At 34.0% G+C, this 72,089-nt stretch overlaps 2 protein-coding genes, 1 long non-coding RNA gene and 1 pseudogene across 3 annotated transcripts; all 4 read left to right on the top strand.

Moving 5' to 3' along the window:
* Nucleotides 1-39,132: 39,132 nt before the first annotated feature.
* Nucleotides 39,133-40,746, top strand: LOC117918762 (G-type lectin S-receptor-like serine/threonine-protein kinase RKS1). The gene is made up of 4 exons (XM_034835649.1): nucleotides 39,133-39,746; nucleotides 39,934-40,029; nucleotides 40,115-40,314; nucleotides 40,430-40,746. The coding sequence occupies exons 1-4, from the start codon at nucleotides 39,149-39,151 to the stop codon at nucleotides 40,679-40,681; spliced, it is 1,146 nt and encodes a 381-aa protein (XP_034691540.1). The 5' UTR covers nucleotides 39,133-39,148; the 3' UTR covers nucleotides 40,682-40,746.
* Nucleotides 40,747-40,812: 66 nt separating this feature from the next.
* Nucleotides 40,813-41,790, top strand: LOC117918763 (annotated as a pseudogene).
* A 9,646-nt stretch (nucleotides 41,791-51,436) lies between these two features.
* LOC117918765 lies at nucleotides 51,437-52,419 on the top strand. Its single transcript, XR_004651936.1, has 2 exons — nucleotides 51,437-51,594; nucleotides 52,190-52,419. It is a non-coding gene; the product is annotated as an uncharacterized LOC117918765 (long non-coding RNA).
* Nucleotides 52,420-53,292: 873 nt separating this feature from the next.
* On the top strand, nucleotides 53,293-53,879 carry LOC117918764 (cysteine-rich receptor-like protein kinase 4). The gene is made up of 2 exons (XM_034835650.1): nucleotides 53,293-53,442; nucleotides 53,562-53,879. The coding sequence occupies exons 1-2, from the start codon at nucleotides 53,293-53,295 to the stop codon at nucleotides 53,865-53,867; spliced, it is 456 nt and encodes a 151-aa protein (XP_034691541.1). The 3' UTR covers nucleotides 53,868-53,879.
* The last annotated feature ends 18,210 nt before the right edge of the window (nucleotides 53,880-72,089 follow it).

Raw genomic sequence — 72,089 nt, 5'->3', positions numbered from 1 at the left:
CCACTCTCAGGCTGAAGGGGGGCATGTTGTGTCTTTCTTTTTTTCAAAACCTCGTCCTCTCCCTCAACATTAACAAGAAACCAAACAATAGGCAGAAAAGAACAAAAACACATAAATGACGCAGGTTAAAGAAAAAAACATAGAACCTAGCTCCATTTCATTGATTCTCAATGGGCTTTAAACGGGTGAAACCATTAGGAAGCTGAAGAAGCTCTCAAGGAACAATTTTAAAACAATCCATGCATCAAATATTTATAGGAGAGGTTAATGAAAGAAAAGAAACACAGTAAAACCCAAAACAGAGCATGTGCATACATAATCATATTCCACAAGATAAACTTCAAGTAATGCCTAACAAAGCAATGAACATGTCAATAGCAATACGCATGCAGACACACCCAATATTTGCAAAGCTCAATATGCATCCTCTATTACCCACAAACAAATAGACAAATAATGTCTAAGTAACAAACAGAACAATAGTAATGAGGAATAATCAATTAAAAAAAATGCAAAGAAACCATACCTGAAGGTGCTCTTCTAATCTTCCCTCGGATTGGTCAGTTTTCCTTGTTCCCCTCTCCCCCTTCAGAGAATCTTTTCTTGTCTCTTTTCTGTTTCTCTCCGCCCTTCCTAAAAAGTCAGAACCTCCACTTTCCTCTCTTTCATTCCTTCCTCTCCAGGCTTTTCCATCTCATTTTCCTTATCAAAATCCTTCTTCTTGAAGGTTTCTCTATGTCCCGTCGAAAATCACCTCTCTTCCCCATGCAAAAACCCTTTGGAAATCCCCTCTTTCCTCCTTCCCCATCATCTCTTGCTTCCATCGTAAGTTTTCTCACCTTCAAATTTTTATTTTTTTATTTTGTTTTTAAATAAATAAATAAATGATAACAATAATAATATCAATAATAAAAATAGATAAGTAACACATTAAAATGTGATAATAATAATAATAATAACCGTAATAATAAAAAAGTAATAATAATAGAAACAATAATAACAAAAAAAATTCTTACAATGATGATAACAAAAATAAACAATGACTAAAAAAATGAACAAATAATTAAATATAAGTATGTGACACACATTCACAAAGAAGATCATGCAAGCTATGCAAGCTACGTCAACCATGCAAATAACTTATGGGTGTTGGGGTAAGCCTAAGTTGACTAGGTGCACCTAGACGGACCGGGTATGCCTAATGGGCTTGGGTAAACCTAATGGGCCTAAATATGTCTAACCAAGCTATTATAAAAGTGTACCTAGTATCCAAAGTGGCTCAAAGAGGTAAGTTATATGAGTATCGATGGGCCACCAGGAACTACTTTGGAGTGTTGAAAGAACATTTAATTAGGGCATGTGACAAGGGGACAAAATGGAGGGTTTACACAATCCAATATCAATCAAAATGAGTAAACCAAATGTCAATTAAGTCAACACTTTCTAAAATAGTAGCAATACTATTTTGTCTAAAATAATTCCAAAATAGGTACAATACTATAGAACTTATGTTGTTAATCAACAATTACTAAATCTAAAATAGAGTAAGTAATAAATATACATTGTTACTATTTGTCCAAAATAATAACATGCAAAGTATTAACAATATCCAAAATAGAAATCATATATAGTAACATCCTTAATGTGTACAACACGAATGAGCTTTCCTTTTTCGTTGTGGACGTCAATGATATGCATGTTTCACTATTGGTTGTAGGGGGTTGACATGTGCTCTCCCGTGTCCTTGATGACCACGTTCCTCACCATGTCCTCGACCACGATAATCCTCTTGTCCTTGTTGATCATCATTTGTTGTATGAACTAACTCCTCATCAACCAATGTAGTCTTTAATGGTTATGGTGATGATGCAACAAGTGGTACTACAAGTGAGGTGGATGACACCTCCACAAGTGTAATAGGAGTCTCCTCCATAGGTGGTGGGTCAATGACAATCAATGGTGCATATCTAAGAATAGGTATATGCCTAGTCTCCCTCCCATGAGCCCATTTTCCTCTAGTTCGTACACCTCTTGATCGATGCTAGAGATGTGTAGCAACAACAACACTAAATCAAGTCTAATCTTACAAAGGTGGAGGAGTGGATGATATCAACTACTGATGAGGTGGTAGACTGATGTCAGTTGATGGTGCACATATAACAACTAGTGTATGCCTAATCTCCCTTTTAATAGGCCCTTGTCCTAGTTTGTACGCCTCCTAATCTAGGCTGGAGTTGTGTAGTAGCATCAACACTAAATAGAGCATCTAAGTGATCCATCTCATGTATGCCCTCTAATACAATAGTACACAATCTGTGAATATGCATATCATTTGGAGGTGCAATATCATATATATGATGTATGATGAAATTTGTAAGTAAAATATGAGATAAGTTAAATTCTTATAAAAATAAAATAAATTTCAATAAAAAGTGAAGACATGCAAATTACCAACAACTCATGGAAGGACCTAGTCTGAATAAGAAATAAAATAGTAATGGAGAAGTACCACACCATCTATGGATCATAATATCCCAATGGACCTATAGCCATCTTGCCCCTAGCAATATGTTTGCTCCTAGAGCCCCAACATAGAATATTGTCTCGATGTTGAATAATCCAATCAACATCAAGTCTACCTCTCAAATCACATTTATGTAAGATTGACTCATTATCATATGGCTGAGAAATCCCTTGACAAAATCCAAATTGCAGTCAAGTCTATGTCATTCAACTATGTGGAAACATATTAAAGGTGAGATAATGCACCATATATCTTTCTCAACTATACAATAGTCAAGAACTTCAACATTCATGTCATCAACATAAGGTTTTCATTTAATTTATAGTAAAGAAAGGTTAGATATAATCAATGGTTTGAAATTTCTTTAGAGAAAAAGGTTTAAGAAATGAATCAAACTTCTATCACCTGATCTACCGTAAGTCGATCAAGCTAGTGCCTATACCGAACTAAGACATGCATGGATGTCAAAGTAGTACAAAACTCATATCTCCAACTATAAAAAAAAAAAAGAATAAATAAAAAAAATAAATGTTAGAATTTAAGTTTATATATCCTCATAATAGTAAATTGATGGCAATGATGCATATGTACTGTATGGTTAATGGAGATAGAGGTAGTTGGTCATCATATGGAGCTATATGTAAACAATGAGATGCAATAAAAGGGAACCTATCCCATACTCACAACTGGAATAAAAATAGTAGACTAGATATATCATGTATATCACTTTAAGAGACTCGACACAATTGTTGATAAAGTCAAGCTAAATAGACATTACCCTAACTATAGCTATTAACAACCTCAAAATCCTCTGGAAGAGGTTGAAACATAAGATACACCTTATCTCTAGACTTTTCTAAAAAATAAAACCTCTAATGAGTTGTAAGCTATATGCCTCGGTATAATGCCAAATAGACTACTCATCAACATCTAGTGTCAAAATAGGGAAGCTTTGACCTAATCATGTAACATGAATATGATCGATTGATTTTGCTGATTTATCATATCAAAACACAATTTATAACCTAATTCACTATTTTAGAGTAGCTTGTACCCGATCAAAAATGGTTTTAGTACAAACTACCGTAGTATAGTGGTTTTTAGGTGTCGTTCACTAGGTTGGATTATTCTCGATAATTAAGGATTGAATGAGAGGATAAGAAATGATTGTGATCAAGTGAAATTTATTTGAAAATTCATGATGAAAAATCAATTTAACAATGTGTAAACCCCTTAAAAGACCAAGGTTTCATTTTTATTTAGCTGCCACCACCCGAGAGAAAGAAGTTTTCCTTTTTTGGTAGGATGGGGAGGGACCCCTTTTCTGCTGTGAAGAGACTGCATCAGACGAGGCAAGAAACATGGGCGGCCATGCTAGTGGTCAGGGACGCCATGCTTGCTGAGGGGAGGAACAGTAGAGCAGGTAGTGGCTTGCCAAGGAAGATGGAAACAAGAAAGGAAGAACAGGGGAAAAAGAGAGAAGGACAAGCCAGAGAAGAGGGTAAGAAGAGGGTTTCCTTTCAGGGGAGGAAAAAGAACAGAAGAGAAGAGAGTTTAGCTTGAGAGGACTAGTGGGAAAGATGCATTCCTTGGCTGGTTGCTTGAGAGGATGGATAGCTGTCCGATTTCTTGCCCACCTAGCTGGAGAGAATTATTTTGAGGTACGTTTATTGTGTATTCTTCATCAGCTTCTATTGGTGTGCTTTTCTACTCTGTTTTTACTGATTCTCAGATGATGATTGTTGATTGGGAGTGAATACGTTCATATTTTTGCTAATGGTTTTGTAGTGGTTTAATTTGCTTTGGTTTTGATTTCTCCATGAGATATTTTTGTAACCACGTTTTACCTTTCATTTGATACTCATCTAATCTTACCCACCATCATCTAAGCCTGTTGGTATGTTATGAAGCATAGCTTGTCGGGCTCATTTTCTTGTATCTACTCTTTGTGCTCTGTTTTGTTATCCTCTTCTGCTCTTGATATCCGTCCATGGTACCCATCCATTTTCTCATCCCTGCTTGAAGGAGATCCTAGAAAATCTGGAGTAGTTGTCATGGCAGCAAAGCTCACCTCATCAACATCCCCATACCCATTCTCGCTTATTATTCATCGTTTTATCCAACATGCCTACGTCCCCATCCATTACTCCACTCCTATTTCCATTTATCTTCATCATGCGTAAACCCCCACGCATCTCATACCGGGAGGTGATGTCCCAAGATGATGTAGGAAGCTAGTATTTGAATTTGTGGAAAGAAGGGCAGATTTAGTGGTCTCATGGGAATACTATGGCATGAGGGTGGTGGTTCTATGCTGAAGAGATGGTGGACAATGGTGGATGTTTCTGGTCTATCTATGTTACAAATCAAGACTTTGGTCTGACAGTAAGGAGAACCAGAGGGACGCAGCGCATGGATGATATTGAAGAGACTGATGATCTTTTTAGACCGCTGAAAGAGCTAGGGAATTCATATGATATGGTGCATTCGGGCAATGTAAACTTTGGAGTAGATGCAGTCCGTGTTACTAAGTCAATTTCGTCACCTCTTAAGGACCCATTGATAGAAGTGCACCTAACTTATAAGTCTCAGGCCTTCGCATTTGAAAATCATGTTGTAGCTAATAACAGGGCATCGGGTCAGATTTCTGAGAAGCTGAATGTTTAAATATCCGGTGTTAATAATATTATCATATGGTAAATCACTCTTCAACTCAATATCCGGATGCCAACTATGATGCTGTCAAGACCCCTAACTGGTAAAAAGCCTGTGTGAAGGCTTGTGAATGGTTGAATGAAGAATTAATCACTACCATATTCTCACCCTTCATGCTCGTTTAACTCATCATCAATACCCATCCTACCCATTTTCGTCCACTACCTTTTCTCTCTCTAATTTTCATACCCATTTCCCACTCACATCCGTGGAAACCTATATACACGGCTGCCCCCCATACCCAATACCCATGCACATGCACCCTTCTCCACTACCCAAATACCCCACTTATCCATCTCTTACCCGTTTCTCTCTCTATATTATCACCACACCCACACCATGCTCATCCTCATTAGCCAAGACCATCTTGCATACCCACAACGTTCATCACCTATTGCTCTTCATACCAAACATCTTCCATTTCATCAATCACCGAAAACCCTTTTTCTCACTGTTTTAATGTTCTTTTCTTACCAATCCTCTTGCCATCTCACCCGCGTCTGCGTTGCCCATGCACGCATGGCTGCCCAGGTTGTTTTGAGTCTCCTCTAAGGTCCCGAATCTACCTAGCCTTCATAGTGGCAGTAGGAACATAATATAAAAAAAAAAAAAAAAAAAAAAGAGGAATGTATTGCATGGCAGGCATGAAACTATTTGAATAATTGGTGAATTAAAAGTCAAAGATATGCGTTTTTTATACTATTTTTTATTCTTCATTAGTGGCATGGTTCCAACAGGCTTCAAGGTGGTTTGTTATTATTTTTTTTTTCTCTTTTCTCCCACGTGCCATCTTCTTAATTCCACTTTTCATGTTAAAATAATTCTTTTAAAATTCCAACGTTTCAAATTCATTCATTTATTTTATCTATTTTATTCATTTATTTTTTATTTGTCTATTTATTTATTTATTATTTTATTTAAGAATATATATATATACACGTATCCTTTTCAAAATAATCTCGTAAAATGTGATTTTTAAATTTATTTTACAAAACTTCAGATCTAACTAAGGGTCTCCAAAAAGCCCACAGACCGCTGCCCAGCCCGGCTTGAGCCCATTTCTGGATGGGCCGGGCCACAAGCCCCAAATTAGGTCTGACCCGCCCATAGGCCTGCCCGTAGGTCCGCCACTTTAAAAAAAATATATATATATATATTAAAAAAAATATTCAAGAAATAGAAAATGTTATATTAATAAAAATATTCATTGTTAACTATTTTATTCATTGAATGTATACATTACATTTGAAAATGTGGGAAAAGTTTACATCACTACAAAATAAATACATCCCAACTAGGTTGGCACCTACTTATTTGTCAATCATTTGTACTTTTCAACCATAAAAATAAAAATAAAAATATGACATACATTTAGTAAAATATTTTAATCATTATCTCTTGGCGGTGATGGCGAACTAGTGAAATTGAAAAGTTGTTCTGCTCTTATTATATAACCAATCATTTCTTCACGATAATAAGATTCATCATAAGAAAATGTTTTTAAATTTTCACTTTCATCTTTACCTAATTGCATATAATTTCTAATATCTACATTATTTTTAGTTTTACAATTTTCATGATGCCCTTTTAAATGACTTGCACTTGCATTTGAGCCACCACTAAGAAGTTTGTTACAAATTTTACATTTTGTTTTTTTTTTTTTTTTTTCTAAATTTATTTCTATTCTATCAAAAAATTTTCATATATTTGAAGTAAATTTTTTGCTATCACATGCATTAGATGAAGAACAAGAACCACTTGCCATAATTATAATTATTGATAAAATATTATGCTAAAAATAATAAATGTAAAATTAAAATGTAACAAATAAATAAAAGAAAAGGTGAAGTATGTTACTAAATTGGAAAACCGAAGCAGAAATTCCTTCAAATTTGAACTCTTTGAACCACCAATGCTTGTTTTTCACCACCAATAATATTGAATAATTTGAGATAAAATGCAATAATTAGAAATATTGTGGAATGGGAGAGAGCTTAAGAGTTGAGAGAATAGAAAAAAATTGAGGGTATTTAATATTTATAGGGATTTAAATATTAGGATTTAATTTTTTTTTTTTTAATTTCAAGATCGTTCAACGGTCATATATTTGAAATTGAATTATGAGTGGCATGTTCAACGGTCATGTAACCATTGAACAACCAACTCACTTTTATTTTTTTTCAAAAATCATACAACATTTCTAATATATATAATTAATGCAAAATAGTTACACAAAAAAGGGTTAGCTCAGTTGGTGGCTAGCTCCCTTATGGTTCCATAAGGGAAGGGGATTCGAACCCCTTCCCTTCAAAATTAAAAATTATTTTAATTTTTACCCCGGCTGGCCCGCCATCCCGGCCTGCCAAGCCCGCCCAACTTGAGGGCCCACGGGCCGGGCCATGGAAATTATTTTAATTTTTACCCTGGCCGGCCCGCCATCCCGGCCTGCCAAGCCCGCCCAGCTTGAGGGCCCACGGGCCGGGCCATGGGCCTTAGATATATCAAGGGCCCGGCCCGTTGACCAGTCAACGGGCTCAGTGGCCCTGCCCGGGCTGGGCCACAGGCCTTACTCCTCCGGGCTGGGCCACGGGCCTTACTCCTCCGGGCCGGGCGGCCCGGCCCGGCCCGTTGGAGACCCTTAGATCTAACATTCAATTTTCCAAAACTCCAATATTTTAAATTTAATTTTTCAAAATTCAATTCTCGAAATAATTTTCTAAAACTCTAACTTTAAATTTAATTTTCCCAAAATTCAAATTTTCAGTTCCAATATTCCAAAAATTCCATTATTCATGTTCATTCGTTTAAACATTATTTTTGTTAGTATTATTATTATTCCATATTTATTTATTGATTTCTTTTAAAAATTTCAATCATTAAAGTTTAATTATTCAAAAAATCCGACTTCCGAATTTAATTTTCAATCTAAAAAATTTTCACTATTCACTTTCATCCGTTTAAATATTATTCTTGTTATTATTATTATTACTCCGTGTTTATTTATTTAATTCTTTTATAAAAAAAAAACCCCAATCATTAAAAATCAATTCTTCAAAAAACCTGACTTCCTAATTTAATTTTCAATCTCAAATATTCGACTATTCACTTTCATCCGTTTAAATATTATTCTTGTCATCATTATTATTATTTCATGTTTATTTATTTATTTTCTTTTAAAAATCTCATTCCTTAAAGCCCAATTCTTCAAAAATCTAATGTCCTAATTTTCAATCTCAAAATTTCCACCATTCAATTTCATTTGTTTAAATATTATGTTTGTTAATTATTATTATTATTCCTCATGTGTTTATTTATCCTCCTTTAAAAATCTCATTCCTTAAGGCCCAATTCTTCAAAAATCCAATGTCCTAATTAAATTTTCAATCCCAAAAATTCTACTATTCATCTTTATTCGCCTAAATATTATTCTCGTTAATTAGTATTATTATCCCATATTTGTCTATTTATTTCAATAATTAAAGTCCAGTTCTTCAAAAACCCAACGTCCAAATTTAATTTCCAATCTCAAAAACTCCACTGTTCACATTCAATTGTCTAATGATTATTTTCGTTATTAATGTTATCCCATCCGTTTACTTATTCACTTGTTCATATATTTAAGATCCCCCCTCTAAATAATTCTTCAAATTTCCAAATCTCTAAATTCAACTCCCAATTTCCAAAATTCCCATCTTTGTAATCATTTATCCATACTTTCGCTATTCTGTTCATTTATTTATTCACTAGTTCATTTATTTAAAATTTCATCCCTAAATAATTCTTTAAATTTCCGATCCCTAAGTCCAATTTCCAATTTCCGAAATTCTAACTTTCACAATTATTTATCCAGTTATTATTATTTCGTCATTACTATTATTCCATTCATTTATTTATTCACTTATTCATTTATTTAAAATTCCGACTTTAAATAATTATTCAAAATTCCGATTTCCAAATTTAGTTATCTGAAACCCCAATTTTCCAATTTCCGAACTTAATTATCAGTTTCTAATATCTTAATTCTCGCATTTCTTCCGTTACTTATTTATTATTATCATTTTATTCCATTCATTTCTAAAAATTCTGCCTCCGAATGATCCCCAAGATTTCCAATTTTTATAATTTGATTTTCACAGTCTCTACTTCTCAAATGATTCTCAATTCTGGTTTCCTTCAAAATTTAATCTCCGAGGCCCCAATTTTTGTAACTTAATTCTGAACTCTCAAAAAATTTTCAAGGTTCTAATCTCTTTCAAATTTAACTTCTAAAAAAAAACTCATTCTTACATTTAATTTCTAAAAATCCAATTTTCAAATAATCTCCAAGACTCCAATTTTCAAATAAACTTCAAAAATCCAGTTTTCCCTCGAATAATTTTAATTTCTGTTTGGTGATGTATGTGATAGGTTTTGTGTTTTTTTTTTTTTTATTATTGTACACTGACCCTTTTTTATGATAGCGCATTGCTCGTTCGTGGCCCAGGTACGCGTCCACCCCTATTCTGGTCATCCTCTATTGCATGTTTCGATTCCCATATGCGCCTAATCGATTTGAGTATCCGTTGATTTTCCTATTGATTGTCATGTCAACTTCATTTTATTAGTAGAGACCCGACTTTAGGGACTTAGAGGGGTGCTACGGTCTTTACTGTACCTTCCCGATAAGCAACCTGACCCCCGAGCCCGATCTGGTTTTTCGTAGATCACTTTTTCCAAAATAAGGAGTCGCACTTAGGGTTTTCTTTCTTATTTTGTTACCCTTTAAAAATAAAACAAAAATAAGTGGCGACTCCAAGTCAATTTTTCTTAGTCAATAAAATCATTTTTCAAATAAAATCAAAATTGAGCTCGCCTTCGAGTGGAAAACGCATGAGCCGAAATGCGGGGTCCACACAATGGTCTCAAATTAAGAAGAACAGTGAAATGTAAAATAGAAGAAAATTAATAGGAATTGAAATTCTCGGAGTTAGAATTTTCTAGAAAACAAATTCCATAGTGAATAGATGTTGAGATCTAATTTTCATCAAGTTTTATTGAAAACTTAAATTTTCATCTAAACCGATTTTTTATTTAACTTTAGGTCCAAATCTAATTTCTCATCAAATTAGGTTATTTAATCCAAGAGATCCATTCAAATCATATATTCAATTCATCTTAAATTATCTTCCAATGATTCACACAATGCAATTATTCAATCTCATCAAATCTAGTTTTAAGAATTTAATGAGTCTACCAGTTTGCATTGTAGTAGTCATCCAAGACAATTTGAAGAGAAAAATCCCCAAAATTCAATTAATCAATCAATTGGATCAAATTACCTTTGTAATTCAAGCTCATTTCTCTAATTCACCATGGATCTTGCTTCTAGATCCTCATTTTTCCGAGAAAAATGAGATTTAGCCACTCATGCTTGGAGATTTGGTCTCACAAGGCATGTTTAGCTAGTGAGAAAATGAGAGAAAATAAAGGAAAATAGACAATTCTATTGAGAGAGAAAATCTGGAAAATTCTACAATTAGAAGTGTCCAAAAAGCTTCTCACATGAGAAATTCAAGTTTCTATTTATAGGCCAAGGTCAAGTGGACACTTGGCAACCTCTCATTGGTCTTCTAGAATCTTCCAAATTTAAAGAATTTGGAAGTTTAACATTTCGCATGAAATCTGGACATTTCGTATAAGATATTCACATTTCACACAATCGTGCAAAATTCTAAGATGAGTGGTTATAGCATGTTGAAACACTTTCTAGACCATTTCGCATGAGGGAGCGAAATTTTCGCATGATCATGCGAAATCAACTTACACATCTTCCTTAGCTTGCAACCAATTTTCCTTCTTTAGTTCATTTTGTACAATCATGTGAAATTTTTGCATGATCATGCGAATCTGCAACATTTGGTTTTTGAGCTTCCCTTTGTCATTTATTCCATTTCCTTATTTTGATTCCACCTTAACTACTTCCAATTAGCTCAAATCCCGGTCCAAACCAATTGCTTTACTTATTTCATTATGCATTTGGATCACCATCAACATTATTTGTTATCTTCAATTTAAGTCATCTATTGTCACCAATTTATCAAAATCATACCTTGAAATGACTCCAAAACTTTATAAAACTTGTTAGTAACTCTTTCAAGGGAAACAACATGTTAATTGAGTGTTTTAGGCATAATTACTACTCAAAATATGTGAAACTCATGAGAATTATTATCTAAAATATGCTTTTTTTTTTTTTTATGATGATGACAATGTCCAAAGAAAACATGATTTCAAAGATAAGTCAATGATTCACATGGAGTTTTTAAAATTTCACACAAGTGTGCAAACTAGACAAGAAGGTGAAGTGTGTTGCAACTACTCTCTTCTTTTAAAAGAATTTGGCACAATCACGCAAAAATTCGCATGTACATGCAAATAGGTCAAGAGAGCTCTATCTTATTGTAGCCTTCAGCAGAATTTTTGCATGGTCATGCAAATTGGTCCAGAGGCTTAAAACTGCTGCAGTCATCCACATCAATTTCGCATAGTCATACGAAAATTTCACATGATCATGTGAAATGAGACAAAGACTCATTTTTTTTCATTTTCAAAACTATGAAACCTCCCATGTTTTTGGCATGAATTCCCTTGTTTTTTACATGAATGTGCAAACCAGTGATGGCCCATTAAAACTCCTTTTTCCTTACTTTATGCATTCCATCCATTCGAAAAGTCCTTTAAAACACAAATCAAAAAGTTGAAATGGATTTATTTAATGGAAACTAAAAGAAAAATAAATAAATAAAAAATCAAAATTCAAAGGAAAGTGGAGAAATGAGAAACCATTGGGCTAGCTAGCCATTGACATGACTAAGCCCATTAATCTTTACATCAATACTCGATTTGGATATGGCTTGCAAACAATGAATGGACTTACTCCTTGGTACTTAAGCTTTCCCGAAAAAAGATGTGGCTTGAAATAACCTTCTTTGAACTTGTTATTTTGAATAAGTTGGTCATGCCATTCCTTGAGCTTCTTTTTCATGGTCTTTGAATTATTATGCATACCATGCTTCATGGTTTTCACTTTCTTCAAGATGAAAGACCATTTCATTAACTTCAAAGGTTGAATTTCTTCATTGATCTTCCAAACTTCAATTCGTTCATTGGAAATTGTTTCACCAAGTTTTGAAAAATTATCTTCAACCTTTTCTTTCACTAGATCTTCCATAGGCAATTCAATCAAATGAGCCTCCATAAGTTCCTCCTCCTCTTTGGTACCATGCTTCTTACATGAATGAAAATTGTTCATTTCAATTGTCATGTTACCAAAGGTAAGTTGCGTCACCCCACTTCGACAATTAATCAATGCATTTGTTGTGGCAAGGAAAGGTCGGCCAAGTATAATAGGAACATGGTTGAGTCCACTAGTTCCTTGTTCTGTATCAAGCACCACAAAATCAACCAGATAATAGAAGTTATCGATTTGAATCAACACATCTTCAATAATTCATTTTGGAAATTTAACCGATCTATCTACCAATGAAAGTGTGATAGAAGTAGACTTTAGTTTTCCAAGTCTAAATTGCTTATATACGGAGTAGGGAAGAAGATTCACATTTGCCCCTAAGTTTAAAAGTGCTCTTTTCAAAAAAGTGTTGCCAATATTCACCAAGATAGTTGGACATCCTGAATCCTTATACTTGATTGGGGTCTTATATTGAATGATTGCACTAACTTGTTTAGTCAAGAAAGATTTTTTTTCAAATGCATTCCTCTCTTTATGGTACACAAATCCTTAAGAGACTTGGCATAGGCTGGAACTTGTCTAATCATGTCAAGGAGTGATATATTGACTTTTACTTGCTTTAAAACTTCAAAAATTTCTAGAGCATTATTTACCACTTTCTTAGATTGAAGAGCCATGGGAAAAGGTGGAGCTAAGAGCATATCCTTATTCATTTTAGCTTCACTCTTCTCCTCTTTCAAAACTTTCAGCTTTTGTTCTTTTACTCTTCTCATCATCTTCATTCTTCTCTTTCTTCTCTTTTGGTTTTGGCATAGGTTGATCAACTTGCTTACCACCTCTTAAGGTAATGGTTGCTTTGATTTCATCCTCTTTAGTAGAACTTTCACTTGTCTCTCCAATTTCATGGACTCCACTTGGATTTTGTTGGGGTTATGAAGAAAATTTTCCTTTTTCTTGCATCGTATGCATGCTTGTGAGTTTAGAAATAGCAAATTGCATATTATCAATCTTTTGTGTGAGATTGGTTTACAAGCTATCAAATTTATGATTGAAAGATGTCTCGACATTATCTATCCTTTGATTTACTTGAGTATTGATATTTTTTTTATCACTAATAAAATCTCCCAAAATTTTACTCAAGTTTACAATAGCTTGCTCAACCAAAGAAACTTGTTGTGGAGAGTCTTCCATGACTTATTGGCTTTATGAGTATTGGCTTGAAGAAAATTGCTCTTGTCCACAATTCCATGACATGTTCAGATGATTCTCAACGAGTCTTTCCCCCATAGCTGGTATTGTAGGACAATCACTCACTTCATGTTCTATAGATTGACTACTAGAACATTGCTCCATGTAAATTGGATTGTCATATATTACATTCATCTCATGAAATCCCTTACCTTCAAGTTCCTCTAGCCTTCTTGTCAAAGCTATCATTTTAGCTTGTAGATCAACATTTTCATTCAACATATACATTCCTCCATTTCAATTGCTTTGAGACTTAGACTTGTGTAAATCCCTTTCATGTGGCTCATCCCATGACCCTGATATTTCAACCACATAATTCAAAAATTCAAAGGCTTCATCAGGACTTTTGCTCATAAAGTCACCTCCACACATGGTTTCTAGCAATTGCTTCATAGTTGGCGACATGCCCTCATAGAAGTACCTCACCAACATCCATGTGTTAAAACCATGATGAGGACAAGCATTGACTACTTCCATATATCTTTCCCAACAAGCATAAAAAAATTTATTGTTCAATGCCACAAAGTTGGTATTTTGCCTTTTCAAGCCACTAGTGCGATGTGTGGGAAAAAATTTCTTCAAGAAGGTTGTTTGTAGTTCCAAACATGACCTTATGCTTTGGGACCTAAATGAGTTGAACCACAACTTAGCCTTATCCTTCAATGTGAATGGAAAAATCTTTAATCTTATAAGCTCTATGGATGCAGTCTCTTCTTGAAAAGTATGACATACTTCTTCAAAATCCTTTATATGAGTTTAAGGATTCTCATTCCCCATTCCATGAAATTGAGGGAGAAGTGGTACCAAGTAAGTTTTTATTACAATAGGCTCATTAGGAAGAATTATACAAGATCCCGCGCCTATCCTTTGAGGATGCATATATTCTCTCATTGATCTAGACATGTGAGAATTATCATTGTTTGGTCTATGATGACTTTGTTGGTCTTTCCCTTGATTTTCCATTTCTTCAACAATTGAATTACAAACCAAAGATGGTTAGCAATGCAAGTCCTTTGCAATCTCTCCCTCAAATTTTATTCTTAATATAGCATGCAATGGAGAGCCCATAAAACAAGCCAAAAAAACCCAAAACAAACCAAGAAGAACAAAAAAAAGAAATAAAAGATAAAAATTGAATAAAAAATAATAAGAAAAATGGAGAATTGGTAAAGAGAACTTCACCAATCTTGTGATGTGGATCACAAGGGTTAATCCTCACCAAAAAAAAAAAAAAGCGCCTTAATCACCTTGGCACCATCCCAAGCAACGACACCATTTTTGATCAATTGATTTTTTCGATTTATTGCATCAAAACACAATTTATAACCTAATTCACTATTCTAGAGTAGCTTGTACTTGATCAAAAATGGTTTTAGTACAAACTACCATAGTATAGTGGTTTTTAAGTGTCGTCCACTAGGATGGATTATTCTCAGTAATTAAGGATTGAATGAGATGATAAGAAATGATTGTGATCAAGTGAAATTTATTTGAAAATATATGGTGAAAATCAATTTAACAATGGTGTCAAATTAAGAAGAATAGTAAAATGTAAAATAGAAGAAAATTAATAGGAATTGAAATTCTCGGAGTTAGAATTTTCTAGAAAACAAATTCCATAGTGAATAGATGTTGAGATCTAATTTTCATCAATTTAGATTGAAAACCTAAATTTTCATCTAAAAATATTTTTGATTTAGTTTTAGGTTTAGATCTAATTTATCTTCAAATTAGGTCATTTAATCCAAGAGATCAATTCAAATCATATATTCAATTTATCTTAAATTATCTTCCAATGATTCACACAATGCAACTATTCAATCTCATCAAATCTAGCTTTAAGAATTTAATGAATCTACCTAGTTTGCATTGTAGTAGTCCTCCAAGACAATTTGAAGAGAAAAATCCCCAAAATTCAATTATTCAATCAATTGGATTAAATTACCTTTGTAATTCAAGCTCATTTCTTTAATTCACCATGGATCTTACTTCTAGATCCTCCTTTCTTCAAGAAAAACGAGATTTAGCCACTCATGCTTGGAGATTTGGTCTCACAAGGCGTGTTTGGCTAGTGAGAAAATGAGAGAAAATAAAGGAAAATATAGAATTCTATTGAGAGAGAAAATCTGAAAAATTCTATAATTAAAAATGTCCAAAAAGCTTCTCACATGAGAAATTCAAGTTTCTATTTATAGGCCAAGGTCAAGTGGACACTTAGCAACCTCTCATTGGTCTTCTAGAACCTTCCAAATTTAAAGAAATTTGGAAGTTCAACATTTCACATGAAATCCGGACATTTCGCATAAGATATTCACATTTCACATGATCATGCGAAATTTTCGCATGATTATGCGAAATCAACTTACACATCTTCCTTAGCCTACAACCAATTTTCCTCCTTTGGTTCTTTTCGCATGATCATGTGAATATACAACATTTGGTTTTTGAGCTTCCTTTTGTCATTTCTTCCATTCCTTCTTTTGATCCAACTACCTCCAATTAACTCAAATCCCAGTCCAAACCAATTGCATTACTTCTTTCATTATGCATTTGGATCATCATCAACATTATTTGTTCTCTTCAATTTGATTCATCTCTTTTGTCACCAATTTATGAAATCATACCTTGAAATGACTCCAAAATTTCATAAAACTTGTTAGTAACTCTTGCAAGGGAAATAACATGTTAATTGAGTGTTTTAGGCATAATTACTACCCAAAAGATGTGAAACTCATGAGAATTATTATCTAAAATATGCTTTTCTTTAGTAGTAGTCAGAAGGCATTGCCCATCTATGTATGTGTCCTTAGCAATAAGACTTAATAAAGATGACACATGTCTATTATTTGGACATGTGCTACCAATAACTACTACTCCATCTACTGGTAGTTCAAGAAGAATGGTAATGTCTTGTAGTGTAATTGTGCACTCCCCCTGAGGTAAGTGGAAATTATGAGTCTCTAGTCGCCATATTTCAATAAATACAGTAATAAGGTGCCAATCTAAGGAAATGAATCCTAAGCGTGCAACACCATAGAAGCCTGCTTGCTACAGTAATGGAATAATACATCCATATGGTGCACTAGTGTGATGGAAAATGCCTTACAATGTTGAAAATAGAGTTCCTTTAAGTCAACACTTGTCCATACTAGAGAAGACTAGTGTGTGTCCTATCCATGTAGAATTGTAGGATCCAATGGTCCTAAATCCATTATGAGATAATGTTGGGAACCCTGGATTGCTCTGTTCTCATCCCTTGAATTGCATAAGGTGCATGCAAACCTATCGTAGGCTCTCTAAATCTATCGCAACGGATAAACATGTATTAAAAATGATAAGAATACAATAGAAAACATAGATCTAAAGAGTAAAGTCACATACCTTTTATTTGAATGTTCTCGGATAGATTCCAATTGATGTAGATAACTCCAAAGTCGTAGTAGATCTCGTAAACACCATGATCTTCCACCTGATGACTCTTCCTTGTGTCTAAGCACTGAGATGGTGGAAATCTCAAGGGTAGAGGCTAGGGTAATCTCTCTAGACTAAAGGGGAGAATGGTAAGAGATTGAAACCCTAACCTTTAAAGGGGTATTTATAGGCTTCTTATTGGGCTTAAGTTACTTAAAACCACCATGGGCTTGGGTCAAGGTTGCTAATTGATTGATTAACCATATAAGGCCCTAATTAATCAATTAGCCTAGTCCAAAGATACCACTCACTTATCCCTGTGCAACCTTGTGTAATTACCAAAATGCCTTTGTGCACAAAAGTGAACTAAAAACCCACCCAACCCTCATAAACCGTGCTATCAAGGAATAAAGCTCAAAGCAGGGACCACTAGGACCCATAGGAGTACTGGCTCCCTCATAATCAAATTCTGAAATTGACTCAACATCCCAGTACAGAGAGTCAACTGCACTCTAGTACCTTATGTAAATTATAACGAGACACTAAGTGCTCAGGTTAGTGACCTACTACCCACTATATGCAGACTCCCCATGAACTGATGTCCATGATCTATTAAAGTAGTGCTATCACCTATCAAGATTACCTCTCAAATCCTTGAGTTACAGATTCCACTTATTATGTGATCAACTTACTCTAGCTCTAAGGAGCATATGTCAAATTCCACTAAAGGAATTACTGTGGCCACATATTTCATGATCACATGTTATTTAGATCACCAAAGGGACACACTGTCTCAATCCCATGAGATATCATGGTGTTTCTATTAAGAATACCTATTGCCACCAGCCTCCATCAATAGTGACCCAATCCATAGGGATATATAACCACTTTAAGGTCTCACCCATTATAGACCCTCAATTTTGTCCCTTTAGCACATGCCTTTAAGTTCATTTCTAGTGCTCCACAGTAGTTCTTTGGTGGCCCGTAGCTACTCACACTACTTATCTTTCTTGAGCCACCTCGGAGACTCTAGTTGAGGGATTGCCTAACCCCTTATTATGACCCTTGGCAGTTTTGATTAGACTTAAGCTTTTCATTCCTTTTTAGGATAGTGCTTAAGCATGTTTAGGTCACTTAGACAAAATCCCGATCACTTTAGGACACTTAGTTCATTAGGCACCCACTTAGGCTCGTTTAAACACTTCATCGGGCTTAACTTTTATATATATATATATATATATATATATATATATATATATATATAATATATATATATATTATATATATATATAACTTTTATTATTATTATTATTATTATTATTATTATTATTGCATGCATTCGATGATTATATTTATTTTGTTTATTCATTTTCATTTTTACTCTTTATTTGTTTATTATTATCATTGTCATTATTATTATTATTACTATTTTTATTTTTATTTTTATTTTATTTATTTCACTTATCTAATAGGAAATTGCTTGAATTGTTTAGACTCCAAAATGTGCAAATAACCCTTTATTGAATGGTGGAATTATATAACCTGGTTTCTCTTTCTTTTCTTTTAAAATCGTATTCATTTTACTACCAATCTCATAATTTTTCATCAATTTCTTCTCTTTTCTTTTACCTTTTTTAATTTTATTTTATTCTGTTTTGCATGAGGAGAAAAATTGCATGGGATTTCTTCGGGAAGATTATGAGCAAGGCAAAGATGTACATGCAGCAAGGAAGATCTGAGAAAGCCATCTACAGAATATTACAGTAAATTATTAGTTGGGCATTTATACCTATCTCTAGTGTGCGTCCCAGCATCACGTGACCACCACGTTTCGGTCCCAAAAGGCTTTAAAAGGTTGTAGACGCATGCGTTTTAAGGGGCATCAAGCATTCACTTGACAAGCAAGAGAAACACATAGGTTGTACCGTTCTCCAACAAGATACAACAACATACATTCTTGAAGAGAAGAAGGCAGATAGAGGCAAGTAGTGGAGTTTAACATGAGAAGCAGAGGAGGGTTTTTTGAAACAAATTGGAACTCTTTACGCATCCTATACAACTTATCAAATTCAAAATGGGTTTCTTCATTCGACTATGGCCAAAACCCCTTTCTCCTTCATCTGCCCATACTCCACTGAATTGCAACCTTAACTTTCCACTGATCTTATTGGGATTATGGAACAAAGGCTGTCAGCGATTGAACACAGAGTGCTTATCTTTAAGATTTTATAAAGCGGTTAGCCAGAAGCCTCACCAATGGAGTATGCTAGGACTAATAAGGAGCTTCGGAAACTCAAAAGTTCAATCGAACATATAACTGAGTTGAGGAATAAACAGAAGGAGATTGATGGTTTGAAGTCGCTCATGGTCGAATGTTCAGAAGATAAAGATATGCTTAACATGGTAGCTGAGGAATTGGGTCAGGCCACAGAGGAAGAGAAAAGGCTACAGAATCTGCTGCTAAAATCATTACTTCCCAAGGATGAAGCTGATGAAAGGGACTAGCAATGGTAGTGAAAACCAGCTCGTGTCGACGTCGCTATACGTTGGTGGCCTAGAATCAAACGTCATCGACTCGTATCTCTTTGATTTGTTTGGTCAACTGGGTTCAGTGGTTTCCGTTCAGGTTTGCCACGACTTGAGCACTCGAAGATCACTCAGTTATGGTTGTGTTAATCATGGCAATCCCCAAGACACCGCAAGGGCATTGGATGTGTTGAATTTCACTCCTCTCAATGGAAAGCCAACTAGGATTATGTATTCCCATTGTGACCCTAGTGTCCGCAAAAGTGGAACTGGGAATATATTTATTAAGAATTTGGATAAAAGGTTTAACCACAAGGCATTGCATGACACTTTTTCCGCATTCGGTAACATCCTCTCATGTAAGGTAGCCGCTAATGCATCTGGATCATACAGTGGGTTGTGAGGAGATTCTTTTTTTGCTTTTTTTAGAAAGAAAAGTCAACATGGTAAGGATCTGATCACTTACCAAATAAGACAAGGTGGCATCTTGAGGGAATCTCCAAGTGAGTCACCATGTATGTACTTTCCATATATCGATGCGCATTAAAAAGGAAATGGAGAATTCCATAAAAAATGGCGGGCTGCCATATAAATAGGAACATAGGAACGTGCAAAGGGATTTTTTTTTTTTTTTTTTTGAAGAGAGGATCCAAGCATAAAGCAGAATTTTTCAGAGGGGAATAGGCGGAAAGAATTTTCATTCGAAACTTTGAAGGAGAGCAAGGGACTTCAGGCAGAGACCGGGCTATCACCTTAGTCACCAAGAGAGGATTTTCTCTTTCACTTCATAAGTTAGTTTTCCATATAATATTTTTATTTAGTCTAGATTTTTTTTTAACAAATTTTAGTTTTTGATTAATTCTTTGTGTTAAAGTTTATTTTGTTTTTAAATTCTCAATTAGTTTAGTTCTAATCCACCTTTTAATTTTAGTTTATGATTTAATTTGAATGTGTTAGTGACTTTTATTCCTTAGTTTAAGTAATTTGCGAAGTAAAGTTTATTTTTTAAAATTTTGGATTAACTTAATTTTAGTTTATGATTTAATTTGAATGTGTTAGTGACTTTTATTCCTTAGTTTAAGTAATTTGTGAAGTAAAGTTTATTTTTTTTAAATTTCGGATTATCTTAATTTTAGTTTATGATTTAATTTGAATGTGTTAGTGACTTTTATTCCTTAGTTTAAGTAATTTGTGAAGTAAAGTTTATTTTTTAAAATTCTGGATTAACTTAATTTTAGTTTATGATTTAATTTGAATGTGTTAGTGACTTTTATTTCATAGTTAAAGTAATTTGTGAAGTAAAGTTTATTTTTTTAAAATTTCGGATTATCTTAATTTTAGTTTATGATTTAATTTGAATGTGTTAGTGACTTTTATTTCATAGTTAAAGTAATTTGTCACTACTACAAAAAATGTAATTTATGACGCTTTTTTTCTTGACGCTTATATAAAGTGCCATTATTTATTCTCAAAAATGGGTATTAATGACGCTTGCATTATCTTGGCGCTTTAATGGGAGAAATAATGACGTTTTTAAATAATGGCGCTTTTTTAAGCGTCATTGTACAATGAATTTCAAATAATGACGCTTTTTTAAGTGCCATTGTAGGAGAACCTCAACCTTGGCGCTTTTAAAAGCGTCATTGTACAATGCATTTCAAATAATGACGCTTTTTTAAGTGCCATTGTAGGAGAACCTCAACCTTGGCGCTTTTAAAAGCGTCATTTTCTGTTCATTTTATAATTACTCACATTTTTCAATTAAAAAAAGAGAGATAAATGTAATAAAGCCTTTTCCATACTCGATGCCCACACTCAAGTTTCATTACCAAATCTGTCTCTAACTGAACCAGCAAGCTCCAACCAATTTCGATTGAGAAAATGAAGTTCTTACTCCAAATCAAGAAGATAGCATTCATGGATGTTCCACCGATTTGACTATTTGGGTGCTGGACTGAGAGAAAGGAAATGAATGGAGATATGAGAGAAAGCTAGGGTTTTTTTAGATTCATAGGTTGGGAGAGGCAAGAGGCAGCAAAGACAGGTGCCTTTGGTTGAAGAGGTAAGCAAGGAGGAAAGGTCGAAGAACCAGAGGAACAGAGGAAAGAAAATAAGGGAGAAGAAAAAACCCAGAAGAGAGAGTTGTCGGGTACGAGCCCATATGTTCTCGTTTTCCCATGGATTCACATTCTTCACTATTGATTTCTGGGATTTGAGTGTGAATGCTTGTAAATCTGTTGTGGTTTTTGTTTATTATCAGTTATTTTCTTGGTTTGCATCTCCGATAAAAAGATACTATACCTCTGTTTTTAGGCTCAGTTGTGTCTCTCCTTTGTTTTTGTTCTTTGGTTCTTATGTTCTCTAGAAGATTTGGAAATGGTTTTGGTGTTGTTCCATTTGTGTACAATGGTTCATGCCGAAAGAAGCTTGCTTTCCATGGAGTTGTAGGTACTGCCTATAACTTGTTTGATGAAATGCCATTTCGAGATATGGGCTCTTGGAATGCATAGAAAGTTTTTCAACAATTTTTATTAAGGGATGTAGTGTCATGGAACTCAATAATTGCTGCCTATGAGCAGAATCATGTGGCTTTCGAATTAAATAAAAAAAATTTCTTCAGGGGGCGCTACCCCCTTCAACCCCCGCGAGCTGACCGGGCAGCTCGACCCCCGACATCCCGAGCGAAGTGCAACATTTACTACTAATTTAAGCTTCACAATCTGACATAGGCTTCATTGCTTATGTTACAAAAATGCTATTCAACTTCATTTTTAAATGGGTTACACAACATGTTATCTAATTAATAATAACGTCATGTTTGGTTCATCTATTCAATAAACTAATTGAGATTTGACACCCCACTTATAACCACAAACTAGAATGGTCACCCCCAACATAAGTAGAACACATGTCAAGGTGCGGCTTAGCTCTACTTTAGCCTTACTTGGGAAATCTACCCAAGTCTAAGCCTAAAAACAAAATGAAAAAAATATCATGATATTATATTAATACAAATTATATGTATTTATATTGATTATCTAATTAATCAAGACTCTAAAAAATGAGTAACTTTGATAAATCATTTTGGGGGTTGGAGATGAACCAATTTTAACATGAACTTTATGTAGTAGGTCTTTAATGGATTTAGCCAAGTTTGTGAACTTAGGCCTAAAATGTGATGCTTACAAACAATATTTTCCTATTCTCACCATTGCAATTGATATGAATAATTTATAATACATAACTAGATGTAATATTTTAATAAGTATTTATGTTTTAGTTTTAATCAACTATGCATGCATGAAACCTTAGAATTCCCATTCAAGTATCATTGTGAGACAGAAGTTTCTCTTATTACATACTAAGACAATAAGTTGTCAAAATGTGAAATGTGGGTATATTTAAGCCAGTTTCAAGTTGACAACTACTAAATTTGTCTTCCATGTGATAAAGATCTTTTCTCTGCAAATGATGTTTGAATTGTCCAGTTGGACAATATAGGAAAACATGATATCTATGAAGTTAATTACTTGTTCTTAATTCAATTTTTAGAAAATTTGGTAGTCTTTCTTCTTGTTCTCTGGGTGCATATTTGGACAAGGTCACATATTGTGCCTTATCCATTTTGTGTCCTTGGAGAACTATAGGGAAATGCTGTCCAAATTTCTTCAAAATGAATTTAAGTATATTGGCAATTGACACATAGGGATTATGTATTCCTATATGGGATAGGAACCACCACCTAATTAAGGATGTTGGAGATGTTAGAATGCCTAAATCATGTATAAATCACTTGCTTCTATTCATTCGAATCTTAGTTCCATTCGTTAATTGTTTTAGTTCATGGTATCATTGTCTCATGTGGTTATGTGTTTTTAAAATTTTCAAACTTGGTGTATTCAATAATATAAGAGAAGACTAAAAGTTAGATCTTGCTTTTCATTCCTATTCATGAATAAAGCAAACATCATGAATGAACTAAGATCCATTTTTTATGCTAATATTGAATAACCTAATATACTAATTATGTTTCTTGTCATATTGCTTATTGTTAGATGACTTGCACATTGTCGTTTTTTGGATTAGTCTAAGTTTTGTGACAATGTGGGAAATTTTAATTTGGTAGATTATATATTTTAAGCCTATTAATAGGATTTTATTAATAACTTTAGTTGTTGGTGGTATCTAGGAGTTGTGTTTATCTCTTGTACATCAAATGGATCGTTCTTGGATGTCAAAGGATAGGAGATCAAAGGATTATGCAGATGGGGTAGAAAGCTTTATCGCATTTGCATTACAATATTCCACATATAAAAACTCCATTAAATGTCCATGCCTTCAGTGTAGTAATATGATATTCCACACTCCTCAAAAAATTAGAGAACATTTATTCTTCTATGGAATTGATCAGAGTTACCATACATAGTATTGGCATGGAGACGCTGCTCCAAGTGGACCACCAACTAGTAGGGCAGAATGGCATCATACAGTTGAATTTAACGATGTGGATAGTACAATAGAAATGGTTCAAGTTGCATATGATGATCGTAAGAATGGCCCAAAATTGTTTGAAACATTACTTGAAGATACTCAAAAACCTTTATATCCTAGTTGTAGAAACTTTACAAAGTTATCTGCATTGGTCAAATTATACAACCTGAAAACACGATATGGATGGTCTGATAAAAGCTTTTCAGAGCTTTTAAGTATTGTTGGAGATATGTTGCCTCTAAACAATGAGTTGCCTCTGTCTATGTATGAAGCAAAAAAAACATTGAATACATTGGGAATGGAATATGAGAAAATACATGCATGTCCTAATGATTGCATATTGTATAGAAATGAGTTGAAGGATGCAACTTCTTGTCCTACTTGTGGAACTTCAAGGTGGAAGTTAGATGGAACAGTTACTAAAAAGAGGGAGTCCTTGCAAAAGTAATATGGTATTTTCCTCCTATTCCAAGATTTAGAAGATTGTTTCAGTCCTCAAAAATTACAAAAGACCTCATATGGCATGCTCAAGAAAGAGAATTTGATGGTAAAATGCGTCATCCATCTGACTCCCCATCATGGAAGCTAGTTGATCACAGATGGCCTGATTTTGCTTCAGAACCTAGAAACCTTAGACTTGCCATTTCAGCAGATGGTATAAATCCTCATAGTTCAATGAGCAGTAGACATAGTTGTTGGCCTATTATAATGGTCATTTACAACCTTCCTCCTTGGTTGTGCATGAAAAGGAAGTTTATGATGCTATCTTTATTAATATCAGGTCCACGACAACCTGGAAATGACATTGATGTTTATTTAGCACCATTGTTGGATGACTTAAAAATGATGTGGGATGTAGGGGTTGAATGTTATGATGTGCATCAGCAAGAGGTCTTTACATTAAGAGCTGTTCTACTATGGACAATCAATGATTTTCCTGCATATGGAAACTTATCTGGTTGTGTAGTTAAAGGATATTTTGCATGTCCCATATGTGGGGAAGATATATTCTCTCACAAATTGAAGCATGGGAAAAAGAACTCATATACAAGTCACAGAAGATTTCTTCTTTGCAACCATCCTTTTAGGAAACAAAAGAAGGCATTTAATGGTAAACAAGAGTTTAGCTCACCTCCGCAACCATTGAGTGGAGAGGAAATCCTAAGGAAAATTGATGTCATTTCTAATTCATGGGGAAAAAATAAAAACTCCCGAGGCAAGTTGAATGTCAATACTACAAATTGTTGGAAAAAGAAGTTCATATTCTTTGATCTTAAGTATTGGAAATACCTACATGTTCATCATAGCTTGGATGTAATGCACATAGAGAAGAATGTTTGTGAAAGCATCATTGGTATCTTACTCAACATTCCAGGTAAGACGAAAGATGGAGTTAATTCTCGCCTAGACCTACTAGAGATGGGCTTAAAGTGTGAATTGGGGCCAAGGTTTGAATCAAATTGAACTTATCTCCCACCTGCATGTTATACATTATCTAAAGTGGAGAAAAAGGTTTTTTGCCAAACTTTATCACAATTAAAGGTTCCTGAAGGTTATTGCTCTAACATGAGAAACCTTGTGTCAATGGAAGACTTGAAGCTTTATGGTCTTAAATCGCATGACTATCATACATTAATGCAACAGTTATTGCCAATGTCATTACAAATCCCTTTTGCGAAAGCATGTAAGGCATGCTATTTGCAGATTGAGTTTTTTTTTTTCAATGCTCTATGTAGCAAAGTGGTTGATGTGTCTGCACTGGATAAGTTACAAAATGATTTGATGGTGACATTATGCTTGCTTGAGAAGTACTTTCCACCTTCCTTCTTTGATATCATGCTTCATCTTACTGTACATCTTGTAAGGGAGGTGAGACTTTGTGGACCAGTTTACCTAAGGTGGATGTACCCATTTGAAAGATTCATGAAAGTTTTGAAAGGGTATGTACGAAACCGTAATCGGCCCGAAGGTTGTATCGCTGAATGCTATATTGCAAGGAACTATTGAATTTTGTACAGAGTATTTATCAAATGTAGATGCGATTGGGATTCCTATTAGTGCAAACATTGACCAAAAAGTTGGGGCACCAATACCTGGAGGTCAAGTTGTGACAATTGATTCCAATTTGTGGTTACATGCACATCATTATGTTTTAGAGAATACAACTATTGTTCAACCTTATATTGAGTAAGAACCACTAACACTTAATATTTGTGTCTGATACTTAAAATAACTTCAAGACATTAACTTTGAATTTCTTATAAATAATTACATAGAGAGCACATGGAAGTTGAAATTGAAAAATCCTCGTCAATCAAAAAGACAAAAGTGGCTCTAGGATGAACACATGGACTTTTACTTATTGGTTGAGAAAAAAGGTATTGGAATGGTGTTAAAATGTGAAGTATTCTTTTTACTAATGTTTAACACACATAATAACTATTATTTATAATTACAGATTGAAGCTGCAATTGGTAATAATGAACCTATATCTGAAACCCTTAAGTGGATAGCTCATGGTCCTAGCCATTATGTCTCTAAATATCATCGATATGTCATTAATGGGTGTCGATACCATATCAAGGAACGAGATGACTTACGAGCTACCCAAAATAATGGAGTTAGTATTGTAGCTTCAACAATGCAAATCGCAAGTGCAAAGGATCAAAATCCAGTGTTTGGTGAGCTTTGTTTCTATGACATTATTACCGAGATCTAGGACCTTTATTATACCATGTTTAGGATACCGGTTTTCAAGTGTGATTAGGTTGATAATAAAAATGACATAAAAGTTGATGATCTTGGCTTTACATTAGTTGACTTTAGCAAAATTGCTCATAAATCAGATCCTTTCATTTTAGCATCCCAAGCTAAGCAAGTATTTTATGTGCAAGACCAACTTGATCCAAGATGGTCGGTTGTTTTGTCAACTCCTCAAAAAGATTTCTTGGATATGGAAGGAGGTGAAGACTTTGTTAACAATTCGATTGAACACCATCCCTTTATAGGGGCATTGCCACAAATTGAAGCGTTTGATGTAATGGATGACTCAGATGCAACATGTATGCAGGCGATTGTGAGGGGATTTGGATTGAGAACAAATCCTCTATGTAGCTGTATTTTAATGCTAATGTATGAATAAAGGCCATGGAATGGGTTGCAACAGCCATAAAATAGGTAATTTTTATCCTTTCTTTATTTTTTTGCGCAAAATATTGACCATTCTTTAACATCTCCCAATAACATATTTACTAAAACCTTTTCCCTAAATTGTGCATGGAAGATACTAAATTAGTTATGTTTGTGAGTAAAAAAATTATGAAATTTTTTATTATCAATATGCATGTTGTGTTTTCCAAACTTAATGTAACACATACCGATAGTCCAAAATCTTTCATAAGTTCTTATGGACTTGATGAACTTGTTGAAACCACGTGCTCCTTCCATGTTGATTCTTATAAGAAATTCCTACTGCAAATTTAGCTTTCTTATACAAAGGCCCTTGGGTTGCTTAAAATAAATGAAATGTTAAACAAAGCGGGACAAAAAAAAAAAAGCTAAAATGAAGTGTTATCCTTGTTATATGATGAACAATTCTAAAAAGATCTATTGAATTCATGATCTATTGCATTTCATTGTGCAATGATTATGGATTTGTTTCTTTGAAAAGTTATGTTTTACAATTATTCTTTGACTAGGTTATATGCAATATAATTTTAACTAATCTTTATCATTTTTTATTTTTTTTGTTACAAGAATGGAGACAAAGGAAGGAGAAAAACCCATAAAAAGGAAGTACAGAGGGATGACACGGAAGCATATGATTATAAAAAACAGAAACAAGGGGGTTAAGTTGCCGGTTAAGTACAATCTTGATGGCATTTCATAGGAGAATCAACAGTTCATCTAACAAGCTACTTAGGCGTGTTAGCACGCACATGGTGCCAATAAGATATAAAACTTGGCATTTGTACCTAAAAGTTGAAGGATAAGTTATGGACAGCATTGAGGTAACCATTTCTTATTTAAATCACTTTGATGCAAAATGTCTATCATTCTTAACCTCTTGAAATTACTAAAGTTTGGTATTAATGTGCAGACTGCTTTTTCATTAAATCATAAAAGCAGGAGGAATTGTATGTTAACAATGGGAAAATGCTTTTGGTCCTTTAAGAACTTGCTAACAGTGAAGTACATTCTTCCTTTCGAAGACCAACCGGAGCTCCTCAAAAGACCACCAATTCAATATACTTTTATTGAGGATGAAGATTGGACAATATTTGTCAAAGATAGATTGTCTGACAACTTTAAGGTATAATTAAGACTCTTTACATACCTCTTATTCACATTCATTAATTATAAAATTTTAATTTATAGGAATATCGAGAAATTCAAAAATGGGAAGTTAGTTTAAGACTTCTTACAAATAAGCCTATGGAAGGAAATAGCACCTTTTACTAATTGGTTGTTAAATTGTTTATTATATATTCTTCAGGTTGTACAAAAAGGCATAGGTCATTCTATTAACAACGTCACTACTGCTCTTGATGAAGGACACCCACAAACAATTCAAAATATATCATCAAAAGAATTTTGAGGTAACATGTTGTGGTTATTATAAGTTTTATGAATCAATTCCATGTTTAGAGATCATTTCATGCAAGTTCCATATTTAGATAATAGATATCCTCATATTATTAAATGTTGATATACTAATACAATAAGAAGAACATAGATATTTCAATTTTATAATTTTACATAAATATGTTAATTTACAATTTTATAATTTTTCGGACTTCTAGTTTTTTTTGTTTTTTTTTCATTCCTTAGTTCTTTCTCATGCAAAACATCTGATGTCTTGTACAACCTATAAGAAGAATGAGAAGATGTTAATGGTTGAAGTTTCATAAATAAGATAAAAATCATACCAACATAGTCAATGAGATAAAAACTTTTTTTTTTCTGTGTTTTAAAAAAAAAATAGAATTAGAGTTCTAAAATATTTAGAAATTTGGTGTAATAAAATTATTGGAGTTTGTTGAGTTCTTTTGATATTTTGAAATTTATTGCAATGGAAGAAAGATATTTTGGAAATTTAAAAATTGGCATATACACATTTCATTTACAAAGTTGCTTCTTAACTATTTGTTAATACTAATAAATATATAACCCTCTCAATTATTTTGCAGATTGAGCATCTAGAAAGTGAGTTACAACCATCCTTTTGCACTTGGAAAAAAATGATGTAAAACTAGATGTAGTGAAGGTTATGAACAATTCAAAGTTGAAGAAGAAGTTGTAAAATTGTTGGTTTTAGTTGTTGATTATGTATGATGTTTATGGATAAATTGTAATAGTGAAAAAGGAAGACCATATTTGATACTTTTTGTCAATGGAGATTCTTAAATTAAGTTTTCATTATTAATTTAATTATTGATAGAAAATTATAAAACAGGGCATAATTAGGACATTTTAATTTCTGGGCTATTAAAATTTTTTATGAGATAAGATGACGCTTTTTTAAAGCGTCATGCTTTACTTGAATAAACAGAAGATGACACTTCTCAAAAGCGTCAAGGTTGATGTTAAAAAAACATGACATTTTTTTTTAGTGTCAAGGTATAAAATGCTATATGATGACACTTATTATGAGTGTCAATGTTGCTCCTACAAATAAAAAAGCTATAAGATGACACTTATATTGAGTGTCAATGTTGCTTCTACTTATACAATGACACTTTATTAAGTGTCAACGTTGCTCCTACAAATAAAAAGTTATAAGATGACACTTATATTGAGTGTCAATGTTGCTTCTACCTATACAATGACGCTTCATTGAGTGTCAATATTGATATGAATGAAATTATTAACATATGATGACACTTATAAAGCGTCAATGTTTCAAATAATGACACTTACTATGAGCATCATGGTTGACGTGCAAAGAAGATGATGCTTCTAAAAAGTGTCAACGTATGCGATTTAAGAAGATGACAGTCTAATATATGGCTCTTTTAAAAAGCGTCATCTTATATCTATCTTGACACTTAAAAAGCGTCATCTTTTGACATTTTCCTTGTAGTGTGTGAAGTAAAGTTTAATTTTTTTTAATTCCGGATTATCTTAATTTTAGTTTATGATTTAATTTGAATGTGTTAGTGACTTTTATTCCTTAGTTTAAGTAATTTGTGAAGTAAAGTTTATTTTTTTTAAATTCCGGATTAACTTAATTTTAGTTTATGATTTAATTTGAATGTATTAGTGATTTTTATTCCTTAGTTTAAGTAATTTGTGAAGCATAGATTATTTTTTAAAATTCCGGATTAACTTAATTTTAGTTTATGATTTAATTTGAATGTGTTAGTGACTTTTATTCCTTAGTTTAAGTAATTTGTGAAGTAAAGTTTTTTTTTTTTTTTTAATTCCAGATTAACTTAATTTTAGTTTCTAATTTAATTTGAATGTGTTAGTGACTTTTATTCCTTAATTTGAGTAATTTGTGAAGTAAAGTTTATTTTTTTAAATTCCGAATTAACTTAATTTTAGTTTATGATTTAATTTGAATGTGTTAGTGACTTTTATTCCTTAGTTTAAGTAATTTGTGAAGTAAAGTTTATTTTTTAAAAATTCTGGATTAACTTAATTTTAGTTTATGATTTAATTTAAATGTGTTAGTGACTTTTATTCCTTAGTTTAAGTAATTTGTGAAGTAAAGTTTATTTTTTAAAATTCTGGATTCACTTAATTTTAGTTTATAATTTAATTTGAATGTGTTAGTGACTTTAATTTACTAGTTTAAGTAATCTTGTGAGATAAAGTTTATATTTTTAATTCGGCATTAGTTTAGTTTTAGTTTATGTTTTAGTTTGAATGTATTAGTAGTTTTAATCCATTAGTTAAATAATTTTATTAGATAAAGTTTATGTTTTTAAACAAGTTTTGATTTTGTTTTGTCCCATCTTTTTAGTTGATGTATTTTTATAATCTTAGTTTAGTTTATTAGATTAATTAATTTTATTGATAAAATTTTATGCTTCTGATCTTGTTTTAGTTTAATTGCAATTTATTTGTTTGGTTTGTATTTTCTTTTTATATAATCTTAGTTCATTAATTTAATCAATTCTATTGATAAAGTTCATGTTTTTAACCTTGTTTTAGTTTTGTTTTAATTTATCTATTTAGTTTAGGTTTCTTTTTTAGAATTTTAGTTTATCAATTTGGTTGATCCATGTAATTAATCTCATGCCTTTTAAAATTGTTTATTCTTGTTTTGATTCATGTTATCTAGTTTAAGTGGTTTTAGAATTCTAGTTTATTAGTTTAATTGACCCTATGTGATTGAATTTATGTTTTTAAATATTAATCTTATTTTTTATTCATCTTTTTAGTACATGAGTTTTTAGGACTTGAGTTGTTTAAGTTGATTGGTTCCGTGTCATTTTCATATTTTGAACTTGTTAACCTTATTTCTTGGTTGATCTACTTTTAGTTTGTATGTTTTTCAAAGCTTTAGATAACTTGTTTAATTGATCTTAAGTTGTATTCTTTCTATCTTAATTATATAAATTTTCATTCTTGGATTGATCATAATTTAGTTCATATGTTTCTCTAAAATTTTATTTAATTAGCTTAATTGATCTTATGTTAGTTTTTTATTATTCTTCTATGTTCGATTCCCCATTTTTAATTCTTGATTAATATCTTCTAATTTTATTTTATCTAAAGTCATTTAGTTTATTGCTTTGGTAGTTTTCTTTGTTTTTTTGTGAAGTTTAATTTTTAGAGGTCATTTGAAAATCATGAAGATTGGCTTCTACCCTCACCTTTATTAGTCTTGTTGATTACTGAGAAAATTTTACTTTGTGATTTTATTTTATTTTGGGTTGCCTACATTTGATCTTTGCGAATTATTTGTTTGTGAATAATGTCTTCCCCTTTAAAATAAAATACTTTTCTCAAAATGTTCCTTATAAAAATCTATTTTAAAAATTCATTTAGAGTCTTTAAAATCAAAAATCTCATTTTCTTAAAATAATATGCAACCATTTTTTTTTTTATTGGTTTGCATCTTTCTTGGTTTTTTAATGAAAATTTTGGTTTTAAATCAGACACAAATCCAAGCTTGTGGTCCCATATAAATGGGATAATTCCAGGTTAGATTTGTAAATGCATCATATTAAGCTTTGATTGTCTTTCGCATGTGAACTTGATTGAATCCTCACAAAAACATATATTTTGATTGCATCCTATTACTTGTATTAAATGCCCACGTCATTTATGTTGTAAGACCTAGTTCTCTATAGAAGCTCATAAATTCGTAATCAGCTGTATAATTATTAACCAAATACATTTTTTATGACCCTTTTCTTCTATTTGATCTTTCAATAAATACAATTTGCCAAAATATTGATCAATAGAATATAAATTATATATACTGTACCCTTGTAATAACTTTAATACTCTATAATACCCTCATTAACATATAAATTTTCATTGCTTAGCTTGAAATTGAAAGACGAAAATAGATTTTTGCACAGAGATGGAGCAATATCACTTCCCCTGTGGTTTTGTTGGTTTTTAACCTTCTTAGTTGGTGGTGAGGTTATTGTTATTACCTTGTATCATTTCAATGAATTTTTATCAGAGAGTTGAAACCTGGTGCTAGACCAATGAGTTTTGGGTCAAAATGACCCATTTTTGAAACTTAATGTTGAAAACGGGCACATTTTGAAACTATTGTTCAAAATGGCCTCTTTGATGCCACATAGGTGCCACATCATTAAAAAATATTTTTTTTCGTCATTATAGTGAAAGCCGCAGTTGGGAAACGCGGCTTCATTTTTGCACTAACGCCGCAGTTGGGAAACGCGGCTTCATTTTTGTACTAAAGCCGCAGTTAGGAAATGCGGCTTCATTTTTGCACTAAAGCCGCAGTTGGCAAACGCGGCTTCATTTTTGTACTAAAGCCGCATTTGCCAAATGCGGCTTCATTTTTTAACTAAAGTCGCGGTAGGCAACTGCGGCTTTAGTTCATTTTTATTTAAATTTAAATTTTAATTAAAAAATTATTAAATTACAATTTATGAATGAAATTTAAAAATATACTTAAATAATAAATTATTTATATTTAAATTTAAAATTCTAGTATTACTTCAACAAACATAAATTGATAAATAGAAGATATTATAAATGAATGTTTTATTTATTAATAAATTAATAATCTTAAAATAATAAATTTATATAACATATAAATAATATATAAAATTGTATAATTTATTAATTTAAGATATTTAATTTGTTAATTTTTAAGATATTCATTTATTTATATTATGATAAATTTATCTTTATCGAAATAATAGTATAATAGTTAATAACTGAGATTTCAATTATAATATTTTTTTTTTACTTTCCAATTTAATTAAAAACTATTAAATCACAATTTATGATTGAAATTTTAAAAATATACTTAAATAAAAAATTATTTATATTTAAACTTAAAAATCTAGTATTACTTCAACAAACATAAATTAATAAATAGAAGATATTATAAATGAATGTTTTATTTATTAATAAATTAATAATCTTAAAATAATAAATTTATATAACATATAAATAATATATAAAATTGTATAATTTATTAATTTAAGATATTTAATTTGTTAGTTTTTAAGATATTAATTTATTTATATTATGATAAATTTATCTTTATCGAAATAATAGTATAGTAGTTAATAACTGAGATTTCAATTATAATATTTTTTTTACTTTCAAATTTAATTAAAAACTATTAAATCACAATTTATGATTGAAATTTAAAAAATATACTTAAATAAAAAATTATTTATATTTAAACTTAAAAATCTAGTATTATTTCAACAAACATAAATTGATAAATAGAAGATATTATAAATGAATATTTGATTTATTAATAAATTAATAATCTTAAAATAATAAATTTATAACATATAAATAATATATAAAATTGTATAATTTATTAATTTAAAATATTTAATTTGTTGTTTTTTAAGATATTAATTTATTTGTATTACAACAAATTTATCTTTATTGAAATAATAGTATACTCTTAAGCCGCAGTTGTCATATATAGATTTTTTGACAAAATTAGTTAATGAAATTAATTACAAATAGTCTACTACAAAATGTAATTTTTAATAGTTTAATCAAAGTCACAAAAAATAAGCACTAAACATTAATATAGTGGAAAATAAAAAACATATATAATCTCACATGCCTCCACAAGGAGAGAACCTATATGTAACTGATACTCTCTTTCTTTTTGGACGTTCCTCTCTAACTGTAGCAGGTATTGCATGTGACACATGAGGAACATCTATCTGCGATGGGGCTAGAGTCGGAAATAGAGGTAGTGGTGGAGGTAGCAATCTAGGTCGACGTAGGCTCCGCCTGCCCCTCGGAATGGTTCTGTCCTTAAATCCGTTTCTGTCCTTAAAATTGTTCCATTCCAATAACATATCACTTCTACCGAGGAATCAGTCATAATTGCCTTCATATAGATAATAACAAATGGTTATTATATAAAACATAATATTTATTCAAGTAAAAAATAATATTTTACTGTCAATGATTCATAAAAGACAATAATAAACCAAATAAATATTGGAATGTAACAAAACTTCATATCTAAATAATAAGTTCAACTCAAATGAAAGCAATTTATAAGCAAATAAGTGTATAAGTAAAGAGTAGGATGATATTACATGTTTTTGGGTTACAAACACGTTTAGTTTATTTTTCTAATTTGATAATTAGGATGAGATTAACTTTTGGGTCACGAAAATGATGTACAACCCAATTGACAAAGGATCACATAAACAATATGGTCCTTACCCACATTCAATTTCTCCAACCCATAATCAAAGTTTTTCCAGATGGGTTCACTTTTAGCCTCCCTTTCATCCTCGTCCACTCCCATCACATCCACAATCTAGTAGTCTAAGTGGAGTCATCAAACATGAAGTATATGGTCTATTTTAGAATAGGTTTTTGTAGAGTTGGACCATTCATTTTTTACTTTTACTATTTTATTTTAATAATATTTTTATTAAAAGTATGGGTAATTTTGAAATCTTTAAAAATTATAATTAAATAAAAAGTAAATTTTTTTATATAACCAAATACAAAAATCTTTTTAAAGAAAAAGTGTTTGTACTTTAAGAATCTGCGTTTTTTTTTTTTTTAAATGTTTACTCATATTTTAGAAGTTTTCTAAACATGAATTATAAAATATAAGTAATTATTTTATTATCTTATCGTATCTTTTTTTAATAAAAGTCTATATTTTCAAAATATAGATAAATTACATTGAAAGGTATAAGATTTATATTTAAATATTTTTAAAAATTATGTTTATCTTTTTAACATTCTAGAAACTTTTATTATCGGGATTCATTAACAAACACTATATAATTCATCAATCACCTCTAACATAACAACAAATATTATCTAATGTCACTAATTGCCTCTAACATATTATTATTATCATCCATTATTAAGTATTTACTTTGACTTTTCCAATCAATATAAAAAACAAACAATAAAACAACTATTCCAATTCCAAAGTTTCAAATTTCAAACCAACCAACTACTCTTTTGATTTGAATAATTAATAATTACTAGGGTGGGTCCCCTTGTCTTATTCAAAAGCCAGCAATTATCTAATTGATTTTTTTTTTTGATAAATAAAGAGAAATTTTTCTAATTGAAATTTGATAATTGATTAATGAACATCACGCATAACTGTGGTATTATGTTGACTTATTAAGAAATTAAATAATATTTTTTAACAAAAACAAGACATTAAGTAAATTAGCAATTGAAAATATGAAAATAAAAATAAATAACACTATATTTTATAAAATTTATTTAAAAGTGAAGTATTTAAATATGATATATTTATAAAAATGACTCTACTACACCTTCAAACTTTAATTCTTATATTCATTTATTCATTTAAATATTCAAATATATAAATATTTTATAAATTTAGTAATTTACTTAATATCAATAGGAAAATTTAGTAATATTAATATAAATTTAGTAAATTCAGTTAATTCCATAGGAAAAGTGATAAGCTGATGTACCAATACCAAAGCAAACCCATAATAATAATTCCACAAGAAAATTTCATAATAATAATATGATAAAATTATTTTTATTAATATCTTTTTTATTTAATCTTTAATTTTATTAAAAATTATAATATATTCTATTAAGATGAGATAAAATTGTTCTCATGATTTGTTTTTTTTTTTTTTTTTTTTTTTTTAACTCTATTAAATCTAAAAATCAAAAGGCTACCCACTTCTCTCACTCGGGCATGAAGAACCCCTTTTCTGAAGTTGCCCTCCAGCCGGGAGAATCCCTAAAAAAGCCTTTCTCTCACTCTGCCACTCTCAATCCTCGCAGGTACTAATCTAATCATGTTATTTTTTTTTTTTTTTGCAACCCCCCTTTGATTCCCAATAAAATCCATGCCCCATTCGATTTCCGGGAAAATTCATCCTCGTTTGATTTTTGAGAAAATCCATGCAAAACCCCCAAGGAAAACAAAAAAAAATTGCTTTTCTTTTGCTCTCTGTGTTTTCTGGATCCGTTTTAGGGGTCTCTTTGATGTTGTGCCATTGGATTTAAATTTCAAGAACCCTAAATCAAAACTAAGAAACGGGAAAAATCAAGAATTTTTTTCTTTCTGTTTTCATTATCGTTTCCCACTTTTCTCAGCATCCAATGGGAAAAATAAAAATACTAACAACCCATGATAAAAAAAAGCTCAGATCTGAAAAAAATTAACACTAACCTCAACCTCCAACGTCTCCCTCAGTGGCCCACTGGTGGGGCTAGGATTTTTAAGGAAAAATGAGCACGGGCTGGGAATAGAGAGCAGCTCGGATGGAAGTTGTAGCTCCAACGTCTCCCTCAGTGGCCCACTGGTGGGGCTAGGGTTTTTAACGAAAAAACCACACGCAGAGCACGGGGGAAGAGAGCAGCTCGTATGGAAGTTTGGGATTAGGAAAGAAAAAATGCAGCTGAAGTTTGGGAAAGTAAAAAATAAAAAGAATAAAAAATTACTTTGTATCCTGACGTGGATTCAAAAGGGCTATTTTGAACAATTGTTTGAAAAGTAGGCCATTCTGAACCTTATGTTTAAGCGGAAGGCTATTTTGACCCATTATTCCTAGACCAATTGCCTGCACGGAACATGATGACGTTGCTGTATGTGCTGCAGATGATCGTCTAACAGCATTTAAATCTTTTGAAGTTTCTCTAAGATTTTGGATTAAGGTATTATCTATCGCTTTGAATATTTGTGATATGACGCAACCCACCGTCATTAATTGTCAGACAGAAATGGAGACTTTTTATCTTTTCCAGTTATGCATCATTAATACTGGAAATCACCACGTATTTTCCTCCTGCAACTTTCGGCCTTTCAATTATGTCGGTTTGTCTGTGTCTGTGAATTGTCTTTTCCATTTGTCCTTAAATGGAACCAACAAGTCAACAATTTCACATGCCTAGAAAATGGAGGAGATTGTACTACAAAATAATGGCCCAAGAAGCCAAATCATTGACTGATTTATGATACTTTGAAGCTTTTTATTGGGTCCAATTATTTTATAGTTCGTAAAAGATCTTATTTGTAGATGTTTTGAAATGAGGGGCAATCGGCGCTTTGCATAATACCTCTTTTTTTTTTTTTTCAGTAACAAAAATAATAGCGGCCAAGATGGTTGAGGATATCTGACATGAGAGACCCATTTGAAATCTGCTATCATGAACACCCTACGCCCTCTTTTTTCTTATTTAAGAAAAAGAAAAAGACTGAAATAGAAGTAAGAGCAGATGTGGCCCTTTTACTGTTTCTCCATTTAACTTAAAGGTTACACTGAACAAAAATAAAAAGTTTAGGATATCAGACGCGGGACTAAAACAAAAAAATTACCTTACCCAATAAGATGGTACGTGTTTAATAATTTGTTTCAATTTGGGCCATAATTCTCATTCCTACTATATATTTATTTATATTTGGAATCATCAGTTGTAGCAGCCTTGCTTCATCTACAACCTAAACATTGTGGTGGTGTTACAATGCAAAATTCACCAATCCTCCTTCAAACTTTTTTGAGTTTTCCCTTGACAATGCTGTGATGAAAAGTCCAAGAAAGCCCAACGAAAAGGAACAGAAATGCTCACCCTTCTCTCAAGTCTCAACTGCTGGTCCCCACCCAAAATCTATGCCCATACTTTCCAAGCAATATCCTTAATTAGACTGGTAGGCGAAGAAGACTGGGATCCCAAAGGATGCTGTGAGATATCTGGAAGATCACCCATGACATTTTCAACGTACTGTGCGGTTGAAGGCCGAAAGATAAACACAAAGCATGAAAGCATGGACATGAGAAACTTGGAATAGGAGAAATGGAAAGCAGCATGTGCCTTAGCAGTGCAATTTTGTCTCTGTGTTTGTCATGTATGTGGTTGGGAGTAGTGCCTTCCATTTCTAGTGCACAGACAGACACCATCAAACCTGGGGAAGAGCTTCAATTCTCGGAAAAATTACTGGTTTCTGCAAAAGGGACTTTTACTCTAGGCTTCTTCAGCCTGGAATCTAGCAGTTATTTAGGAATATGGTACACAACTGATGCTTCTAACAAGAAAGTTTGGGTTGCTAACAGAGACAAGCCTATATCCGGTACCGATGCAAATCTCACGCTGGGTGTCGATGGCAAATTGATGATCACGCATAGTGGAGGTGATCCAATTGTCATGAATTCCAATCAAGCAGCCAGAAACTCAACAGCTACTCTGCTTGATTCTGGAAATTTTGTTTTGGAAGAGTTCAATTCGGATGGATCTGTGAAGGAGAAACTATGGGCGAGTTTCGATAATCCTACAGACACCCTCCTGCCTGGGATGAAACTAGGCATCAACTTGAAAACCGGGCGAAACTGGTCACTTGCTTCATGGATAAGCGAACAAGTGCCTGCTCCTGGGACTTTTACTCTGGAATGGAATGGCACACAATTGGTGATGAAACGCCGAGGGGCACCTACTGGAGCAGTGGAACCTTGAAAGATAGGAGCTTTGAGTTCATTCCTTTGTTGGATAATATCTACAGTTTTAACAGTGTTTCGAATGCAAACGAGATTTACTTTAGCTATTCAGTTCCAGAAGGAGTTGTTTCACACTGGGTATTGACCTGGGAAGGGGAACTTTTTGACACTAGTAGACCCGTATTTGTGCTGAACGATCAGTGCAATAGGTATGAAGAATATCCAGGGTGTGCAGTGCAAAACCTACCCGCTTGCAGGACTAGAAAAGACGGATTCATGAAGCAATCGGTTCTCAGATCAGGATATCCATCATTAATGAACATAGATACGAGCTTGGGCCTTAGTGATTGTCAGGCTATATGCTGGAATGATTGTTCTTGTACTGCTTATAATAGTATAGACACTAACGGAACTGGATGTCTGTTTTGGAGTACAAAATTTGCACAAGCCCTCAAGGATGACGCAAATCAGGAGGAGCTCTATGTTTTATCCTCATCACGAGTTACGGGTAAGAGTCTCTCTGTATTTTTGCATTCCTGAAAGTAACCAAAGCAAAGTAGTTGATGAATCCAACATTTTTATTGAATTTACAACCCTAATAGGTGATCAAAAATTCAAAATATCAAGACCATAAAAGACCCTCTTTCACTCAGTTCTGCTCTAACCACAAAATTTATCAACTTCTATCTATGCAGGGAGCAGTTGGTGGATATGGGTCATTATTGCAGGAGTGGTACTTGTGGTCTTGTTACTTACGGGCTCCTTATACTATTCAAGGAGAAAATTCAGAGGTAGTATTTTATTTTAACTTTTGTTGATGATAGTAATGCCATTTGTTAATGGGTTGGATTGAACTTGTGACTTGTGGTATAACAGGGGAGAGAGAAATGGAGGAAGCTGCGCTGCTTGAATTGACAACTTCAAACAGCTTTAGTGATTCAAAAGATGTTGAACATGATGGAAAGAGGGGGGCTCATGATCTTAAACTGTTCAGTTTTGATTCTATTGTGGCTGCCACGAATAACTTTTCATCTGAAAATAAACTTGGAGAGGGTGGCTTTGGCCCGGTTTATAAGGTAAATATTATTATTTCATTAATCCATGGCATGTAATAGGAATAGGACATTCTTTGTTTTAAGTACCCCAATTAAAGCTTCGTTGTGGATTGTGGATTGTGGATTATTTTTGCAGGGGAAATTACCTGAGGGGCAAGAAATAGCAGTGAAGAGACTTTCAAGGGGCTCCAGCCAAGGATTGGTGGAGTTTAAAAATGAGATTAGACTGATCGTCAAACTCCAACACATGAATCTTGTTAGACTTTTGGGTTGTTGCATCAAGGGAGAAGAAAAGATGTTAATCTATGAGTTCATGCCCAACAAAAGCTTGGACTTCTTCCTCTTTGGTTTGAATACTTCCCTTTTTTTCTTCCTTTTATCTGCATGACTTTTCCTTATGTTCTTATCTTTTTTTTTTTTTGCTTGAAACAATTTACTAGTTGTGTGTTGTGTTCACCCAAATTTTCAGATCCTGCTAGAAGAAAAGATATTGAACTGGAAAAGACGTCACAATATCATTGAGGGGATTGCACAAGGACTTCTTTACTTGCATAAATATTCAAGACTAAGAATTATTCATAGAGATCTAAAAGCAAGTAACATCCTACTTGATCATGACTTGAACCCGAAAATTTCTGATTTGGCATGGCCAGAACTTTTGGGCGAAATGCATCGGAAGCAAATACAAATAGGATAGTTGGAACATAGTAAGCATGACTTTTCTTTATCCATCAGCTTTCTTTTTCAGTCTAATGTACTAAACCTTCTACTGTGGATGCAGTGGTTACATGCCACCCGAGTATGCCATGGAAGGAATTTTCTTGGTGAAATCAGATGTTTATAGCTTTGGGGTCCTACTGTTGGAGATTGTGAGCGGTTGAAAGAACAAAAGCTTTCATCATAACCATGGTGCCTTTGCCATAAACCTGGCAGTATACGTAAGTCTGCTATATCTCATATTTGTCTCTACATTATTTTCAACAGCATCTGGTGTACCCTTCCAAAAATTTCATACTAACCTCACAAGTAAATCAACCCTAAATGAACTGGAAACAGGCTTGGGATCTGTGGAAAGAAGGTACTAGCTTGGAGCTAGTGGATCTAATGCTGGAGGATTCCTACTCAACAACCCAAATGTTGAGATGCATTCATATTGCTCTCTTGTGTGTACAGGAGAGTGCAGAAGATAGGCCTACAATGTCAGCTGTTATCTCCATGCTCACCAACGAAACTATGCCCTTACCAAACCCAAATCTGCCCGCATTTTCCACTCATCATAAAGTGTCAGAGCTAGATTCACACAAAGGCAGGCCAGAGAGCTATTCTGGAAATGTAACTATTTCAGAGATGGAAGGTCGGTAAAGAAGAGAATTTTAGGGGGGGAAAGGGAACTTAGAGAACAGCAGTTTTTGTCCTAACCTATTAGCAATTTGTCTAGATTGATTTGTATTGCCATCATATATTTATTAGATATAGAATCAAGTAGGTTTCCCTCAAGGTAATCTTTTTCAGAGCACAACAAAAGCTGATTTGGTATCATTTGAAACATGGTTTGAACCTATAGCCTGTGGCTCTATTGCCTTTTTTTTTTCCTCCATAACATATTATAAGAGATTGTATATGTTTATCTTAAACATGGTAGGTTATTTATGTTCAATTATTCATTCTCATTATTTGGAAGGCATAGGATGGACTATGCCATACGTTGGCATCAAACAGATGATCAAAACAATGTTCTATGCCATACGCAAAGAAAACACTCCAGACGACCAAAGTAGAGAGTGAGATAGTGTATGACCGTGGACCCGCATTTTTCACGTGCGTCCTCACTCGATCGGCAAGACTCACTTTTTATTTGCGAAAAATTAATTTTGGAAAAAGTCGGTGTCGCCACTTATTTTATTTTTATTTTAAAGGGAAAATAAAACGAGAAAGAAAAACCCTAAAATGTGACTCCAATGTCAGCTGTTATCTCCATGCTCACCAACGAAACTGTGCCCCTACCAAACCCAAATCTACCCGCATTTTCCACTCATCATAAAGTGTCAGAGCTAGATTCACACAAAGGCAGGCCATAGAGTTGTTTTGGAAATGCAACTATTTCAGAGACGGAAGGTCTGTAAAGAAGAGAATTTCAAGGGGTGACAGGAAACCTAGAGAACAACAGTTTTTGTCCTAACCTATCAGCAATTTGTCTAGATTGATTTGTATTGCCACCATATATTTATTAGATATAGAGTCAACTAGGTTTCCCTCAAGGTAATCTTTTTCAAAGCACAACAGAAGCTAATTTGGTATCATTTGAAACATAGTTTGAACCTATAGCCTGCAGCTCTAATTGCCTTTTTTTCTAGGAAATTTATCTAACCATACACCAAATACCAAAATTTTGCCTTTTAGAAACTTTGTTTTTTACTTTTGAAATTTAGTGGATTTTGGGGAAAATAAATGTCTTTCCATACACTGTAATAATAATGTTGAGACCCTTCCAAAAATGCCTACTTTGACAGCTCTCCTAGTTGGATCACCCACTTGGAAAAGTCACGTAAGCAAGGTCCAAGTCAGCTACCTACTAAAGCTGATGACAAAGCTCATGTACATGTTATCATCCAACTAGACACTTCACATGAATTGATTTTTTAAAACATATTTACCCCCAAATGTCTTCTTCTCTCTTCAACCATACCCTAACACCAAAAACCCATGTTCTTTCTTCTTCGTTCACAAGCACAACCCATCACAAGGCGGAACGATCCATAAAAAATCCGATAGCTTCTCAATTTGCCATAACCCATCAACCCCAAACGAACCTCCAAACATGATCCCTTATTTTATTTCTCCTCCATCACCATAAGAAAGACGACATCATCATTTTCCCACCAAACATCAATTCAAAAACAAAAGTCCAAGTGTGAAACCCCTAACAAAGCCTAGGTAGACAAATAACCCCTTTCCTTCTTCTCATTTCAACATCGACAAAGCCATTTCTTCCCTTCCTATACTTTCTTTTTTGCTTTTACATTGAAAAAGAGAAAGAAAACAATTGAGAGAAAGAGGGAACAAAGCAATGAAATATTGTAGTTGCATTTAACTTTTAAAGTAAGAGTTTTTCCAGATGATATATGTATTTTATTAAATTTTATAATAACTATTTATTTTGATTTGTCATTTTGATTCTCTGAGATTTGAATATTGTCATAGTTATGTGATTTTTGGAAATTTGTGATTTAAACTTGATTACATTGCATATTTGTACATGTTGAATGTTCATTAATATTGTTCAATTTTATATTTTAATTTATTTAGGGTTTATTTGAAATGAAATATGGTTTAAAATTTGATAAATGATAGGAAAATGAGATGGTCGTAAGCTATATTGATTTTGTTTTATTTTCTGAATTGTTGTGTTTGTGTTGTATATGGTTGTTGGGAAGAATATAGAAAAGAGAAGAAAAATATGACTATGAATGAGAAGGAATACAATTTTTATATGGGATTCAAGATGTTTTGTTGTTTAATGTTGTTTATATGAGATTCCAAAATGAGTAGGTTGAGTTTTTTATATAGTTGTTAATTGGTGAATTTAATGCATAGGAAAAGAATTCATGTTTAGTCATGAGTAGATGAGTACAAATTTTAAAAATGATTGAGAGTAAAGTTTGAATAAATTTCTTCATAAAAGTTTTGAATTTGTAATGAATGAGGGTTGAATTGAAAAAGAAAATAAAACAAATGTAGTAAAGCAAACATGAATTTATGTTGGAATTAGGGAAAATAGTAGTGGAGCCTTAGGTGGAAATTTGATGCTCACGGCCACAAATATGAAATTTGTTTTGTTTATATGTGTGTAATGCTCACAATAGGGTCTACCCTTGGATGAAGGTGTGACCGTAATTCGGGTAATGACATTTGGATGAAATAATTGTTTTTGTAAGAGTTGTAGTAAGTAATTAGAGGTTAACCCATTTGTTTGGAGGTAGACCCTTAGTTGTAAACATTGTTGTGGTCTAATCTAGGCAGTAGAAAAAATAAAGGAAGACCTATTGTTTCAGGGGTTGGCCCGAAGACAGGGCCATTAGCACAATTTAGCTTGAAAAGTTACAAAAACAATGTTTGGCCCATGAATTGAGAGGTTCACTTCCCAACTTATAACATAACAAATTACTACCAAATAAAATAAAATAATTGCATTGCTTAATGTTAAGTATACTCTATGCAAGTCCATATTTACAACATTAATTGAAGACCATGAAATGTAAATGAAGCTCACTTGTAAAGTTCCAAAGATAAATGATGTATTAATATATGATGGTCATAAGCATGATAATCAATTTTGTTATAAGTAATTTGGTTTAGGCAGTGTTATTAAAAAATTAGTTAATTGTTTCAACTTGACTAAAGGTTCATGTTTCTAAACAGGGGCTACACATGATCGAGTATCATTTAAATGGATCCAAGTAATACAATTTACTATTATCTGTAGATTGGAAGAGAGCTAGTAAGGGGTGAACATGGCAGTGTGAATATATGGGTGGGAGACGAGAGAGTATAAGTTTAGAATGATCAATGACATAATGATTTTGTTTCAAGGATTTGTGGGAAAATGAGCATCGATATAGTGGGACTAACATTTTCGTACACTCTCCCATTTGATCTATATGCACTTCAACCATTGAAAAATGATGAAGACTTGACAAACATGTTTCAATTTAGTGACCAATTCACACGTGTATATATGTTTAGCATCAACAGTTGAAGGCGATGAAACAGTTGAGAATAGAGGGCAAAGGTAAGTTATATCAAAAGAATATCTAATCTTAAATGGTTTCGTGTATTTATTTATTTATTAATATTTATGCTTATTCATTAGATGATAAGTTGATAAATAAACATATTTATAATGCAAATTGAACGAAACAATGGTAGGGTCAAGCTCACTGATCCCATATTCAACAAGGGATGTTGATATTAATTAGAATGCAATCATGAGGATTTCATCAAAGATGTGTTGAATCACATGTTGGTACACTAGAGTTGAGTCATTTTGAGAGTGCAATATTAGGTAATGGGCATACCTTCTCAACTGCAAATGACTTTTGAGATGCAATATATCTCAGAAACCGTTTTAGATATAAGTTTAGGAGGAATTGTCTTAAGCATATGACTGTAATATGTGTTGTTAAAGGATGCCCTTGGAAAGTAACTACTCGTGTTGTTGGGAGAACAAAAATAGTTCAGGTGCATACATTTATAAATGAACATAACCACTCTTTAGAAGATGTGTCAGTTTTTGAACCAATAGTTCGTTGTAATCGAGACACAACTATGATTGATGATGTTATTCATTCAAATCCAAATTACTTGTCTCGTCAAATATGTAAAGACTTTCATCGACAATACAGAATGCAATTGAATTATTGTCAAGCATGGAACTTGAAAGAGAAGGCTAAAGAACAAATCAATGGTGTGCCCCAATGCTCATATAAGTTGTTGCCTTGATTGTGTATAAGGCTTATTGAAACAAATCCAGGGACAATTGTTGAATATAGATGTTCGGGTGATGGTCATTTCATGCAATTGTTTGTTGCCCTTTCAATGTCAATACTTAGGTTTAAAATGAGGTGTCGGCCTATTATATCAACAGATTCATCCCACATGAGTGAGCCATACAAGGGTGCTTTATTTTTTGCTTCTTCGTATGATGCTAATAATGTCATGTTTCCACTTGCTTATTACTTATTCAGCTCCGAGAATTACAAGGATTGGCTTTGGTTCTTATAGAAATTGAAGATGGTCATAGGTAAAAAAGAGGTTATAATAATATCTAATAGGGACCAAGGAATTATCAGTAGTGTTTCAGAGATATTCGACAATGAAAATCATGCACATTGCTATCATCACATTAAAGAAAACTTAAGTAGCTTACTAACAAAGTTGAACATTAAATGGAGGAAAATAAAGGAAAATGTTTTGCAAATGTTCGATTCTATCGCCTATGCTAGGTTAGATTGTGATTATTAGGTTACAATGGATACTTTAAGGACATTTAATCATGATTTGGCAAAGTGGGTTGAAAAAAATAACCCTCAACATTGGGCAATCTCTAAATTTAAGAAGATGCGTTGGGATAAGATGACAAACAATCTAGCTGAGTCTTTCAATTCTTGGTTAAGACATGAATGACACCATAACATTTGTGTTTTCTTCATTAAGCATATGGATAAGTTAGGATCTCTCTTAGTCGAGCACAAAAATGGACTTGTAAAATGGAATGGGAGCATTAGTCCTAAAACAGAAGAAAATAGTGCATTGAACATTGCAAAAGGTGAAAATTGTATCACTTATTTACACTTAGGTTGTTCGATGAAAGTATCCAATGGAAAAGCATTCTTAGAAGTGGACTTAATGGAGCAAACTTGCACATACAAAGCATGGAAAATGTCTGGAATTCCATGTGATCACGCTTGTGCAGCTATACGGCGAATGGGGTTCGATGTATCTGATTATGTTGATGACTAGTATAGGTACAATTTGCAAGATAATATATACTTTGGAAGCATGCATACTTTGGTAACGCATAAGATGCCAATGATTGATGAAGATGGAACCGTTCGTGATGCCTTGGGTCATACTTATCCCTTTCTTAATCTTCAAACCACAAAGCAACCTCCTAGAAAACCTAAGAAACATCAAATCGAGTCTCAATTCATGTAAAAAAAAAAAATGGTTCATTGTTCTCGTTGTAATGAGCTTGGGCATAATCGTGCGACATGCACCAACCCATTGTCATAACTATTTAATTAAACTTCATAATTTAACATCGACTTTATATTAGTGTGTAATAATTTGGTAATCTTTGTTGTGTTTCTCAAATTATAAGCAATGACTAATTTATTGGATTTGTAGTGTTCGGTGTACACATATTGTGATTGTATGTTGTTCTTTAATATTATGGGATATGTTACATGATAATATAATTGTAATAACAAAATGTGTACCTTGGTGATGATTGTTCGAAGATGCCATTAAAGTCACATAGATTCACATGGCGTTCTTGGCAAAAAACAGATTGTTAACTAGTGGACATAATCGTGGTCAACCTTTACATGAATGGGTTGTCGCTTTTTGGTTGATGACCCTTAATCATATTATTTAGTTTTGTGTGAAGTGGTCAGTAGCCAACCCTTAGGTCATAGGCAGTCCTATCATTTTTCTTATTTAAAATTGGCTTTGTGTTATGTGAGGAGTCGATAAAAGGGAGGTTGACTCATTGACACCATGGGAAGGCATTCGAACGTTTACACTATACACTTAGAATTAATGGAATTTCTTGTATACCATAACATTAGTTTGGTATGTTATGTGCAGAAGTCAATCTAGGGGCGCACCCTCCATTTCAGAGGCATGCCTATATGTGAATGACATTATATTACCCTACTATATGCAGAAGGCAAAGTAGGGGCGCACCCTTTGTTGCATAGGCATGGGCATGGGTATGATAACATTATTTTGGTATGTTATATATAGTACACAAACTAGAAGCACACCCTTGAATTTAGAGGCATGCCTATTGGTCAAACCATTATATTGGTAGGATATGTGTAGTAGTCAACCTAATGGCACAACCTTCATGGAAGACGCATGAATGTGGGTGAAAAACTTGATTTTGTTAAGCTATGTGCAGTAGGAAAAAGATAGGCATGACTCTTTATCGGAGGCATGCCTTCAAGATGACTAGATTTGAGGTGTGGGTTGGGCAATAAGGCAAATGGAGGCTTGTCGATAGCTTGAAAGGTTGGCCCTTGACAATCATATGAAATCAACGACCACCAAAGGAATAAATGAACAAAAGTTATGCATTATCAAATGTTTGGTAGAGACCATATGTTCTAATGTTTAGCACAGTAATGTCATACCATCTAGTGTTAATGAAGTTTCGTTGTATTTTTTATAATCTAAATAAGGCATTAATCATAATGACAATAGGTATGAATGTGACAATTGTTATAGTTAATTAATTTTGGCAAGGTTAGTTACAAACACTGTTGTAAGCAATTAAATACCTAATGGGGTCCAAAAAGAGGATTAAAATAATTTATGCTTATTTTATAAATGATGTAAGTCTTTTTGTAAGGAATATACGTATTATTGCACATATTAACGTACACACACACGCACACACACACACACACACACACACACATATATATATATATATATATATATATATATATATATATATATATAAATGTATTAAAGTAAGAGGGCATGAGGTCTCGGATTGATGTTAAAAAAATGTACAATACTTTATTAAAGTTAATAAGGAACGGATTGATCTTAAAGATATATGAAACATTGTGGATGATGTTACGAGGGTTTGAAACTCCGTTAGATGGTGGTGAATGACTTCCCATCAATTCCTATGGGTTCTCAGTAGCATGAGGCCTTGAAATACCAAATTTTCTTACAAATGTACCAAATTTTATAAAATAAAAAAATGTACCAAAAGTTGTAAATGATGTAGCAAAATTTGTCAAGGATGTACCAAGGGTTTAAAAGTTTGTTCAATAGTAGCGAACAACCTTTCATTAATTAACACAGATCCCTAAATGAAATAATGGACCATAGGTGATAAGATGGGTGTTTCAGTGGCAATAAGATTAGATGTACCAAATTTTATAAGGGGTCTCGACAACAATAGGAATGGATGTACCAAATTTTATGAAGAATGTATCAAATTTTGTGAAAGATGTACCAAGGGTTCCAACGTGCGTTTAGATGTGGGGATCAACCCCCAAGCACTTTCTTATGGGTTCTCAAATGAAATTATAGACCCTAGGTGATAAGATGGGGGTCCATAAGCAATAGGATGAGATATACCAAATTTTATAAATGATGTACCAAATTTTGTGAAGAATGTACAAAGGGTTCCAAAGTGCACTCAGAGGTGGGGATCGACCCCAATCACATCCTTATGGATTCCAAATGAAATTATGAACCATCTATGTCCAAATAGGGGTTTGAAAGCAATAGGATTGGATGTATCAAATTTTGTGAAGCATGTACCAGATTTTGTAAAAGTGTACCAAGGGTTCCAAAGTGCATTTCGAGGTGGGATCGACCACCAATCACTTCTTTATGGGTTCCCAAATGAAATTATGGACCCTAGGTGATAAGATGGGGTCCTGGAAGAAATAGGATGAGATGTACCAAATTTTACAAAGGATGCACCAAATTTTGTAAAAAATGTACCAAATTTTGTGAAGAATGTACAAAGGGTTTCAAAGTGTGTTCCGAGGTGGTGATCAACCCCTAATAACTTTCTTATGGGTTCCAAAATGAAATTATGGACCATAAGTTATAAGATGGGGGTTCCGACAACAATAGGATCGGATGTACTAAATTTTGTAAAGGATGTACCAAATTTTCCAAAGCATGTTTTGAGGTGGGGATCGGCCACGAATTACTTCCTTATGGGTTCCCAATGAAATTATGGAACCTAGGTGATAAGATGGGGGTCTCGAAAGCAATAGGATGGGATGTAGCAAATTTTACAAAGGATGTACCAAATTTTATGAAGGATGTACCAAGGGTTCCAAGGTGCGTCCTTAGGTGGGGATTGACCCCCAATCACTTTCTTATGAGTTCCAAAATGAAATTATGGACCATACGTGATAAGATGGGGGTCCCAACAACAATAAGATCAGATGTACCTTAGATTTTTTTAATCGTGTTCCTTAGTAACTTGATGAAAGTTACGTACATTTTTTTAACGTTAATTCGAGACCTCATGGCCTCTTACTTTAATCTATCTATTCTTATGAGAAATTGACATATATCTATTGTTTTACACACACACAAATATATTCCTTACAAAAAGACGTACTTCATTTATAAAATAAGCATAAATTATTTTAATCCCTTATGTTGATCTCGTTAGATATTTAATTGCCTACATAAATATTTGTAACTAACCCTACCAAAACTAATTACCTATAACAATAGTCTTATTCACACCTATAGCCATCGGATATTAATGCCTCATGTAAATTATGAACAATTCAACTCAACTTCAATAACACTTGATGCTATGACATTTATGTGCTAAACATTGGAACATATGGTCTCTATCAAACATCAGATAATGCATTACTTTTATTTATTTATATGGTGGCCACTTATTTGATATAAACATCAAGGACCAACATTTCTAGCTTTGGGCATGCCTCCATTTGTCTTACTGCCCAATCCACATATCAAATCTAATCACTTTAAAGGCATGTCATAGACAGAAGAGGCATGCTTATCTTTTCTACTGCTCATAGCATAACAAATTTAAGTTTTCACCCACATTCATGCATCTTGCATGAAGAGTGCACCCTTAGTTTGACTATTGCACATAGCCTACCAATATAATGCCTTCACTAATAAGCATGCCTCTTAAATCAATGATGTACCCCTAGTTTGCATGTTGTATATAGCATACCAAAATAATGTTATCATACCCACGGCATGCCTTTGCAACAAAGGGTGTGGCCTTGGTTTGCCTTCTGCATATAACATACCAGTATAATGCCTTCACACATAGGCATGCCTCTGAAATGAAGGGTGTGCCCTTAGATTGACTTCTAAATATACCATACTAAACTAATGTTATTATTATTTTTAAAACAAATTCCATTGCTTCTAAGGGTACAATGTCCACGTTCGAATGCCTTCCTATTAAACAATGAGTCAACCTTCCTTTTACCAACTGCCCACATAACACAAAACCAATTTTAAATAAGAAAAACAATGAGACTACTTATGAACTAAAGGGTCGGCCCTTATTTTTGCTATTGACCACTTCAAACAAAACTAATAATATGATCAAGGGTTATCAACCAAAAAACGGAAACCCCTGCATGTATAGAAGACCACCGGAGCTCCTCAAAAGACCACCAATTCAATATACTTTTATTGAGGATGAAGATTGGACAATATTTGTCAAAGATAGATTGTCTGACAACTTTAAGGTATAATTAAGACTCTTTACATACCTCTTATTCACATTCATTAATTATAAAATTTTAATTTGTAGGAATATCGAGAAATTCAAAAATAGGAAGTTAGTTTAAGACTTCTTACAAATAAGCCTATGGAAGAAAATAACACCTCTTACTAATTGGTTGTTAAATTGTTTATTATATATTCTTCAGGTTGTACAAAAAGGCATAGGTCATTCTATTAACAACGTCACTACTGCTCTTGATGAAGGACACCCACAAACAATTCAAAATATATCATCAAAAGAATTTTGAGGTAACATGTTGTGGTTATTGTAAGTTTTATGAATCAATTCCATGTTTAGAGATCATTTCATGCAAGTTCCATATTTAGATAATAGATATCCTCATATTATTAAATGTTGATATAGTAATACAATAAGAAGAACATAGATATTTTAACACAATTTTATAATTTTACATAAATATGTTAATTTACAATTTTATAATTTTTCGGACTTCTAGTTTTTTTTGTTTTTTTTTTTCATTCCTTAGTTCCTTCTCATGCAAAACATCTAATGTCTTGTACAACCTATAAGAAGAATGAGAAGATGTTAATGGTTGAAGTTTCATAAATAAGATAAAAATCATACCAAAATAGTCAATGAGATAAAAACTTTTTTTTCTGTTTTTTTTTTTTAAATAGAATAAGAGTTCTAAAATATTTAGAAATTTGGTGTAATAAAATTATTGGAGTTTGTTTAGTTCTTTTGATATTTTGAAATTTATTGCAATGGAAGAAAGATATTTTGGAAATTTAAAAATTAGCATATACACATTTCATTTACAAGGTTGCTTCTTAACTATTTGTTAATACTAATAAATATGTAACCCTCTCAATTATTTTGCAGATTGAGCATCTAGAAAGTGAGTTACAACCATCCTTTTGCACTTGGAAGAAAATGATGTAAAAACTAGATGTAGTGAAGGTTATGAACAATTCAAAGTTGAAGAAGAAGTTGTAAAATTGTTGGTTTTAGTTGTTGATTATGTATGATGTTTATGGATAAATTGTAATAGTGAAAAAGGAAGACCATATTTGATACTTTTTGTCAATGGAGATTCTTAAATTAAGTTTTCATTATTAATTTAATTGTTGATAGAAAATTATAAAACAGGGCATAATTAGGACATTTTAATTTTTGGGCTATTAAAATTTTATATGAGATAAGATGACGCTTTTTTAAAGCGTCATGCTTTACTTGAATAAACAGAAGATGACACTTCTCAAAAGCGTCAAGGTTGATGTTAAAAAAACATGACATTTTTTTTTTAGTGTCAAGGTATAAATGCTATACGATGACACTTATTATGAGTGTCAATGTTGCTCCTACAAATAAAAAAGCTATAAGATGACACTTATATTGAGTGTCAATGTTGCTTCTACTTATACAATGACGCTTATTAAGTGTCAACGTTGCTCCTACAAATAAAAAGTTATAAGATGACACTTATATTGAGTGTCAATGTTGCTTCTACCTATACAATGACGCTTCATTGAGTGTCAATATTGACATGAATGAAATTATTAACATATGATGACACTTATAAAGCGTCAATGTTTCAAATAATGACACTTACTTTGAGCGTCATGGTTGACGTGCAAAGAAGATGACGCTTCTAAAAAGTGTCAACGTATGCGATTTAAAAAGATGATAGTCTAATATATGACGCTTTTAAAAAGCGTCATATTATATCTATCTTGACACTTAAAAAGCGTCATCTTTTGACATTTTCCTTGTAGTGGAGATCTAAAAGCAAGTAACATCCTACTTGATCATGACTTGAACCCGAAAATTTTTTATTTTGGTATGGCCAGAATTTTTGGGCAAAATGCGTCAGAAGCAAATACAAATAGGATTGTTGGAACATAGTAAGCATGACTTTTCTTTATCTATCGGATTTCTTTTTCAGTCTAATGTACTGAACCTTCTACTGTGGATGCAGTGGTTACATGCCACCCGAGTATGCCATGGAAGGAATTTTCTCAGTGAAATTAGATGTTTATAGCTTTGGGGTCCTACTGTTGGAGATTGTGAGCGGCCGGAAGAACAAAAGCTTTCATCATAACCATGGTGCCTTTGCCATAAACCTGGCAGGATACGTAAGTCTGTTATATCTCATATTTGTCTCTACATTATTATCAACAACACCCGGTGTATCCTTCCAAAATTTTCATACTAACCTCGTAAGTAAATCAACCCTAAAATGAACTGGAAACAGGCTTGGGAGCTATGGAAAGAAGGTACTAGCTTGGAGCTAGTGGATCCAATGCTGGAGGATTCCTACTCAACAACCCAAATGTTGAGATGCATTCATATTGCTCTCTTGTGTGTACAGGAGAGTGCAGAAGATAGGCCTACAATGTCAGCTGTTATCTCCATGCTCACCAACGAAACTATGCCCTTACCAAACCCAAATCTGCCCGCATTTTCCACTCATCATAAAGTGTCAGAGCTAGATTCACACAAAGGCAGGCCAGAGAGCTATTCTGGAAATGTAACTATTTCAGAGATGGAAGGTCGGTAAAGAAGAGAATTTTAGGGGAGGAAAGGGAACTTAGAGAACAGCAGTTTTTGTCCTAACCTATCAGCAATTTGTCTAGATTGATTTGTATTGCCATCATATATTTATTAGATATAGAATCAAGTAGGTTTCCCTCAAGGTAATCTTTTTCAGAGCACAATAGAAGCTGATTTGGTATCATTTGAAACATGGTTTGAACCTATAGCCTGTGGCTCTATTTGCCTTTTTTTTTTTCCTCCATAACATATTATAAGAGATTGTATATGTTTATCTTAAACATGGTAGGTTATTTATGTTCAATTATTCATTCTCATTATTTGGAAGGCATAGGATGGACTATGCCATACGTTGGCATCAAACAGATGCTCAAAACAATGTTCTATGCCATACGCAAAGAAAAACACTCCAGACGACCAAAGTAGAGAGTGGAGATAGTGTATGACTGTGGACCCGCATTTTTCACGTGCGTCCTCACTCGATCGGCAAGACTCACTTTTTATTTGTGAAAAATTAATTTTGGAAAAAGTCGGTGTCGCCACTTATTTTATTTTTATTTTAAAGGGAAAATAAAACGAGAAAGAAAAACCCTAAAATGTGACTCCATAATTTTTGGAAAAAGCATGTCTTTGAAAAATCCGAGTCTAGGTCCCGGGATTAGGTTACCTATTGCGAAGGTATCTCTAAAAGGTAGCACCCCTCTAAGCCCTATAAAGGTCTCTACTGACTAAGTTGAGGGAAATGTGGCAATTAAATGGTTGATCATGGATAGCTAAGTAAGGTAGGGGTTTTAAAAAAAATAGTATGTTAAGCAAGAAAGTCTGATCATAGGAGAGAGTCAAAGTGCGTACCTGAACGGCTCCTCAAGCGCTATCATGAAACATAAAAGTTAGTATAGACATACATCACACAACATGTGTTTTTGTCAAAGATAATCATACAAGCATTAAATATATATCAAGGTAATCAAACAGGATAGCAAGCATGAGCATAGTACGCAATGACAATCATATTCACGGGGTTTAGAAAGTGGGTATTAGGGAACGTACCTGGATATCATATATAACTCATAGCGTGCTTCCGCAGGATAGGGAGAGGTTAGATAATAAATAATATAAAGCAAAAATCCTAACATGCACATCTAATTAATATAACAAAAAATGATTGAAGTACACTAAATTACTGGTCATCACACATGTTTTGTATAGAATTCTTAAAAAAGATAAACACGATTTCAATAAGTAGCAACGGTGGTACTAAAAAAAGAATTTTTAAAAAAGATTTTTTTTTTTATGTAGGGGTTTCACCAATTCCCCAATTGATATATACGAATTTAGCCCAGAATTATCTCATTTATGTGAGACCACGAGCTTTGATTCATGTCTGATTTAAAACCAAGATTTTCATTAAAAGCTGAGAAAGATGCAAATCGATAAAAAAAAAATGGTTGCATATTATTTTAAGAAAATGAGATTTTTATTAAGAATTCTAAATGAATTTTTTTAAAAAATAAAATTTCTTAAAGGGGTCTTCAGAGAAAAAGGTTTTGATTTTAAAATAAAATGAATTAATTTTTAAAATAATAAAACATAGAAAACAAAATACCAATCAAAATAAAAGGAAGCGAAAATCACAAAATAAAGATTTAGAAAATCATGTCAATTAAAGTGGTGAGGGTAAGACCAACCTTCATGAGTTTCCAGTGGCCTTCAAAAAAATTAGAATTTAACCACCAATCACTAAAGCATCAAATTTATGACTTCCTAATCAAACAAACTAATAAAATATTACCCAAGACTAACATTTAGATTTCAAGAGACACGTGAATTAAAATAAAAATGACCAATCAAAGATTAAAGCCAACAAACTTAGCATATGGAGATAATAATATGGAATCAATTAAGGTAAATTAGCATTTTAACAAAATATGATAAATCAAAGACCAAAGTTCAACAATCTTGAAGGTATGAAAACAATGACATGCAATTAATTGGATTGATTATCTAAAATTCCTAAAGCTCATACTAAATGTCAATAGATCAAAGCCAAAATTACCATACTTGAAACGTGAAAATAATTACACGTGATTGACTTAATTAATTAAACAAAATTATAATCAACTGCAAAATTGGATATAAACGGATTAAATTCAAAGTTAATGAAATCAAAAACACACAAACACATTCAATACTAAAAATAATTAATACTATATTAAATTAAGGACATCATCATCATCTAATAAGATTGGCTAAACTATCAAATTGAAATCACAAATATATTTAAACTAAAGCAAATAAATAAATTAACAAAATAAAATTAAACTAAGATCGAAATTAAAAATATGGAATTTGTTTAAGAGGGTTAATCAAACAATTGAATTAAAATCATGAACGCATTCAGATTATAAAATAAATTAAAATCAAACTAAATTGAAATTAAATTCTACTTAATAAAATTATTGGAATATTAAAAACTCAAACTTTATTTGATATAATCATTTAAACTAAAGAATTAAGATCCACGAATGCCTTTAAGTTAAAAATGAATTAAAATTAAATTAATTGGAATTAAAAACACAAACTTTATTTAGTGTGATTATTTAAACTAAAAACGAATTAAAATCAAACTAATTAGGATCACTGACACATTCAAATTAAATCTCATAAACTAAAACTAAGTTAATCCGAAATTAAAAAAAGTAAACTTTATCTAACAGATTGTTTAAACTAAGGAATTGAAATCATTAACACATTCAAATTAAATTATAAACTAGAACTAAATTAATCCAAAAAAAATTAAACTTTATCTCTTAAATTACTTAAACTAAGGAATTAAAATCACAAACATATTTAAACTAATAGCTAAATTAAAATTAAACTAATTTGGGATTTTAAAAATATGAACTTTATCTATCAGGAATACTTAAACTAATGAATTAACATCTCAAACACATCTAAACATATAGGACAGATTAAAACGAACCAAATTGAAATTAAAAATAAGAACTTTTCTAATAGGAATAATTAAACTAACGAATTAAAATCACAAACATATGGGATAGATTAAAATTTAACTAAATTGAAATTAAAAATAAGAACTTTTCTAATAGGAACAATTAAACTAACGAATTAAAACAACAAACACTAAACATAAAAGGTAGATTAACAGTGAACTAAATCAAAATTAAAAACAACTTTTTTAATAGAAATAATTAAACTAACGAATTAATATCAAAAACATATCTAAACAAAAAAAATATATTAAAATTGAACTAAATCAAAATTAAAAATAAGGACTTTTATAACATAAACAATTAAATTAAAGAAAACTACAAACACATCTAAACACAAAAGATAAATTAAAACTAAATCGAATTGGAATTAAAAAAAAAAAGGGAACTTTATCTAATGGCATAAATTAAACTAAAGAATTAAAACCACAAACACATCCAAACTAAAAAAGAAAAATAAATTAAAACTAAATCGAAATTAAAACAAGAAATTTATTATATAGGATTAATTAAATCAAAGAACTAAAATCATTAAAACACTCAAGACTAAAATGATGAATCAAAATGAAATCAAAAATAAATTTGAAAGCATACACTTACCTATAAACAGTTATTTGTGGAGATTTTTTGGGCTGCTCCTCTCTTTTTTATGGCTATGTGTCAGCTCCTCAAAGTTCTTCGCTCGTCCTCTCAAAACAATTACTCCTGTGTCCTCTCTACCCTCCAAAAGAAGAGTCTCTGTGTGAAAATTCTTTCCGCCTCCTCGCCTTCGAAAAAAAAATTCTTTTATGCTTGATTCTCTCCTTTATTTATAAGGCAACCTAATCCTTATGGAATATCTTATTTCCATTTTTTCCTATGTGCGCGTGGATATGGGAAGTCCATTATGTGTGGCTCACTTGGAGATTTCCCCAAGGATGCAGCTGTATCTTGTTTGGTAAGTGATCGGATCCCCTTTAATCTTCTTTCCATATGCTCCCGAATGTGCCTCAGTCGTGATCTGCCCACTTTCTATATGCAGCCCGGATTCCTTCCAAGTTTCCCTATTTAGTCGTGATCTCCTCTCCTTGATGGCTCCAAGTCTCATGCAAAATTAAAAATAAAGTTGAAATAAGAAATCATGTAATTAGAAATAGAATAAAATAAAATAGAAAATCAAATCACATAGCCACAAAAATCCAAAATGTCAATTCATGGAATTAAAGAATAAATGAATAAGTGAGTAAATAAACAAATAAATTGATAAGGGTATAAAAATAAATGTCAGACGTATGTAATTAGAAAAAAAATCAAGAAATTAAAGTAATGCAACGGATTATAATAATTTAAATGTCAAACTGTAGACCCTCAATTTTGTCCCTCGACACTGACATTTATCCTTTGGGTGTCACCTGCACCCATCATTCTCATATGGCACCACTAGGGCCCCTTTTGGGCTTAGTCGGTGTCCGAGCCTCGTGTGGGCTTGTCTGTGGTCCATTGTGGTGCGTATGTGGTTCATTTTGGAGGGTCATCGTGGCCATTTTCCTAGTCGTTCACATCACCCTATAGGAAGGAAGTGGGGTCATCCCGATGTTTTAGCTTAGTTGGAGTTTATAGGGGCATGTTGAGGTTCGGAGCACTCGGGATTGTTTTGATCATAACTCCATTTTCCAAACTTGGAATTGCGCACCATTTTTTTCATGGATTCCTCACTCTTCTAGGAACATTCTGTCAAATTTTCAAAAAATTTTTGCAACCGGTTCGACCGGTTGGCATCCGGTTCAGCCAGTTTAGCTGGTTCATCGAGTCAGCCGGTGTAAAACACTGATTTTTGGTAATTATTTTGATCATATCTCCCTTTTCCGAACTCGGAATTGCGCACCATTTTTTTTCATAGATTTCTCACTCTTCCAGAAACATTCTGTCAAATTTTCAAATTTTTTTTGCAACCTGTTCGACCGGTTGGCATCCGGTTCAGCCAGTTCAGCTGGTTCATCGAGTCAACCGGTGTAAAACACTGATTTTGGTAATTTTGGGACCAAAATCCTACATGGCACAGGCCCATAAGCTCCAGATCGGTTTTGGGCAATGTTGTGGGCCCATTTTGGGCCTTGGTTTGGGTTCCTTGCAGCCCACCACGAATCCATATGGATTCTTGGTGGTGAAGCAAGTTGAAAACTGAAGGGAGTGAGCTGGACTCGTAAGTGCAAGAGAAATAATGGGGGGTATGTTTTCCATGCTGATGGAGGGGATTTCGGTGCTAAAGGGGAAGGAACCCAGGAGGCTCAAATGCTGAGAGGTGTATGAGTATAAAAGGGGAGAAGATAAGAAAAGAAGAAAAAAAGGAGGGCACTTTGGAGAGGGGATATTTTGCTGGTGAGAAAAACAGAAGGTCAGGGCACCTTCTGAGTTAAGAGTGTGGGGGAAAGCTTCAGCACTGTGGTTATTTTGAAGAGGAGAGCTACAACATCTCATTTTTTGGAGGTCATCATCGGCATACACGGATCATATCTGGTGGAGATTCTAAGGTAAGTAGGCTGAATTTTTTTTTTTTACCTGCAGTCTATCTTCATTTTCTTCATATGCGTTTTCTCCTTCCGCATCATCTTTTATTTCCTTTGATATGAAGATTGTATTGCTTGGGTGTGGGAAATAAAGGCCACACATGATTGTTGTTGATTGGTTATGAATGGTTGATTCATGCCTAATTGGTGTCTCAGCTGATTCGTGTCCAGCTGGTGCTCCTTGATTGAGGGAGTAATCAAAAAAATTTATAACCTATTACACCATGAACTAGGGTAGCAAAGAAAAAGCTACTATAGCATAGTGGCTCTAGGATCGTTCACTGGGAAGGGTTTCCAAACTGAAAATGATACCAATTCAAAGTGAATTGGTACTGTTTCATTTCAAGATTAGCTTAAGAAATAAAATACAAACTTTGATTGAAAAAGGGTTAGATTTAGACTAACGGCACAGCAAGTAATGGAAATTACTTAAGAGAAAAACATTCCCTGGAGATTTAGGTTCACAGGGGAGGTTCCTCATGCAAAAACATAGCTCCGGTCAGTTGGTTTATTTCCTTGCATTAGAGAATTAACATAAAGTCAATTCTCTAACAGGTGCTGCACAAATGCATCCTTTAATTGGATTTCAACTCTAAATCTCTCTCACTGACGCAACTTGCAATGGTTTGAGCCTCTCACTTAGCCTTTACCATTCAAGGTGATCTTTAACCTTGGACTTCCTTTCTCAAGCTCGCAAGAGATAACTAATGGATGTCTCCATGGAGTCCAAAAGCTTACCAAGTGTTGGCTATTCTAGAAAATCTTACCTTCAAGTCACCTCCCAAAGGCTCGCAAGGGGTAAACTAGTGCATCTCCATGGATAGAGATCACTTGCCTTACCAAGTGTTAGCCCAGGTGACTCCAAGGCGTTTTAAGTTAACTAAAAATATAGAAACCATTCACGGGACACACTTTCTCTTCATTCATAGCTGAAACCACAAAGTTACTAACTCTTGCACTTGGAACCTTTCCCGGCAACCTTAGCTCCAAGGAACTAAAAGTTTAGTTACTCATTCTTTGGGGAAACCTCCTCAGAGAGTGCATAACTTAGTAAATGAAAAAAATACAATCAAAGTGAGAAGGTAAGGCAGAGCTCAAGCTCTGTATTTTACTTTCTTTCAAACTTTTACAAAAGGTTCATCACCCTCAGAACAGGCTCCTCGGGCTCTATTTATATGAATATTACATTAATAGCTATTACATGGATATTTAGCCTTTTCCCTAACTTAAAAGCTAAGGAATCCTATAATTGGTGGGATACAAGGAGAATTTGGGGATTTAGACAGCAAAAAATCTGAAGAAAAATATCTCCAAATGTCGGTTACAAATATCGGGAAGCACTAAGGACCAATTCGCAGGTGAAAATGAGGTCTGCGAGATTTCGCATATGTACAAAAAGGGCTGCGAAATTTCTTCGTAGCAACCAGCTGATTTCGCACCGCTGCGAAATATTCTTTCAGCTTGTGGTGGCCGCCTTCCATCGTGTCATGAAACTTTAGGAGGAATTCCATAGCACTGTGCAAAAAGGCTGCGAAATCATTCTGCAACAAAAGGGTGATTTCGCAACACTGTGCAAAAGTCTTCCTTTAGCTTGGAGTGATCGGCTTCCAATGGCTGTAACTCCTTCATTTCAACTCCGAATTGTGCATCGTTTGAAGCATTGTATTGTTGACTTCCTAAGCTTTAAAATGAAATATAGCATGCATAAATTGGACTTCGGAAAGTGCTCCAAAAGTAGCTGACATGATTGTCATCAAGAATGCTTCATGACAGATTTCTCTTTGCTTCCCCTCCTTGCATTCCGGATTTGCTTATGGCAAAGGACTTCAAAGCTTTGGTTCTTCATGCTTTTGCTCTTTCCATTGCTTTGCCAAGGATTCCAAATAACTCTCCTCAATTTCATATTGCTTTGGTGATCAAAAAGCTATGAAAACACCAAAACTTAACACAATTTGATTAGAATTGATTGCAAGGGTCCTTAACATGTTAATTGGGTTAAAAGGCAATAACTATTACTCAAAAGTGTTTAAAAAATGGGGGCTCCTGTGCTGCGGAGTGGCACTCGTGTGCCATTCTTGGATTCGCAGCTGCGAAAATTTTCGCAGAGGAGTCAAATGTGTTGCGAAATGATTTCGCAACAAATGGCCGTTTTCGTAGAGAATTCCTCTTTGGCTGCGAGATCTCGCAGAGCCCTATTTTTGCTCTGTTTTCACTCTGTTTTTGCTTTGTTTTCACTCTGATTTCTTCCCGATTTCTTCCTTTGCATTTTCTCCCACCTGAGATCATTCAAAAAGATGAAATTACAAATAAATACACAATTTAAGATCAAAAATTAAGATCAAAAGTATGGATAAAACTTTAAAATTTACAAAATTTACAAAAATTTTGGACTTTGGTGAAACCAAGTCCATCAAACCCTTATTTGCTTAGGCTTTTTGTGGCTCAAGGAGGTTGATTTCCTCCTTTTCTGGTTTGAACGGCTCCATGAATGGCTTGAGACGATATCCATCGACTCTAAAGGTGTCTTTGCCATTGGAATCCAACAATTCCACTACCCCATTGATATGTACTTGATGAATAATGAAAGGACCTATCCATCTTGACTTGAGCTTTCCAGGAAAGATATGGAGTCTTGTGTCATAGAGTAGAACTCTTTGTCCTTTCCAAAATTCCTTGTTGGAAATTATTTGATCATGCCACTTCTTCATCCTCTGTTTTGCAACTTTGGAATTGATATAAGCATCATTTCTCAATTCCTCCATCTCATTAAGGTCTAAGCACCTCTTTGCCCCGGCTCTAATCAAGTCCATATCCAGCTTTTTGATTGCCCACCAATCTTTGTATTCAACTTCCACAGGGAGATGACACGCTTTGCCATAGACAAGACGATAGGGGGACATGCCAAGAATAGTCTTATAAGCTGTTCTATATGCCCATAATGAATCATGAAGCTTAATAGACCAATCTTTTCTGCTTGAACTCACCACTTTCATCAATATGTTCTTTATCTCCCTGTTTGCTAGCTCAACTTGCCCGGAAGTCTGTGGATGATAAGGTGTAGCTACCTTATGCTTCACTCCATACTTGGCTAATAAAATTTCAAAAGGCTTGTTGCAAAAATGAGAACCTCCATCACTGATTATAGCTTTGGGTACCCCGAATCTTAAAAAAATGTTCTCTTTCAGAAACTTGAGAACCACTCTATGATCATTTTGTTTACAAGGGATTGCCTCAACCCATTTAGAAACATAATCCACCCCCACCAAGATGTAAGAATTACCAAAAGACATTGGAAAAGGTCCCATAAAGTCGATGCCCCATACATCAAATAGCTCAACTATTAGTATGGGGTTCATAGGCATTTGATTTCTTTTTGTCAGCTTTCCAAGCCTTTGGCATCTATCACAACTTCTACACATGATGTGGGCATCTTTGAAAAGAGATGGCCAAGTAAACCCTGATTGCAACACCTTCATAGCTGTTTTCTGAGAGGCAAAGTGGCCTCCACATGCATTCTCATGACAATGGTTTAGAATCCCTTGTTGCTCTTCTTCAGGCACACACTTCCTTATGATCTGATCAGCACAATATTTAAAAAGGAAAGGTTCTTCCCAATAATAAGCATGAATTTTTGCAAAGAAGTGCTTCCTGTCCTGTGCATTCCACTCTCTTGGAATTTCACCAGTAACTAGATAATTAGCAATATGAGCATACCAAGGAGTTTTTACAAGGAACATAAGTGATTCCTCAAGAAAGTCATCATTAATAGGCAAGACATGGGAATTATGTGCTATAGCTAACCTTGAGAGGTGGTCAGCTACCACATTCTCCACTCCTTTCTTATCTCTGATTTGGAGATCGAATTCTTGTAACAAAAGAATCCATCTTATCAACCTTGCTTTGGCATCTTGCTTTGTTAATAAATACTTCAAGGCTGAATGGTCAGTGAAAACAATGATGAAAGACCCTACCAAATAAGCATGAAATTTGTCCAAGGCAAATACCACAGCTAACAATTCTTTCTCTATAGTTGTGTAGTTCCTTTGGGCTTCGTTCAATGTTTTGCTTGCATAATAGATCACATAGGGCTTCCCATCTTCTCTTTGACCAAGCACAGCTCCTATAGCAAAGTCACTGGCATCACACATTAGTTCAAAAGGTAGTTGCCAGTTAGGGGCCCTCACTATTGGAGTTGTTAAAAATTTCTTCAGTTGGTCAAAGCTATTTTGACATCTTTCATCCCATACACACTTAGCATCCTTAGCTAACAGCTCACAAAGAGGTTTTGAAAGCTTTGAAAAATCTTTGATGAACCTCCTATAGAAGCCTGCATGGCCAAGGAACTGCCTTACTCCTTTTACAGTTGTTGGGGATGGCAATTTGATAATAAGCTCCACCTTTGCTTTATCAACTTCAATTCCCTTTTCGGAGATGATATGGCCAAGGACAATTCCTTGACGTACCATAAAATGGCATTTCTCCCAATTGAGCACCAAGTCTTTTTCAATGCATCTGTGAAAAACCGCTTCCAAATTGACTAAGCATTCCTCAAATGTACCTCCATATACGGTGATGTCATCCATGAAAACCTCCATAATTCGCTCCACCATATCACTGAAGATACTCAACATACATCTTTGGAATGTTGCAGGTGCATTGCATAAACCAAAAGGCATTCTTCTGTAAGCATATGTTCCAAATGGACATGTAAAAGTGGTCTTTTCCTGATCTTCCACAACAATTTCAATTTGAAAATACCCTGAATACCCTTCCAAAAAACAGTAGAACGGATGGCCAGAGACTCTCTCCAACACATGATCGATAAATGGCAATGGAAAATGATCTTTCCTGGTTACTGCATTCAACTTTCTATAATCAATACACACCCTCCACCCTAAAGTGAGGCGTGTAGTAATTTCTTCTCCTTCTTCATTCTAAACCACAGTAATCCCTGACTTCTTTGGTACCACTTGAGTAGGACTCACCCAAGAGCTATCAGATATAGGGTAAATAATACCTGCTTGAAGTAGCTTCAGCACCTCAGCTCGCACAACCTCTTGTAAATGAGGATTCAATCTTCTTTGAAGTTGACGAATTGGCTTAGCTTCCTCCTCCATATATATATGATGCGTGCAAACTAAAGGACTAATGCCTTTCAAATAAGATATTTGCCATCCTATTGCTTTCTTACACCTCTTGAGAACTTCCAGTAAACACTTCTCTTGATGACTGGTCAGAGATGAAGATATTAGAACAGGACATTGATTATTTTCTTCAAGGTATGTATATTTCAGCTCCACGGGTAGAGGCTTCAAATTGAGTTTTGGGATCTCTTTTTCATCATCTGCTCCTTCTTCTTTATTGAACAAAGGTATAATCTCTTCTATCCTCCTCCAACTTTGTAGAATAGCAAGCACATTAGGGGGTTCAGACAAACCTTCCTCACAATCCGCAAAACGTTCATTCAGCTTGTCTTGCATATTCTGATTACAGTGCTCCTCTACTAGAGTGTCAATAATACACACCTCTTCTGAACCCTCTTCTTCTTCCGGAGTGATTTGCTTTTTAGACATATAAAAAATGTTGAGATCAAGTGTCATGTTGCCAAAAGTGAGTTGCATGAGCCCTTTCCTACAGTTGATGATTGCATTTGAGGTAGCAAGGAATGGCCTTCCAAGGATGATAGGAACTAAATTAGCTTCCTTTACAGTAGGATCTGTATCAAGAACAATAAAATCCACCGGATAGTAGAAATTATCAACTTGAACCAAGACATCCTCAATTACTCCTCTGGGAATTTTTACTGATCTATCTGCTAGAGATAGAGTGATTGCTGTTGGCTTCAACTCACCAAGTCCCAATTGCTTATAGATAGTATATGGAAGCAAATTCACACTTGCTCCCAAGTCTAACAAAGCTTTCTCCACTACCTTTCCCCCAATCATGACTGAAATGGTAGGACTTCCCGGATATTTGTACTTTAAAGGAGATTTACATTGTAAGATTGCACTTACTTGCTCGGTCAAGAAGGCTTTCTTATTTACAGCCAACCCTCTTTTGATAGTACACAAGTCCTTTAGGAATTTTGCATATGTTGGAACTTGTTTAATCATATCCAACAGTGGGATATTGACTTTAACTTGTCTCAATACTTCAAGAATTTCAGATGCATTTCTAATCCCCTTTTTCCCATGCAATGCTTGAGGAAAAGGCGGAAAAGTTGATTTCTTCGTCATTTCTTCCTTCAGAAGCTCCTTCTCTGGATTTGCATTCATTGTTGAATCATAGTCCTCTTCCTTTTCACTGATCTCTCTCTTTTTGTCTTCCATTTCCTCCCCTTTCATTGTCTCTTCTTCTTTCTCAACAGGTGGCTTAGGTGTTGGCTTCTCAATTCTTTTACCACTCCTTAGAGTGATCAAGGCTTTGACATCTTTCATCTGTGATGATTCTCCCTCATGGCTTTCCACTTCATGGACACCCTTGGGGTTTTGGTGGGGTTGAGAAGGAAATCTTCCCTTTTCTTGCACTGTGTTCAAATTTGTAAGCCTTGATATTGAGTACTAGAGATTATCTATCTTTTAGGTTATATCATTTTGCATTCCATCCATCCTTTTGTTCAGAGTACTCTCTACTCTATCAATTCTTTGATTAAGTTGAGCATTGATGGCTTTTTGGTCTCTAACAAAATCTCCCACTACCTTGCTGAGATTCACTATGGCTTGTTCAAGACTTGAAGATTGTTGAGATGGTTGATCTGGATGTTGGTACTGAGGTACTCTAGGCTTCCATGAAAAATTTGGATGATTCCTCCAACTTGAGTTGTAAGTATTTCCATAGGGTGCATTGTTATTGGGCTTGAATTGTCCAACAACATTTGCTTGATTTCCAAACCTTTCCCTTTCAACTGTATTTGTAGGGCATTCCTCCACCAAGTGTTCATATGATTGACAATTAGGACAAAGCTTCACTTGCACTGGTGCTTCAGCAACAGCTTGCACTTCATGCATCTTTTTCAATTCCAACTCCTCCAATCTTCTTGTCACAGTTGCAAACTTTGCTTTCATATCATCATCTTCTTTCAAGGTATACATCCCAGCCTTAGCATTGAAAGCACTAAGTTGAGACTTCATCTTTCCCACTTCTCCTTTGATCGGTTCATCCCATCCCCGTGAAACTTCAGCCACATAATTAAAAAAATCCATAGCTTCCTCAGGATTTTTGCTCATGAAATCTCCTCCACACATTGTTTCCAGGAGTTGCTTCATTGAGGATGACATCACATCATAAAAATAGCTCACCAATAGCCACGTATCAAAACCATGGTGAGGACAAGCATTTATAGCTTCCATATATCTTTCCCAACACTCATAGAATTTCTCATTCTCTTTAGCTGAGAAGTTTGAAATTTGCCTTTTCAAGCCATTTGTTCTATGAGTGGGAAAGAATTTCTTAAGGAATTCAGCTTGTAAGTCAGTCCAAGTACGGATACTCCTTGGCCTTAAAGAATTAAGCCAAAATTTGGCTTTATCCTTTAAAGTAAAAGGAAATAACTTAAGCCTCATCAAATCGATTGAAGCTCCTTCCTCTTGGAATGTATTACAAACATCTTCAAATTCCTTGATGTGTGCGTAGGGATTCTCACTTTCCATCCCATGGAAAGTTGGTAGAAGTGGAACAATATACGGTCTGATCACTAGCTGCTCTATAAAGGGCACTATACATGACGGTGCACTCATATGAGGTGGATGCATGCGGTCCCTCATTGATCTAAATTCATTGAGATTGTCTTGACGACCTTGGTGACTATGCTGATCTTTAGGTGTAGCTTCCATGATATTCAAGCCCAATTCCAATTCCTTATTATGAGGTGTATCACTTTTAACAAGCCTTCCTCCATTATCTCGTATCCACTTTGGCATACACAACTAGTATCTATCTGTAACTAAAATGAAAATAAAGGACAACAAAAGAAAACAGGGCTACAAAAACAAAATAAAATTAAGCTGAATTTAAAAGTTAAATTAAGATTATGAGTAAGCAGAAGGGAACTAAAAAAAAAAAATATGAGAATTCATAAAGCGAAAGAAACGTTACCAAACTTGTGATGAAAATCACAAGTACTCTGAAATAGTATCACTATAAACTTGACACCTTCCCCAGCAACGGCGCCATTTGATTCATGCCTAATTGGTGTCTCAGCTGATTCGTGTCCAGCTGGTGCTCCTTGATTGAGGGAGTAATCAACAAAATTTATAACCTATTACACCATGAACTAGGGTAGCAAAGAAAAAGCTACTATAGCATAGTGGCTCTAGGATCATTCACTGGGAAGGGTTTCCAAACTGAAAATGATACCAATTCAAAGTGAATTGGTGCTGTTTCATTTCAAGATTAGCTTAAGAAATAAAACACAAACTTTGATTGAAAAAGGGTTAGATTTAGACTAACGGCATAACAAGTAATGGAAATTACTTAAGAGAAAAACATTCCTTGGAGATTTAGGTTCACAGGGGAGGTTCCTCATGCAAAAACATAGCTTCGGTCAGTTGGTTTATTTCCTCGCATTAGAGAATTAACATAAAGTCAATTCTCTAACAGGTGCTGCACAAATGCATCTCTTAATTGGATTTAAGCTATAAATCTCTCTCACTGATGCAACTTGCAATGGTTCGAGCCTCTCACTTAGCCTTTACCATTCAAGGTGATCTTTAACCTTGGACTTCCTTTCTCAAGCTCGCAAGAGATAACTAATGGATGTCTCCATGGAGTCCAAAAGCTTACCAAGTGTTGGCTATTCTAGAAAATCCTACCTTCAAGTCACCTCCCAAAGGCTCGCAAGGGGTAAACTAGTGCATCACCATGGATAGAGATCACTTGCCTTACCAAGTGTTGGCCTAGGTGACTCCAAGGCGTTTTAAGTTAACTAAAAATATAGAAACCATTCACGGGACACACTTTCTCTTCATTCATAGCTGAAACCACAAAGCTACTAACTCTTGCACTTGGAACCTTTCCCGGCAACCTTAGCTCCAAGGAACTAAAAGTTTAGTTACTCATTCTCTGGGGAAACCTCCTCAGAGAGTGCATAACTTAGTAAATGAAAAAAATACAATCAAAGTGAGAAGGTAAGGCAGAGCTCAAGCTCTGTATTTTACTTTCTTTCAAACTTTTACAAAAGGTTCATCACCCTCAGAACAGGCTCCTCGGGCTCTATTTATATGAATATTACATTAATAGCTATTACATGGATATTTAGCCTTTTTCCTAACTTAAAAGCTAAGGAATCCTATAATTGGTGGGATACAAGGAGAATTTGGGGATTTAGACAACAAAAAATCTAAAGAAAAATATCTCCAAATGTCGGTTACAAATATCGGGAAGCACTAGGGACCAATTTGCAGGTGAAAATGAGGTATGCGAGATTTCGCAGACGTACAAAAAGGGCTGCAAAATTTCTTTGTAGCAACCAGCTGATTTCGCACCGCTGCGAAATGGTCTTTCAGCTTGTGGTGGCCGCCTTCCATCGTGTCGTGAAACTTTAGGAGGAATTCCATAGCATTGTGCAAAAAGGCTGCGAAATCATTCCGCAACAAAAGGGTGATTTCGCAACACTGTGCAAAAGTCTTCCTTCAGCTTAGAGTGATCGGCTTCCAATGGCTGTAACTCCTTCATTTCAACTCCGAATTGCACACCATTTAAAGCATTGGATTGTTGACTTCCTAATATTTAAAATGAAATATAGCATGCATAAATTGGACTTTGGGAAGTGCTCCAAAAGTAGCTGACATGACTGTCATCAAGAATGCTTCATGACAGATTTCTCTTTGCTTCCCTCCTTGCATTCCGGATTTGCTTATGGCAAAGGACTTCAAAGCTTTGGTTCTTCATGCTTTTGCTCTTTCCATTGCTTTGCCAAGGATTCCAAATAACTCTCCTCAATCTCATATTGCTTTGGTGATAAAAAAGCTATGAAAACACCAAAACTTAACACAATTTGATTAAAATTGATTACAAGGGTCCTTAGCATGTTAATTGGGTTAAAAGGCAATAACTACTACTCAAAAGTGTTTAAAAGGATTAATTACAAGCTATCAAATAGCACTTTTTGAGTAGTAATCAATGGTTTAGAAACTTTCTGACCAAATTTAGGATTTTTCATCAACCGGAAAAACCGGTTCAACTGGTTAAACCGGTTCAGCGCCATAGCTGGCTGCCTCTGTCAGCCATGAGGAACCCCTGACCTTTCTTTGTTCGGTTCTCACTCATCCGGGCTCAAAATTGAGAACCGTTTCTTTTGTTTGTTTCTTTATTCAGTTAGAGGATTCATGGACAAATTTGGGATTTTTTATCAACCGTCTGAACCAGCTGGGAACCGGTTCAACCGGTTCAGCACCATAGCTGGCTGCCTCTGTCAGCCATTAGGAACTGCTGACCTTTCTTTGTCCGGTTCTCACTCATCCGGGCTCAGAATTGAGAACCGTTTCTCTTGTTTGTTTCCTTATCTAGTTAGAAGATTCCTGGCCAAATTTAGGATTTTTTATCAACCGTCTGGACTAGCTGGGAACCGGTTCAACAGGTTCAGCACCATAGCTGGCTGCCTCTGTCAGCCATGAGGAACCCCTGACTTTTCTTTGTCCGGTTCTCACTCATCCGGGCTTGGAATGGAGAACCGTTTCTTTTGTTTATTTCCTTATTCAGTTAGAAACTTCCTGCCCAAATTTGGGATTTTTTATCAACCATTTGAACTGGCTGGGAACCGGTTCAACCGGTTCAGCGCCATAGCTGGCTGCCTCTGTCAGCCATGAGGAACCCCTGACCTTTCTTTGTTCGGTTCTCACTCATCCAGGATCGGAATTGAGAACTGTTTCTTTTTTTGTTTCCTTATTCAATTAGAAGCTTCTTGGCCAAATTTGGGATTTTTTATCAACTGTCTGAACCGGCTGGGAACCGGTTCAACCGGTTCAGCACCATAGCTGGTTGCCTCTATTAGCCATGAGGAACCCCTGACCTTTCTTTGTCCGGTTCTCACTCATCCGGGTTCGGAATTGAGAACCGTTTCTTTTGTTTGTTTTCTTATGCAGTTATAAACTTTTTGGCGAAATTTGGGATTTTTTATCAATCGTCTGAACTAGTTGGGAACCGGTGCAATCGGTTCAGCACCATAGCTGGCTGCCTCTATCAGCCATGAAGAACCCCTGACCTTTCTTTGTCTAGTTCTCACTCATCCGGGCTCGGAATTGAGAACTGTTTCTTTTGTTTGAATCCTCACTCATTTGGGATTTTTTTAGAAAAATTTGGGAATTCTTCTCAATAAGTTGTACTAGTTGAGAACTAGTTCAACCTGTTCTATTGGAGGACTTTAGGTAGCCCTCGATTTTGGCATTTTTCAAGCCCTTATCCATTGGGGCTCAAACCCATTTGCTATAGGGCACTTGTGAGCCATCTTGAAGGTTTAAGTCAGTGTTTGATTTCAGTTAGTATGGGCAATTTTGAAGTTATGGGTGGTGCGGTCTAGATGAGTCTAGTTCGATTTGTATGACATTTGGGGAATCCCTTACCTCATTTCAACCAGCTATCTTCCTTTTTGGCACAAGCTTTGATGCTTGATTTTGAATACATGTTGTGTGACTGACTCACCCTCTGCTGTAGCACATGGCTAGGGAGCACAGGTATGCATCGTTGGTTTTGATTGTTGAATCATATGCATGCATGGTGCTTAATCCTGAATGTTTGTTATGTGTTTATTTGCGTTTGGTTGACCTTTTATGCAGCGCATGGCTGGGGACCACAGGTATGCACCCATTGTTTTGGTTGGTTGAATTCATATGCATGCCAAATACCAATTAGGATTGTGTGATTCATGACATCTATTTAGCCTAGGGTTTCATCTTTGACCCATATGCTCCCACATACCCAATTCATTAGTAGAGACTGAGTTTCGGACCTAGAGGGGTGCTACCTCGCATGAGGTACCTTCCCAATGGGTAACCTGATCCCCGGACCCAGAATCTAGTTTTCGCAGACCGCTTTTTCCATACTAGGGTCATTAGGGGTTTTTGTTCTTACTTAATTTTCCCCATTTTAAAAATAAAAATAAAAAGTAAGTGACGACTCCATACAACACCGTTCCTCATCGGGGGCGGGTTTTTCAAAACTGGAAAACTCAACTTTTTCATTCTTTCTTTTCATTTAAAAGCGAGTCGCGCCGGTCCGGGTGAGGGTCCACACAAACTCAAACCCTCAAAAATAAAAATAAAAATTCATTTCATGCAATAAATAGTCAAGCCAATACTCATCCTATCTCGGAAAATGAAGTAACCAAAATCAAGAACACGTCTAAGTGGGCTATGCCAAAAGAAGTGTCTAAGTGATCTATTCTGAAATATTGTCTAAGTAACCTAGGGTGAATGTGTGCAAGCTAGAAGGTGCCATGTGCATCTAAATGGGCCTAAGGTGATGCCTAATGGGCCAAGTGTATCTAAATGGGTTTATGGTGCCTAAGTGGCCCTAAGTCTAAATTAGGGCTGCCAAGAGTCACAACGGGGTTAGATAAATCCCTCAACCAAAGTCTCCGAGGTGGCTTAAAAAAAGGTAAGTAGTATGAGTAGCTATGGGCCACCAAGGAACTATTGTAAAGTATCAAACAAGTATCTAATAGGACATGTGATAAGA

The sequence above is a fragment of the Vitis riparia genome, chromosome 7, assembly GCF_004353265.1.
Source record: "Vitis riparia cultivar Riparia Gloire de Montpellier isolate 1030 chromosome 7, EGFV_Vit.rip_1.0, whole genome shotgun sequence".
Taxonomy (NCBI): Eukaryota; Viridiplantae; Streptophyta; class Magnoliopsida; order Vitales; family Vitaceae; genus Vitis; species Vitis riparia.
Note: the sequence above shows the minus strand (reverse complement) of the source record. Positions and strands in the feature narration are given on the sequence as shown.

Bases quoted from the DNA above. Each gene is read 5' to 3' on its own strand.
- LOC117918764 (XM_034835650.1), top strand. From the start codon at position 53,293: ATGCCACCCGAGTATGCCATGGAAGGAATTTTCTCAGTGAAATTAGAT. The intron at 53,443-53,561 runs GTAAGTCTGTTA...AACTGGAAACAG, and splicing joins CCATAAACCTGGCAGGATAC to GCTTGGGAGCTATGGAAAGA.
- LOC117918762 (XM_034835649.1), top strand. From the start codon at position 39,149: ATGGATAAGCGAACAAGTGCCTGCTCCTGGGACTTTTACTCTGGAATG. The intron at 39,747-39,933 runs GTAAGAGTCTCT...CTATCTATGCAG, and splicing joins ATCCTCATCACGAGTTACGG to GGAGCAGTTGGTGGATATGG. The intron at 40,030-40,114 runs GTAGTATTTTAT...GTGGTATAACAG, and splicing joins TTCAAGGAGAAAATTCAGAG to GGGAGAGAGAAATGGAGGAA.